The sequence below is a fragment of the Callorhinchus milii genome, unplaced genomic scaffold (genome assembly GCF_018977255.1).
Source record: "Callorhinchus milii isolate IMCB2004 unplaced genomic scaffold, IMCB_Cmil_1.0 Scaffold9, whole genome shotgun sequence".
Taxonomy (NCBI): domain Eukaryota; kingdom Metazoa; phylum Chordata; class Chondrichthyes; order Chimaeriformes; family Callorhinchidae; genus Callorhinchus; species Callorhinchus milii.
The window spans coordinates 11587631-11659719 of record NW_024704750.1 but is presented as its reverse complement, the minus strand read 5'-3'; the positions used below and the strand labels follow the sequence as shown (position 1 = coordinate 11659719).

The following is a 72089-nucleotide window of genomic DNA, read 5'->3' as shown; positions in this document are numbered from 1 at the left end:
GAGACAAAGTAGAGCCAGTGTGAGAGATAGGATCTGAACCATTCAAGGACAGAACCGTTGAAGTAAGAGGAGAGGCGGTGGAGGAGGATAGAGTGGTCCACAGTGTCAAAGGCAGCAGAGAGGTCGAGGAAGGTGAGGAGACAGAGTGAGACCTGGTCACAGATGGATAGAATGTCATTTGACCAGAGCTGTTTCTGTGCTATGGGAGTGTTCATAAAAGAAGTGGCAGGAGAGGAAGTAGCAAAGCTGTGAGGCAACAACTCTTTCAGGGACCTTAGAAAGGAAAGGGAAGTTAGAGATTATGATAGCTATTAGGGAATATAAAACATTAGCATATAGTATATGTAATACAACTTACTCCAAGTCACAGGTGTGTTAGTATCTTCTTTATTTTGTCTTTCCAAACTCTCAATAGAGCACCACTCTACCTCACACACTGTGTCCCAGTGTCCTTTTATACTTCCTCTCGTTAGCTCCTCATCAAATGTCCAATTAATTCTACTTGAGTATTCAACAGTATACACCTGAGACCTCCAAGAAATATCACTTGGATTGGAGAAATAAACAGTTTACTGTACAATGCATGCAGTGTCTATAGTAATGACAAAGAACTATTTATTCAAGAAACTATTTAATTATCAAAACAGCTGGAAGTAATCTGTCTACCATGAATACATAAATAAATGCAGCCGGGATATTGACAGGAATGATGACTTAAGTGACAGTGACAGGTTAAGCCAGGGTCGAATTATCAGTTTACTGCATTAATGTATGGTAAAGACGAACATTCCTGGAACAAATTCAACTTCTGAATTCAACTGCCATTGTAAAACAATCTCAATTCAAATTCAACTGCCATTGTAAAACAATCTCTTTCTTTCAGTTGACACCATTATATCCGTCTTCTGACATCACGGACTTGAAAAAATAAATGAACGCAACAGTTAAATGTTTCAAGATCAGTTGGCAAAACATAGCGGTGGTTTGAAAAGGGAAATTTATCATCCGTGAAGAAAAATCAAACATCAACACACAATACTACTTCTGTTTAATTTATCTTATTCAATAACACTTACAGTGGTTTGTGGATACTTGTTATTTGCCCAGCTTTGTCCATTCTAATCTTTTGAGTTTTGAATTGCAGGATCAAAATTTCACAAATCTCATTACATTCAATCTTTATAGTCGATTGGCGGATCTCGTTTCCAGGGATAATAATCCCTTCAAAACAAAAATAAATCAAAAAACAATAATAATTTGGTCACCCAATCCAGTACTGTTTGTGAGACATGTTTCGCCCACAAATATACAGTCAATTCACTTTACAGTCTATTCTATGAAGCGCATTGAGATGTGTAAACGACATGATATCAAATGCAAGGATTATTATTAAATTCAATTATATTAAATATATTCAAAAGGGAATAGATATGCATCTGATCAGTATAAACATTAATATCAACTGGCACGTTAGCTTTTATCAATTCCTAAATAGTTCAATTTGGTGGATTTTAAACAGGGTGAGAGATTTTAGAGTTTGAATCAAAGATTGGATGTTAGTTAACATCTGTACATGTCCTAAAGAAATATATCCCACAGTGATTCCTAAACTTAGCTAAGAATTACAACAAATATAATATTATATTTATTTTCCTCTCACCTATGGGGCTTTTTTTTCTTAGGCCTAGATTTATATGTGTACCATTTTAGAATATTCAGAATTTGTCAATTTTTTGAATAGCTTATAGTCTTAACTTTGAAATAAATTTTCCGTAGTTCCTATACAAAACTTACAAACATGTCTTCAAAATTAAGGTTATATTTAAGAATTTGTAAAATTCTGAACTTTCTAAAGTGCTACATAAATAGAATAAACCTAGACCTTGGTGGAATTTCTCCCCACTAGTTCTAATTCTTTTTTAATCTCTAATAATATAAATAGTCTGATGGCAAAACTGACACATCATTGACTTGTATTACAAGCAGGTCAAGAAGTGTGTACTGTTAGTGTTGTGATATATTGCGTGGAGATAAGATGACAATACAGTAGAGATAATACAGTTCAAAAATACCATAATCTGTACTAACTGCATCAATTTAGCTTACATTCAAAGTTATAATTTACACCTATCCTATATTATTTTTAGTTCTTACCTATGTGTTGGAGCCCTGTGGCTCAGTGCTAGAGCGCTCTCCTCGCAAGCGAGAGACCTGGGTTCGGTAAATAGGAACCCGGTTGTTAGTTGATTGGCGGATTGCTTTTCCAGGCGTAATAATTCCTTCAAAAAAGAAGAAGAATTTGGTCATTCAATCCACGACTGTTTGTAGGACACTGATGTGCGCAATTGGCTGCTGTGTTTCGCCCACAAAATATATACAGTCAATTCACTATACATTCTGTGAAGCGCTTTGAGATGTCTCCAAGACATGATAAGGTACTATTTCAAATGCAAGGATTATTTATTATATTATTATATGTTGAATAAACATAAAACAGAAAAATAAGGATGACAAAGGACGAAACTGATATTCAACTTGCAGCACTGACCAGAGCTCATGGTTGCAACTGTTTCAAAAGAGTTTCAGATAAGACCATTGCTGCTTTGTTGTGCATTTTATATTGCTGGAAGCAAAACAATATTCTTTCAGCAGTGGAATAATGTGAAGTGGGATGCCTGATTTATACCGCCCATTCTTCATTGTATTGCAATGAGTTTAAGAGTTTTGCAAAATTCTCAGCAGGTTTCTATTCACCCTGATTATAACATTGCTTGAAATGATTTTAGAATTCAATCTTTAACTATGTCAATTAAGACAATATAATCTACATTTAACTAAATTGAAAAACAATTGCATATCTCTGTAATAAATGTATTGTGGGACAAAGCCTCCTTTTAATTAAAGAAAACAAGCTTGTAACAAATAGTGCTGAGGATTGAGATATATTTTAAAAACAAACATTACCTTAATATTTAATGGGAAACACTGATCATATCAAAATTCAAATGTTCCCCGTCTTGCTTTTCTAAGAGCATTAGAGATCTAAAGAGTGGGGCTTGTTACCTCACAATTATTACTCTTTAGTGGAATCTCAATTAATGGATATTGGTATGATATTTTAATATGGAATGTGCATGTAGATAAACATTTAATGCTATACATAATCAGTATACAAGATATATACTGTGTACAGTATAAATCTTTGGCACTTTTTTTTACTTTAAAAAAAAGTTACCTTGGCAGATAAATTTCAACAATTTACAAATCTTCATTCACATATCTGCTGCAGGCTGTTTTAGAACATTTGTATGTTTGTGTTGTACAAAAGATGCCATATTGTCAGTTGTCAAACTGGATAAATTGGATTTTGAGTTCATTCAATGTTTTTCTATCTTTGTGATCAAGCTATGATTGATGAGTACACTGTCATAACTAACTTTCCCATCTGAAATATCAGAAGGATAATAGGAGAACCTTGCTGACTTTCACCATCAAGGAATTTGTTTCAACTTGTTTTCTTTCCACATAATTAAACAATACCAAAAATCCTGTGAGAGGTGGTTTTCTTTCATCTGAAACCATCATCCGTTATGTAACCTAATGCAAAAAAACCTCTGTAGTCAAGTACAATCAGAAACGTCTGCTCCATTTAGAGTAACTTTACACTTTAGTTACAATTCCTACCTGCAGGCTATAAAAAGAAGTACATCTGGTTCTACAAAAAGAGTGACCTCACTGTGGAGGTGCTGTCTATCTCCTAAATCTTTAGTCATTATACCATCTTATTTACCAAACCATCTTCAAGAAAAGCTTGACATTTGACCAGGTCTTTTCCTCAATTTGGTACAATGGGGTTGTCACTATTTTAAAAGCCATCGTGGAATGTATGCAAACTTCATAGCAGCGATGTATTATCATATTGTATTTCCAAGCAGCTTAAGGGAAAAGTTTTTACTTAAGGGAACTAGCGTGTCTTGCTTAGTTGCATTTTCAATTTTAAGAATCTAGTAATCCTTAAATAATCAGTAGAAATAGAACAATCACTACTTTTATATTCAGCAATAATAATACCTGTAGTGTCAATCAATGTCCTAAAGTCACCAAGAGGTCAAAGATAATGTAACATAATAAAAATAAGATTACTCTTAAAAGTAATTATTAATTTGTAGATATCTTATGCTTTTTTGGTTTAAAAAAGACAATTTAGAAGTACCAGAGATACAGTAAAGTAGGTTAATTTAGTTATTTTTATTTCATGTCTAACTTCAGAACTTATTTGACTCCAACAATTGCCTTGTGGATAAAAGCACTGCCCAGAATAGAATTAAGCCACACAGACCAGAAGATTTCTAGTTCGACTCTCAGTCTGTTATAGTTTCCTAATCTCAGTGATAGCTGAATCATTACAAATGAGGATATTGTCCCTTGGTTAGGGAGGGTAAAATCAGAGAAAGATTTTACTTCTGATCATTATCCAATCACTCTTTCTATAAAGTGGAGATCTTGGGTAATAGCTGGATTGGGACTAGCAGGTCATACTCTTTACAGTTGAATAGCTTGCTGACACTGACTCTCTCTCATCTCACAATTGGAAAATTGGCAATTGGGTGAGATATTGAGAGGTCTGAGGATTCATATCTGAGTTGGAACCTTTGGGGTAGAAGAGAGAAAAAATTGGCAAAACACAGTAACTATACTTTGTAATAGTAATCAAAAATAACACTCCTTTGACGTCACAAGAGGGGGGTGGGTAGGGGTTGTCTATCAAGCACAGTCTTTCAAGGTCAGTCCATTATTTATATTATGTTAAATGCAGTAAAATGTGAGTTCTTCGGGATTCACAGTAGATAACAAATATGAATGATGACTCCCTGACCAGATTTCAAGTTATTGCAATTATTTTCAGATACAAATAAATAAAGCTTATTCAAGCTGTTAATGACTTGATAACTGGTTCTTGGGTGAGTCTGCACCACAATCTGCAGCATTTCTCTCCCAATGCACTGTGAATCGTTTGACCTTTGGATTTGTGTAGTTAAGGACATACCCAAAAGAGTGCAGTCAGGATATTTAATGAAGCAGTCGTAGTTTGAAAATAAAAATGGAAGTTTTCACACAGCTGCTGTGATACTGACATATATTAAAGTAATTACAGCCTTTATTGAAAAATGTTTTTTCGTCACAATACACCGCTGTTAACATTGTGCAGTAATTGCTAAGTGTGGGTATAATGAGGTGAACTAGAAAGCTATTAAAAGCACATCTTTCGCACAGCATAATTTCTGCACACTATTTGCAGCTGAATGCACATACCACCATGAACAATATTTCCGTTCCAAAGTATACAACTCCTGTTATGGCCAAATCATGGTGTTTGTGTGACTCATTGAGTTGTACTGTTATCTGTGCCATCATAGTATTGTACAGTTTTTCAACAGTTGAGATTTATATCTATTCTCAGATATTTGATCATCGAGCAAGAGGGTGTTTCTACAGAGAGAGACCACCAAAATCATCACAGGCAAACCAACAGGATGATAAGACACTTTGTCATCATGGTTTACCACAATAGAGTCCTATCCAGGAATGAAGGATGTCTGAACCTGGAGAGTGAAACTTGCAAACGGACCATCGCAGATTTCTCTGACCTCTTGCAGCCAAAACTGCAGTCACTTTCCACAACACTTGATCTATAAACTTTCAGTAAAAAAAAGATGAATTGTGAATTGCTGTACTGTTGACACAAAATATAAGGATATGTGCCTCAGTATAAACTAAAAAAACGCATCAAAAAGGAACAACATTGCATTCCATTGCATTGTAATGATAATCTTCACATGTGTTCTACTGACACCCTTTCTTTTTCTAATATCTGAACAGATAAAGGAATTAATTGTTCACACTTTTTATTTCACCACCAATAGAGGCAATAGGACAGCTCCCATACATTGTATTCCTTATTGTGACAAAAGGGTGTAAACTGTTGTGGTATTTGTAAAAGAATTGAGCAACTTCTGACAAAAGCAATTCTCAAGAGAATTTTATAGACAAGAAAAACATGAGTGAATGACAAAGAATATTGTTCTAAATGGTTTTAAACAAACACACTTTAATTTGAGTGTGGGTGGGACCATTTCCTTCCTACATTTTCTTCTTCTAGCTGTTTCTTGACCACACAGACAAGAGGCGAGAATGATCCGAGATGTAAGTTTTGCAGTGCTTCATGCTGCTCAATGAGCAGTGCCAAATGAATTTGAGTAGATGATGATGTAAGCAGGAGTTCAGGCAGAAGATTGGGTGGAGCTAGAGCATGGAGTGATTTGAATAATAACACTAAAGCTTACATTTGGTATAACACTTTTCATATCAGGGGAGCATCTCAAGACTCTTCACAGGAAAGTGTAGCGACTCTGTTTTGTGGGTGAATGATGGGCAACATTGCGATCTTAAACTCAAAGCATTAGAGGAGGGTTTTAGCTATATTCGAGGTAGATAGTGGTGGAAGCAATATTACGGAGATGGAGGAAGGTGGTCTTAATCAAAGACCAGATGTAGAAATTAAAAAAGGGCTGATATTGAATAAAATGACGGGGTTGCTGACTTACTCAGTTAACTGTTTCAGGCTCAAAAGAGAATGTCTATCCTGTTCTGACGGTTTGAAGTATCTATCACTAAACATAGAAACAAAAAAATGATTTGCACTTAGATGGATCCTTTCATGTTGGAAGAAGCCCAGATGAAAAGTTTGATAAGAGTCAAGGGTTGAACAAAACATTAAGACTCCACAAGATTCAACTGGGACAACTCTTGGGACAACTGGGGAGGTCCATCGTGTCAGCACCTGTGTTAGTGAGATGCTAGTGGAAGCCGAGCAGGATCACCACAGTGTTATCAACGAGTATGTACAATATCACAGATGATGAATAAGATTGGCAAATTCAAATTTTAAAAAGGAACTTGGTGAAAATATTTTTTTACTGATTCACTCACTCAAAAAGCGTACTTACTAGTGAAAATAGTTCAAATCTATTTTAATGGTCCTTACATATGATTCATCTTGACCTTAAAGACAACTGGCAAATCACAACAGATTGTGTAAAAAGAAACCCTTTGAGAGCCTGGGGCACACAATGGATTCTGGCTTGTACAATGCCATAACTGTCTGGAGCAAATTTTCCCAGACTATTTTTGTTACAGTCATGTCGAGAGGATCAATTGAAACCACACAAAATATAATTAGTATAAATATCTGCTAAATCAATAATCACATTCTTACTTATCTCAAACTGTCCTGTGATTGCACTTACAAAGAAAGGCAATCCTGGTGTCATCAGAGAAAAAGTTCATCAAGTCATGACTCTATCCAAACCTTCTTCCTAAAGTTTCAGGGGATTTCTAGCAGATAGGAACATTTAGTTATCATTGAACAAATAGTCACTTGTCTTAAGCAATTCAATCAGAGATCTAAATTGCCTTCTCTCAGAAATTGAACTGATACGAACCAGTGCTTATACTGTTTATACTAAACTATTGGAGTCAAAGCTCTGGAAGATAACTGTCATTACCAGTGAGGGAAGAGAAGCAGTCATACAAATAAACAGCAACAACAAACAAAATTACATTTGTATAGCGCCTTTCACGTCGGGAGGATGTCCCAAGGTGCTAGACAATCAGAGCTTTGGACCCGAGTTGGGGGTTGGGATCAGGGAGAGTGGGGGGCAGGGGAGTGAAGGAGGGTGACCGAAGGCATGGTCGAAGAGTGTCTTGAAACAGGTCTTGAAGGAGGCAAGGGAGGGGGTGAGGTGGAGTGACTGCGGGGTGGCGTTCCAGAGGGTAGGGGCAGAGCGGCTGAAGGCTTGCCAGCCAATGGTGGGGTGGGCGAGGCGGGGGATGTGCTACGCAAACACAGGTTTTCAAATGGTTGAGAACATCAGACTGAAGAAGTCACAAGACGACAAGGGGAGCTGTCTCCTTAAGCCTCATATCTGCTCAGTTACCAGCTATCTGACAAACATCTGCCTTCAGCATGGCTGGAGGTCCTTTATAGGACAGCTTGTGACTCCCCTATTAGTTTTTTAAGACTTTTTTCTATAGTCATGTATTTAGCCCATGGGTCACCCTCTCCGTTCATGAACAAGCTGTGTAACTCTTCCTTTTTTTTTCTTTAATCTCTTTTATTTTCCGGTTGATTCATTTTGTACTTGGGTATATGTTTGTCCTGCATTCTCTGCACTATTTCTTTTAAGAATGCCCATCTATCCTGAACTGATTTGACTTTGAATAATGCCTCTGAGTTTATGTCAGATTATTTCCCCATACCCTTGAAGTATGCTAATGTAAAGTTGTACAATAAGAGCTTGGTTGAGGGTTGCATGACTAATGCTTCTTTTACCTCTTGCTGGAAAAATTCTACTCTCATTGTGGTAGCTGTACAGGTGTGGTAATGAAATCACCTAGTTGGTGACCTATATTCTTTGTTCTCTTAGCCCAAACTAATGTTGACAGATATTGACTAAAGATGGAAACCACAGGTTATTCCAAATTACACCCAGCAATGGACTTTAATTTCAGAGTTAAAGGTTTCCCTATCAACTTTTATGTTCTCCATCCAAAAAACTTCTTAACTAAATGTGGACTTATATATACAACTATTACTAATAATTAGTACAAGAGTTTGATAGCTGGATGCGTTGACAAAAGTCTAATAATTATACGAATAGTAATTGATAATCAGTGGACTAAAGACTTTAAAACTTAAATATGATTCTCCAATCTTCTCTATTGAGCCTTGTAAGAGATAGGTTCTTTTTGACTCTTTAGTTAATTCAATTGAAACTTTCGCTGTTACTGCACATTTCCAACTACCAACTATTAGCTGTTAGAAATAATATTCCAAATATCTGGGCATATATATAGTATTGTTACTATTTCAGTAATTATAGTCAATCAAATGTCACGTAATCCTTATATCGGGCACACGTCTGACAACTAAATAAGGTGCACATCAAAATTAAGGCTCACAGATGTCCATCAGCTATCAAAACTACCTTATTTATAACCTGAGGCAATACACACATAGTGAAAATTTAATCCTGAACCTTGTTTTGGCTATTGTTTCATTACCTCGACAAAGAAAGTTGACAAACCCTATTTCAACTTCACAGATACAATGTAAACAAATGACTGATGGGATATAATAATGTATGTGAAGCAGCATTGTTCCTTATGAGCTGTTTGAGCTCAGTGCATCATGTAAAGTTTTCAATGGCAACTCCCCAGGCAAACTACATAATGCTAGTCTCACCTTTCAAAAAAAACATCAAAGAAAACCATTCTTGTAAAACCACAATAAAACACACATAATCATCTATAAAGTAGCTTTTATGTACACTTTAAAATCAGATAATATATTGACTTAGTAAAGGTTTCAGAGTCAAAAGGCTGCCACATCGACCTTTATGTTTTCGACCCACAAAAACTAAACTTAGTCCAGATTTTGACACAGACCTCCTTTCTTGTCATTACAAATGTCATGTATTGACAGGTCGATGAAAGATATAGAAGTATTGTTGTTCCTAATTGTACAAAGAAATTTACAGTATATCATCAGTGATCATATTTCTCTTGCACAGCAATTCACTATCAATACATTTTTAAAGGAAATTCCGGTATATGTATTTAATTTCAAAAGTGCCTTTAACTGTCAATTTTAGGCATGTTTCAACAAATATACTCAAATAAGAAACCTAGCTTTCTTTTTTTTAAAAAATGGCTAAAGGACCATAAATAGTCAACTGATTTCTCATCCATGGTCTTCTGTAGCAGTGCATTCCATTTAGTTATTATGTTCTGTGACATTTTTTCCTTCATCTTGGTCCTAACCCATTTTACCCCAATTTAGGTTTATGTCCTCTTTAGTGGATCCTCCAGGTGAATAAAGTCACTCACTGCTTATTTTGTCTAGCTCTTTCATAATCCTAAATAATTCAATCACAATTTTGAGAAGGTGTTTGGCAGGTTCCTAATGTGAGGCTTTGTGGTTGAGACATTAAACCAAGACTCCATCTGACTGTTTTGGCAGTTCAGGTGAATGTTAAAGAATGCATAGCACTTTTTTTGAAGAAATACAGAGTTTTTCTAGTGTCGGCCAATAATTTCACCTCTTTTTCCTTTTGATTTTTTCTCATGGTGAGAGGTCATAGTTTTGTGGAGATTTAACAAGTTGGGACTTTCTTCACTGGAACAGTTTAAGTGGGATAAATCAGTTCACAAAGGGGCATAAATTGAGGGCTAACATCATAAGACAAAAGAAGGAAGTTAGAAGAAATATAATAATAATAATAATAATTATTGGATACATGCTGGAAGAAAAATAATATTAATGCATATTAAAGATTGGAGGGATGGGGGTTAGATAAGTGGGGGAGCGAGCATGAACACAGACAAAATTGGCCAAATTACTTTTCTCTGTGCTGTAAACATTCTATCACTCTATGATCAATTTGTTACATTACGAGATTACCAGGATTTGGTGTAAGAGCTTGTTGCAGAGTGTCTGATGAAGGAATTGATGTCTTGGCCTGTCTGCTCATTCCTTCACTCCAAAGGTTTTGCCCATGCTTTTCAGATTGAATTGTGTCAAGGTCACTGACCATAATTTGTGATGAGTCAGTCCCTGTAGAGCATGCACTCCATCTGTTGGTCCAGTCTGGTTAGACAGTTGTCAATCAGACTAATTCATGCTTTTAACCCCCTTTCTTTGTAGGTTTGTGCACCAGTATTCTGCTACTTCTGCTCATAGGACAGCCAGGTTGCTTTTCATGCTCACCATGAAGTGTCTCAATGAAGTGTCCCAAGAGAGCCCACAGCCTTATAAAATTGAGGCATTTTCCAGAGGTACTCGATAGGGTACTTGTTCGCAGGCTGGAAGATACGTTTGTGCTCCTGAACACATATTCTCTCAATCCAAAGTAAGGAATCGGAAGAGACTCAGTTGGTGGTAACATTCTTGCGTCTGGGTCAAAAGGCTGTAAGTTCCTGTAGGAACCTGACTTTTTGAGGCAGCGGGCCATGACTCAGTGGGAGCAAGGAAAGAATTCCAAGAAGGATTAGGGACAGAAAACAATCAGGTATGGCAAAGCAGGATAACAGTGCTGACATTGCAGATCTGCCAGCAATTGATTTTTGTTCTTTCAGAGACAGGTTTCCACACGCACCTGAAAACCCCCAACTGACACATAATACATCTCAAAGCATCTTGAGCAATGTACAATATTGCATTCAAAGAAGACATTAAATATTCCTTTATTTATAACAAGATTATGGGTTTACACTTAGCATAGTTTCCCATAACTGACCACTCATTCAACCTTTGAAATAACCACTTCATTACAATAAATTAATTATTGATGTTGCTGCGTGCAAATTGGCTGCTACATTCACCTACAAATACACAGTCACTACACTTCCTTACAGTGCATTCCTGTGAAGTACTTTGAGATGTTTTGATAAGGTGATAAGGTGCAATATTAACTAGAAAGATTGTTATGTTGGGCCATGATCAGTTATTGGAATATAAGAGTGATAAGACTTATTTGTTTTTCCATTGTGTCATCTTACAAAATAACACTGCACTATATCGTCAGTTTTCCAAAGCTGTATAAAGGAAAACAGCTATCTGATTAAACTGTGAATTTCATAGAATAGAAAATCAATTTACACATACAAAAAACAAACCATGAGCATTTTCATTCCTAATTAATTTAATTCTATACCCTAGGCTCCAGGTAGGAAATATGTTGCTGTAACGTTTGTTCCTGTCTACTTAGATATAATTGTAATAAAAATTACATTTAAATGTACAATTAAATTATTTGATACTTTAGGTTTGAAAAAAAAGAAAAATTTAGTTTCCATAGAACAAAATTCTTGAAGTGACTAAAATGACTGAAAAACAGAATAACAATGTCTCCATTTAACCAGCTCTTTATTTCAACAATTTGTATGATTAACATTTCAAACAGACCAGCTTTACTATTTCTGCACAATTTGTAAGCGCAGCTTTGTCCACCCAACAGAATTTGTCCGTGACAGTCATCTAAATTAACAGGTGCTATCTGGAGTGTATTAATCAACTAAATTACAGGTTGTACAATATCACATCTATTAAACAGCTAACCCCAAATTCCCATTGAAATGTTATTTACTTTACATTTCTTAAATTCTACACTCTATATTCTCCTTCAGTGCTTGAATACTTGGAGTTTTTTTATACTCTTACTTTTTAATTCCCATGATACCAGCACCATTGGTATAGAACATCAGGAAAGGTGCTGGACACATTGGGAATCTGAAGAAGTAGGTCATGTGAAATGACAGATTACCTAACAGCTGGTAAAATTCCTTTTAAGGGATCGTGAGCATCATGAATAGTCGACCACAGGGAACATCCATCTTTTGGTTATTCACTCTTTTATTTTGCAACTTGTGCCTGAGTGACAAGCCTTGGATGCTTGCTGCTAGAAACTTTTACAGCATATATCTTGACAATACAGAGGCAACAAAAGCTCTGGATCCCCTTCCCACCCTTCCTGCCCCAAACAATACAGGTAGGAGAAATGTCACTCATTCATGGTTAAAACCTTTACTATTCATAGGTCAAACTCTCTTCAACTATTCATGTCCACCTTAGTTAACAGCAATTAACTAATAATGAACATCTTCTCAGACAAAAACACTACAATTAATCATACAGGAAACTGTCTAACAGAGCACGAAAAAACAGCAGTTTCACAAACACAACAACAATAATCTATTATTTTGCACAGGCAAAGGTGGATTTATTCTGTAAAGAATTATCTGATATTGGTTTTACAATTTAAGAATTTAACCTTGTTATACATGTTTTTATCTACTATCATCTATTTTTCTCAAGAATTATATTTCATTGGAGCTTCTTATATTCTATCTCTTTAAGAGTCAACTGTGAAAGCTTTCTTACTAAAGATTACTAGCAACGAAAAAAAAAAAAATTAACCTTATCTAGCCATGTTAGAAGTCACGAAGCAGAAATACGTTGTGAATTTACATTCGGCAAACCACACAAAACAGAGACATTTTAATACCATCCATGACTTAGTTCTCATATGCTTATTGTTAAAACTATGTTTTCTGAATCTATGTTTTCCTATGAAAAAATAAGACTCCACTCCTCTGCACCCCCCTCCTCTCTCCTCAAAACAGTACCCGTTGCCTTCGTTCCTCTGGGTCTGGCCTCCTCCTCATCCCCCGAATCATCCACTCCACCCTCGCGGGCTGTGCCTTCAGCCACTATGCCCCAAGGCTCTGGAATTCCCTTCCTCACCCCTCTCTTCCTATTTTCAGGTCCCTGCTGAAGAACTTTCTTTTTGACCGCGCCATTGGTCACCTTCCTCCCCATCCCCCTGGCTCGGCCCCAGAATCTGTTACTGTGAAGCGCTCTGAGACGCCGTCTGGTGTGGAGGGTGCTATATAAATCAAAGTTGTTATTGTTGTTGTGATCTTGTGAACCTTAGCTCTGTTTTCCTACTCCATCTCCAGGCTCATTTGCTTTCCTGCCGTCCCTTTTTCTGAGTTGTTCTGGAATTACATGCCATTTTACTGTTGGGTCATTTCATTTTTACTCTAAGTTTAGACCATGGCACCTGCTTCACAACAAGCAACACTCGAGTGGATGCACTAATGATTTTTTGAGCAATGCGCTTTGTACAACCTCTGCTTTCACATTCAATGTCTTTTTTTGGTTTAATTTCTGTAATTGAGCAGAACCACTGATGTAATTTCATTAAATACTCATCGACATCGTGCATGCAACACAATGACGTTATTGGTTCTATGCAGACTCAGAAATTTAGACAATCTTTTACCTGATTGGCTGCATTATAAATAACAGTGGGGACGAGGTGGGGGGTGGGTGGTGCTGGAAGTAATGCGATGACAACATACGCGAGGAAACAAAGCTCCACTACTAGGTATTCAGTAACTGGGAGCGGCAGTAGAAATGGTATCCAGCAGCAGAACTGGTTCAGCCACCCATGTATCAAAGTGGGCTGCTTTTTTTTTACTTTCAAATCAGCCTGTGATGGCAAGAGTGTCATCAGTGACCAACACCAAGTCTACATGTAGATTAGTCCTCCCTTTAACAGTATTTCACAATCTGTTATTGATCCACCACCAAAAGGCCTCCTTATGTGATTACTTTCTAATTTTAGAATGCTTTTAATGTTTATTGCCTCTATCCTATATTGAGGTCCTGCAGACTATTGTTTAAATTTTGATGAAGGATCAATCCTTAAAAATATAATCCATCTTTCTTGTTCAGATACTCATTGAACTATTGTAGATTTCCAGCGCTTCTGTTTTTGTTTCAAATATCCCTTGTCTTCCTTTGGACGATTATCATCGGGATTTCAAATAAAATCCAATGTCACTAATTTCAAGCCACAATTCCCAGCATTTCACTTTTTATTGTAGTATTGTTAAAGGGTACATGTACATTTCCAATACAGCTTTCAAAGTATACATGCAATTCAACAACAACAACAACAACAAGATTCCATTTATAAAGCGCCTTTCACGACAGGAGGACGTCCCAAGGCGCTGCACAGTTGGGTCATGACCCGAGCAGGGAGGAAATGGTCAGGGTGAGGGGAGGGAAGGGAGGGAGCGAGGAGGGGGAAGAGAGTCGAGAGGGGAGCTGAAGGCTCGGTCAAAGAGAAAGGTTTTGAGACCGGCCTTGAAGGAGGAGAGGGAGGAAGCAAGGCGAAGGCACTGAGGGCTGAGAGGCTGAAGGCCCGACCACCGATGGTAGGGCGGTTGGGGCAGGGGACGTGGAGCAGACCGGAGCCGGAGGAACGGAGGGTACGGGCAGGTAGGTAGGGGGATAGTAGGTTGGAGAGGTAGGAGGGAGCAAGGCCGTGAATGGCCTTGTAGGTGAGGATGAGGATCTTGAAATCAATCCTCTGGGGGATGGGGAGCCAGTGGAGGCGAGCGAGGGTGGGAGTGATGTGGTCCCGAAGCCTGGTGTGGGACAGTACACGAGCTGCAGAGTTCTGAATGACCTGCAGCTTGTGGAGGGAGGTGGCGGGAAGGCCGGCGAGGAGAGAGTTCCCATAGTCCAGCCTCGAGGTGACAAAGGCGTGGACCAGGGTTTCAGCAGCGTGAGGGGTGAGGTAATGGCGTAGTCTGGCGATGTTCCGGAGGTGATGGAAGGCGGTGCCAGTTGTGGTGCGGATGTGAGGGAGAAAGGACAGCTCAGGGTCGAACAAAACGCCGAGGTTCCTGACTGGCTTTGAGAGGTGGAGAGTGCAGCCTTGGATGGTGATGGTGTCGGCACCTGAGGTGCGGAGGCGCTGACGTGAGCCAATCAGGAGGGCCTCGGTTTTTCGCACGTTGAGCTGAAGAAAGTTGTCTCTTGTCCAGGACTCGATGTCGGACAGGTTAATTCAGGTTAAATGATTGCTTGGAAATGATGTGCCTGTTTATTTTTACTCAAGTGCCCTTACGTTTCCATGTTGTGCATTTGAAAATTAAAATTTCTGAAATTATACTTAAGATGAAACCCTGCATAATATTGTAGTATGGGGACTACTATATGTTTATATTAGTTTTCAGTCGATGATTTAATGTTTCATAAATATTCAGTATTATATTTGAAATGGGTAGAAGAAAATGAATATGGTTTCCTGCAATTTTATGATGTGGTTCTTGAACAGTACCAGCATTATTATTCCATTAATGTAAGTTACGGGCAGAATCCTGAAAATGTTGTGAAAGAGCTGCATGCACTTAGCAGCATGGTGTGTGGTGGAATGAAAAATCAGTGCAGGATTTGGTCTGCCATTTACTGGAGTGAAAATAGAACTATAAACAATTTAATAAACATACAGATATCTGCAGCTTGCAATATGATTTGATCATTTGTTTGATGCACATGGCATCAGCTGGCATGTGTGGGATTGCGTTGAAGGAGGAATAGACATAGAATTGATACTGCTATTTCCACTTGAGGACAGCCAAACCAAACCCATGTGCAGTCTCTGTGCTCTACATGGCATGCTTTGTAGAGAAATTATAAGCTCTTTTAGAGAGAGTGTAATTTCTTACTGTAGAGGGGTAAGTGGATGTGTTTAATTATGGGCATTATAATGCTAGAAGCATCTTGAAAGTATTTCAAATGGCAAAAGGATTATGATTCCCATAATCATCCCTGGAACTCTTATGTAGATTAGGATCTCTATGGGTTGTGTAAGATGACTTGTTTTATCACAAATAGGCTTAATTTAACAGCTAATACAGAATTGTATTATTCACAGCATTGCTGTTACTAGTTAAAAAAAATTCTCTCCATTTACAACAGTCCTTAGCTAAAAGCCTGGGTACCGCGTTCGATATATAGTCCTGTGTATATCTCCATGCTCAAGTAATTCAATTTAATTCAATTAATTAAAAACTCTGCCACCCGGATACTCACCCACACAAAACTCCGTACCCCCACCTCCCATTCACACCAGTCCTTGCCAGGCTCCACTTGCTCCCAATTACCGAACCCATTGATTTCAAGATCCTCTCACTCGTTTTCAAATCCCTTCATACCTTCACACTTCCCTACCCTATCCAACCTGCTTACCCCCCACTCCATCACCTGCTGCCTCTGCTCGGCTGGCTCCGGCCTCCTGTTTGTCCCTCATCCCCTCCGCTCCACCATCGAATCGAGTGCCTTCAACTGCTATGCCCCGAAACTCTGGAACTCTCTCCCTCAATCCCTCCTCCTTGCCCCCTCCCTCCCAACTTTCAAAAGACCTTCCTCTTTGATCGTGCTTACAACAACAACAACAAGATTCCATTTATAGAGCGCCTTTCACGTCAGGAGGACGTCCCAAGGCGCTGCACAGTTGGGTCATGACCCGAGCAGGGGGGAAATGGTCAGGGTGAGGGGAGGGAAGGGAGGGAGAGAGGAGGGGGGAAATGGTCAGGGTGAGGGGAGGGAAGGGAGGGAGCGAGGAGGAGGAAGAGAGTCGAGAGGGGAGCTGAAGGCACGGTCAAAGAGAAAGGTTTTGAGACCGGCCTTGAAGGAGGAAAGGGAGGAAGCAAGGCGAAGGCACTGGGGGATGGAGTTCCAAAGCCTGGGGGCTGAGAGGCTGAAGGCCCGACCACCGATGGTAGGGCGGTTGGGGCGGGGGACGTGGAGCAGACCGGAGCCAGAGGAACGGAGGGTACGGGCAGGTAGGTAGGGGGATAGTAGGTTGGAGAGGTAGGAGGGAGCAAGGCCGTGAATGGCCTTGTAGGTGAGGATGAGGATCTTGAAATCAATCCTCTGGGGGATGGGGAGCCAGTGGAGGCGAGCGAGGGTGGGAGTGATGTGATCGCGAAGCCTGGTGCGGGACAGTACACGAGCTGCAGAGTTCTGAATGACCTGCAGCTTGTGGAGGGAGGTGGCGGGAAGGCCGGTGAGGAGAGAGTTCCCATAGTCCAGCCTTGAGGTGACAAAGGCGTGAACCAGGGTTTCAGCGGCGTGAGGGGTGAGGTAGTGCCGTAATCTGGCGATATTCCGGAGGTGATGGAAGGCGGTGCCAGTTGTGGTGCGGATGTGAGGGAGAAAGGACAGCTCAGGGTCGAACAAAACGCCGAGGTTCCTGACTGGCTTTGAGAGGTGGAGAGTGCAGCCTTGGATGCTGATGGTGTCAGCGCCTGAGGTGCGGAGGCGCTGACGTGAGCCAATCAGGAGGGCCTCGGTTTTTCGCACGTTGAGCTGAAGAAAGTTGTCTCTCGTCCAGGACTCGATGTCGGACAGGCAGGCTGTCAGGACATCGGTGGTCGTGGAGTTGAGAGTAGAGGAGGAAAGGTAGAGTTGGGTGTCATCCGCATACATGTGGAAGTTAACCCCATGTTTGCGGATGATGTCACCAAGGGGGAGCATATAGAGGGTGAAGAGGAGGGGACCGAGGACAGAGCCCTGAGGGACACCACATGAGACAGTACGGGGGGTGGAGGAGAAGCCATTCGTTGAGACGAAGTGAAGACTTACAGGCTTACAGTCACCTTCCCCCTCCCTCTCCCCCTGGTTCGGTGTCAGACTCCACCACTGTCAAGCGCTCCGGGGTGCTACTCTGCGTAAAGGCTGCTATATAAATGCAAATTGTTGTTGTTGTTGTTGTAATCAACATCACCACTTATCAGATCATCACTACTTAAATGTTTATCTTGAAAGTAAAGTCAAAATCCCCAGGTTCATGTTGCAAAGTGATTTGGATACATTTGCCCAAAAAACAGCACAATGGGCAGACAAATATGATAAATTATACCACTGACAAAAGAGAGTTCCTATTTTTGAATAGTGGCATGCGATCTCTAACATTCATCTGATCCAGCAGATGAGACCTCGTCAAGCAAGTCTATCATTTATTTGGTACCAATTCCAGAATATTCGTAAACATGGATTCCACTTTTTTACTGGAATCTAGTTTTGTATCCATAGTCCACAGCACAAAAACGATGCGATATTTAGCTCAATTTGACAGAGAAGAACTTTAAACACAGTGTAAACTTAGTTAATTGTTATTTACTGCATCATCTAGTTTGTTACTTGCAACCAATGAAATATTTCATCATTCACTTATAGCAATCATCAGATAACTATTCACAGACCATATTATCAGCATCAGGCAACCTCACTTTCTTGCTGCAGTATGTTAACAGGATATTCACTATCAGCCGTATATAACTCCTGGAATTCCTGTAAGAAAATTATGTTTCTGGGGCACCTGTTCCAAAGATTCCCAAAACAAATCTCATTTTTTGATGTTTTGGTTGCTGTTTAAAAACACTACTTATGCCACATAATGCAGTTTATACTTTTCTTGGAAAGAAAAGGTTACGATTTGCATTGGCTCTGACTGTTGTCGCACCATCTTCATTCCACAAAGCAATACTTTTCACTAATATAGGTGCAAAATACCAGTTCTATTCAGACCTATGGAACAAGGAATCGACTTTCAATAGCTAAACCCTGAAGAACTTATATTCACCCATCAATCATGAATGATTTCAGAGCACTTTGAAAATCTACAGCACAACGTGTACCCATCTTGCATTGACAGTGTTCCAGTTCTTTCAAAATTGCTATTGTCCTAATATTCATAAGATAGTTGTAGTACAGCCTAACATTACTTCAAACATTTAAAACATTCAAATATTTTGTCCCTTCCATTTGAGTTACATGCTGATACTTGATTATAAAAAGTAAATTATTTATTAAATCTGTTTATGTGTGAAAAATAAAAAAAATCTTCAAAATCAATTGCATCTCACTATTCCACTCATTGTCAAGAATAGAACAATCCTGTGAATTGGAAAATCTAAAACGTATGGATCAAGAGCTCCGATTTTGGCTCCGTCACTTATTCAGTAATTATTTGAGCCATACATATTTGGAAAAATCCAGACTCAATCTCTAGTCTTCCTGAATTGGCCAATCTCAGCCCCAGCATCAGTAGAAGTGCAGTTCTTTGCCTTCCTATCCTCAACCAGAGTTTGAAATATCAGCTGGAGTTTCAACAATAACAACTTGCATTTTTGTAGCGCCTTTCAAGAGGGTCGCATTTCCACGTCAGATTTGAATGTTTGTGTGTGAATGACAAGTGCGGACTGAATTAAGCTGGAGATGATACAGACCACAGATATTGCTTTTCCATTTCTTAGATCTTATTTTGAATCCAGACCTGACTAATTGCATGAACATTTAGGTACTGATGACAGGAAGGGTCTTATGTGAAATAAGCTTGGATAGCATTGATCAACTTTCCAACGGCTACAAGTTTCTCCCATTGGTGGCTTGTGACAAATGATGTTGTCCAGGGATCAGTGAAGTAGCCCAGTTTTTCACCCTTTATATTTATAACCTGGATACAGGAACAGCGGAGACTATCATTAAGTTTGTAGAAAGTATTGTAAACTGTGATCCCATTATTGAAAAGATCTGCTAAAATCTAGTAAAATATCAGACACAAATCTGAATCTTACCGCCCTGCAGCTCAAAACACTGATGTGACAGCACACCTTGTCTCTAGCCTTATTTTATGTCAACATTTTCCCATCAAAAATCTTAAGAATTTCAGGGTAACTACCCTCCTCCAGTCTGCCTGCCATCGGAAATCAGTGCAAAATACATTGAAAGAAAAATCAGTAAATGTTACATTGCATGATTTGTGTGAACAACATAGGATTCAGAAACTTCACCAGAAACTTCACCAGAAACTGCTCTCCCTCCCCTCCCCCAAGCAGAGCATCATTGCTTTCTTATGCTAAAAGATCCTACTGGCTATTTGAGGCATTTTTCCAACACTTTATACATTATTTGGGTATTATTTTTCCTAATAAAGTTTGTGGAATTTAATCTGCTCAGTTATCAAGAGATTAATTTATGTTGTCAACATAACTTCTTTACATGGTTATACCTAAAATTCAATTGGATGGCTTAACTGACTGCCAGCAGCAAAAATCAAACATCGCTAAATCTTATGGTAATACTTAGACAGTAATTGGATGTTATTACCCCTCCTATTTACAGCTCAAGTATGATTAAAAACTGGTTATAGGACAATTGCACACATTAGACTTTCCATATTGTTTCTAGTTAAAAATCTGACTGTATCAAGTTAAGAGGGTAATGCTCTGTTGGTAAGATTAATGTACTCTTACAATGTGCGCTGATAATTGGAAATCCCATTATCCGTACACATTGTCAAAGTGTGCTAAACATATTCACATGGAGCTTCTTAAAATTTGATATAGGCAGTATACTGCAAAGTACAATTTGTTCCCTGCAAGCACACAAGAGCAACATTGTGTTCCATGAAGTATTTTTTCATCTCATTCTCCATCTAACACCTAACATCCTTCAATATTGTTCTCAAGAAGACACTTATCCAGATATTTTTAAGCAAGTGCTTTTGTTGGGAATCTGTTCAAGCTATCTATTTCTTTACAGAAAAAAAACCTTCCAATCTGCTTAAGATTTTGATCATCTTGTTCCGCTCTCAATCAGGCTGAAATTCCGGTTGGCATTCTCCCGAGCTCATTTGGGGAAATTCCATAACCTGTCGATCATCGCCAAAGGTGTAATACATAACCCCGAACGGAACTTCAGCCATTTGATCTACAACAAATAATTTGGTTACATCTATCACTTCTATCCCTCTCAAACTTTTAAACACCTCTAACATGTATCCCCATAATCTGTTTACCAATGAAAAATGTTTGGAATCAACAATATTGCAGTGGAGAATATCTACTCAGGTATAAGTTTAGAGTAACACAAACCATTTTTATGAATGTATAAATAATTGTGCAAACGTATGCTCACTGCAAACAGTTAATAATAATAATCCTTGCATTTGATACAGTGCCTTATCACGTCATTGAGACATCTCAAAGCGCTTCACAGGATACGCTGTAAAGTGGAGTGACTGTGGATGAAATGTGGCAGCAGTTTGCGCACAGCAATGTCCCATAAACAGCCATAAAGTGCGTGACAAATTGTATTTGAGGGATTGTCAGTCAGGACACCGCATGAAAATCATTCCCTTTTCGAATGGTACCATGGGATATTTAATGTCCATCTGAACAAGCAGACAGTACCTTGGTTTAACGTCTCATCAAAAAGGGAAGGGCGATCAAAGAACCAGTTTGCATAACATTTGTAGGTGTATTGGGTTTGCTTCTGTGACAGACATGATAATGAGTTGAGATCATTTGCCCCCATTTGAACAATACTTGAAAAATGGACTGCAGGTGATCTGGAACACAGTGAAAGTGTCTGAGTTACAAATATTTCAATGATCCATTAACAGCAATTTAAATATTTAAAATTTTACATTTTATGATGGCAGTAGAGCTTTTGTTTACACAAAGGATTACAGTTACATGGCAGCAGCAAACAGAATCACATCAATTCAGTCACTTTTTTAAGATATTATGGCATTTAAAGAGAGTTGAGCCTAGAAATCCATTCTAGAAGTGAAGTTTATAAGAGTGGAGTTTCCAGAGGTTGGTTTGATGTACTAGTCTCCAAATGGAGTCCCCACTTGCACAACTCATCATTACTTATTAAGGAATCCCATTAGGGATTACTACAGATTAGAATCCATTGATATGTTAACAAAACTATGAAAATGTTAAAGCCTTTTAACACAATAACTGTCGATCAATTTAACCTATTTACATTATCACTAATTTTCAAGATTAAACATTGCACCTCATGGGCTATATTATTAAAAAAGGAATGCAAACTAAATTATGCAACCATTAAGTGACATTATATTGTAGATGATATAATAATTAGAAATCCAAAACTGTCACAAGAATTGTAGTAAACGGGTTTCCAATTGACCATCAAATAATGATCATCTTGCATAAAGTGCTCAAGGGGATTCAGTCTATTTTATCTGTGAGAGAAGACAATCATAGAAATAGATAACTCCATCAGGGAGGCTTGTTAGACGCTTAGTTTGTTAAGCTCCAGTTACCATGGCAGCCAGTATTGAAAAAAAGCTGCAGATTGGCATGAAAAAGCATGTTGACAATTGCTCTGCCATAGCACACAAGCAAGGCTTATTCAAAGGCAGCACACCACAAGTTTTGCTTCCCAGTTTGCACTACCCCATGCTGTTTAATAATATCCATTTACTGGCTATGGGATTGATCTGGTGTAGTTTAAAACTCACATCTAGTCATGCTCCATTGTTTTTGATTGGGCAATACAGTGCTACAACAATTCACATTGGCCTTTAATTCACCAAAACTAGATTCTCTGAAACATTTTTTCCTAATCACAGGAATTCGATATCTTTTAATTATTTGGAATGTTATGATTCCAATAAAGACATTCTTTAGTATTAACACTTTAGGTAGAATCATGCTATGTATTAAGTATTTTGCAGCCTTTGCAATGCATCAGGTAACCAATGTTGTTTTCATGATTGTCTTTCTGGTTTAACAGCAATTTGGTATAACATTTGTGAATATTCAAATACACTTTTACTAGGACAGAAACAATAACAGCAACTAGCATTTCTATAATGCCGTTCGGGCGGGGTAGTGTCTTGGAGTGCTTAACAATAACGGAGGTGAGCCCACTGAGTGACATTTAAAATTTACAGCAAAATTATCAGGAATTCTATGCTGTGGACTCACATGCACTGAGAAATGGATTAATGCTATCAACACTTATTTCAGTTCAATTGTTTTGAAATACAATACAATACAAATTTACATTTATATAGGGCCTTTCCCTTTGGGAGGACGTCCCATGGTGCATGGAAAGTCGACAAATATGAACAATAGCTCTTAAAATGTATACACCGTAACTCAACTCTCTAATGAGCAAGGAAATATGTCTTTTAATATAATATTAGGTGTTAATATTGAGCTATATGGCCAGCCAGATGAGAAGTACAAGGAAAATAATATCTTGGGATACAGTATATATGACCTGTCAAGCGACTGCCAGGATGATGGAAGGCGAACTGGATAGACATTGGCCTGGCAAATTCTTCTGTTCTTACGTTCTTATGAAATGTAGAAATTTTCAAAGAGGTTTAAACCCACTTAAACAGGTGCACTAAAGAATAGTTGATCAAAGTGATAGATATTGGTCTTGGAAGAGGAATACTGTACTTTCTCATTTGAAGTTATAGTGTCAACATCGAACACTGCCAGGTCATTTGAATGCAGAGTAAAGCTCTGTCTACTCTGCGTTAGTAATATGCTTCCGACCCAGCTCAGAGAAGTTGCCCCCCCATCTGTATCATTGTACCCTTTTTTCAACACCAGCTATCCTGTGTTTCTTTGAGTGAGATTGATAATTTCGTGCCATATTACGGGCACTTTTGTAAAACTGAGCTCATGCCTACTGAGAACTGGTTTCACACTGCCCAAACCCATTTCAAGTACGATGTTATGGCCAACAGATATAGAAGGCTTTCATCTAGATTCCTAGATGTCAACAATTAGTGGTTAATTCACTGGACCACCAATCTGATTATGAATCATTAACTGAAATGTTCCAGTTAGTGTGAGGCTGTTAACGGAAAGTTTATCAAATCCAAGGATAAAGTTTAAGTACTTCTATTTTAATCTGAACAAGTTATTCTACAATTTTAAAGATCATCAGTGAAATGACATTATATGTTTAGTGGTGTTTTCTCTTTAAATATAGAAACAATAGCAGATGCATTTTGAATTAATGTTAGATTATCCATTTTTAAATTGAACATTAAGGCAAACTTACTGAATGGTCATCTTCACTTGGCTAGGCATCACACTGATGTCATATTGCAGCTTAAAGCTGTGAATTTGCTACAGTATGTTTAATCACTAGTGCCTCCATTTTTCTTTGCTTCAATTGGCCTCAAAAGTAAGCATCTACTGTGGGCAGCCTGCAACTAAATTATTAAGTGTTGTTGATTGGCAGGCAAAGTTAAAGGGTGAATATAAATTAACAAGCAGTAAACATTTTGAAAGTGGCAAGTCAACAAAAAGGTTCCACTTTGTAGAAAACGATTGAAGCAGGACGCTAACTTAGCTATTTGAACCTACGTCTTGATAAGGAATTGATCTGTCTGAAAGTCACTGATGTTGCTCAATCACTCCTCAAGCTGTTGGTTTGAAATGGCTCAGCGGGGGCTTGTGTTTGTTTGCTAAACTCCCATGATTCCAAGTAGATAATTGGTCTGTGAAGTTTATGGCAAAGGCTGAATCTGTTGCCTTGCATCCCAGCTGGCTGAGTACAGGTTTACAGACCTCTGTGTACAAATTTTGCCAGCAGCAAACCCTCACAGCTCTCCCATAAAAGGTGTTTTGTTGTGTGTTTCAGGTGCTCTATGGAAAACCCACTCTCCAGTAGCTCATTAAAGGGTGAAGTTATAGTATAGGTTTCTTTGAATCATAGAAATACTGACAACAATGACAGGGCTTAATATGTTGCACTGGGTATTGAAAACAGCGTGATAAAATCTCCTGTGAATTTCATCATCTGTTTCTTTCCCTTCACAAGTTTCAATCACCTATTAGACCTTGGAGATCCAGCTGCAAGCTAATGCTGATTGCAATCCTGAAACAGTTTTTGAACAGTCAAGAGTATGCTAATTGTTCTATTAAACAAGTCAATTATTTTTCGATAATTTCAAACATCTCTCTGAATCTGCTTTTTGTCTAATGATGATTTTTGTCTCTCTGTGCATTGTGAACAATAAGCTGCTATATCCACTCCCCAGCAGGTCTTTTACAAAATTATTATGCATGCCCAAATCAAAGCAATATTATCAAGAGTTCAGGAAGCATAACAGGAAATAAGAAAAACAAACTTGTTAAATTAATAATGAATGTTGTTAGAGAAATAGAAATATTTTTTTCTTGATAGACAAAATACTTTCTTTGTTGACTATTTATAGGGATTTAAAAGGAAAAATAATTGTAAACAATACATATTTGGGTCCAAAAGTAAACTTCAGCAAATATGTAAAAAGTTAGTTTAGAACTTTTAAAATATAATTTTATATAATGTTTGTTCCTGCATTAGTAGACTTAGAATGTAAGTACATCCATTGATATTTTTCAATTACTCAAACTGATGTATTTGCTCATGCAGTAGCTTGATATTGCTGCAGAAGCTGAATGATAGATATAAAGCTGTACCAAATTTTCCAGAATCCAGTTTCATATTTGTGAGTTAATTCCACTTGGTCAATTTCCTTTTATTTACTCGTTTTTGCTATAATGTCATGCAAGATAAAACACACGTACCGTCTTACTGTATTTGTTATTTGGTTCAGCAATTCAAACACTGCAATTTTTGACAACTAGGTAAATGGACAAAGGTGTCAATGGAAATGGTTTAGAAAAAAAATGTGAAATCGAAACATTTATTTTCCAGCATAGGGTCTGAAAAACCTACCAACCTTCATTCCATATTTTCAATTTTTAAAACACATTGTTGGTTAAAATTCATTTTGATTACCTCAGACACGGACAAAATGATCTACATTGTTTGTTTGCATGGGTTTTTTTGTTTATAAAAAATAAGTGACAGCAAGAAGCAACACTCAGCAAAACCAGTTGCCATTTTCCCTTGTGTAAGGTACCAGCTACAATCATGGGACCAAAGAAAAGATGTTCTGATTGATATCTAAATTATATTCAAATTGTTAAGGGAAACAATGTAAAAACATCTGTAAGTTTTTGAACCTTTACGCTGCATTCAACTTTTTGTGAATAAATAATTGTAATTCAAGAATTTTAAATTATTTAAAATATATTTTTGAAAATTTGTGCCATGAACATCTAAATAAAGACATATCAAGACTCATCAATATTTTCTTGTAAAAACATCTAAAGTGTCCCTTTTGACTATGTTACAACTGGAATTATAAATTGCAAATATGTACAGTAACATAATAATTTCAAGAAAGAATAAAACATCCAAATTCCAACAATATTCCATTGAAAAACCTAATTCTAAATTAAACAACCCTGAATCGTTTTAGCTGTGTCTTTAGGAAAGTCCACACCTGTGCTGGGAATCTGTGCTGGTTTACAAGGTAAAAATGCTGGGAGGAGGAAGAGGATGAAGAATTATAGTATTCATTTGGATCTAAAGAATGACATTACCATATTATAGATTGATATTTCATACTCTAGGTATCAGATACACTTGGATAATTACAACCACTATTAAAGGCAGCAAGCATTTTCCTTATGTCAATTCTGATTTTAATTTTAATTACAAATTAGCATAATAATAAAACATTTATATTGCAGAATTGCTTCCACTTTGATTCCTCCAATGGTTCTGCCTCCTGCCCTTGCATGGTCATCTGCGGTGTACCTCAAGGCTCTATCCCAGGTTCTCTCCTTATACTCATTTCAGGTCAGACAATCCCAAGAAGTATTTCTTTATCCAAAGACAATTAATGGCCTGAAGAGGTTACCATGAAGGGTGGTTGAGATTAAAATGCTGGGCTCATTTAAAAAAACAGCTTGATGCTGTGAATGTGATGAGTAGTTATTTGAATCGATGGTTTAGTCTTTCCTGAAATTGTTATTTTGTCAATGTACTTATTGAGAGCAGTGGATATTCTGGAAGGTTGAGATGAAATTGGCCAAAGGGCACTCCTTCATCCAAACCTCTCTTGCAATCTTATGATCTAGGTTGGTGATATGCAGAATCAGAACACTTTAAAAGTAAAATCTTGTGAAGTGCTTTGAGATGTCTCAATGATATAATAACTGAAGTGAAATGATAATTATTATCACCCACAAAGATGGGGTTAGTTAAAAATCTACACGTGCCAAGCAACTTTTGTGATAGACACTTCTTATTTGGTAAAAGGTAAATAAAATTCTAATATTAATAAATACTCAAATATTTCTCCTATTGTGGAATATTCAGTTATATTCCTTTGCTAATAAACCATTTGACTGGTATTAATTGTAAGTCACACAGGTGGGTCCTGACTCCTGAGAGTTGCCACAGATTAGTTTCCTTATCACCTTGGATTGAGAGGATTCTTCAATTTCAATTGTAACAACTCTATGGGGCCTCTTACTGATGGAAGACCTCTCCATTACTGCAGCAAATTTTATCTTATTTATCTGTATTTGCATCAGTACTTGTTGTAATCTTCTTCAATGCATACATTTGACTATTGTTTCCATTATCTAAATTGTGAAAAATGTAATAAAAGCAAACTTAAAAAGTTGCCACAGTTCACATCTAAGACCTTAGATCCCTGGTATCTTCCAATGCAATGGTTCATGCTTTACATAAAACATAAGAGTGTTTTATTTTTTAAGTGGTAAAGCATGAGCTGCCATCTCTACTTTGTGCCTAATATTTGACCATTAAAACCTGTTTTAATGTGTTAAATCCTTAAACATTCCAATATGATATTTGATGTGAAGACGTGTATTACATTTTTAATACTACCAAGTTTGTCTCTCAATCAAAGATTAACATCTAAAAACAATTCTACCGTAGTTTTTTATTTGCTTATTCTTTCAATTTGGTCATTAGTTTTGAAATGCACAAATCTGGCAGCAAACTGTAATTTTAGGCACATGAATTGGATGAAGAAAAGCAATGTGAGACCTCTCCAGGAGTTAATCTCAAACCAATTGTAACTGTGCTGATTGCTTAGTCAGAATTTTTGTTTCCTAGTAATTTGCTGAAAAGTTGTCTTTTTATTAAAGTTCTACCACATGGTTTCCTCTATGGAGAGAACAAATCATTGTGGTAGAGCAATTAAATCTAGCTGGAGGGAAGGATTCTGGTGGTGTAAGCTTTGATTATCCTTAGTAATATGCCTGAATTTGGATTTTTGGTGGCTCCTTCTGCTCTGTCTGGAAGGGGGCAACAGACATATCCGAGGGCTGAAAATAATAGAGGGAGGAGGAAATAAGGAGGAGATGATAGAGATATCAAGATTTAAAAAATTAGTTTAGTGATCTAATTTCTGTACTAAATTAGTCTCATGGAATGTGAAAAGAGTTCAAAATCCTGTCAAATACTTAAAAATCTGCATTTAAGCTGCTTAAAGTCTTTTTAAGGAGATGCATCTCAAGCAGTAAGAGTCCTTAAGGCTTAATAAATCATGGGTGGGGTCAATATTCTCTGCATTAATAAAGCAAACAAGAAGAGGCAATTTTACACAGTTGGACAAAGGATGAAAGACCTGGCAAAAAGATTTATTGTAGTAATGGGTTCCTTTAAGAATGGTAGCCACCCTGGGTAACATATGATGACTAGGCACAGTTTCTGGAGGGTCTGGCCAGCTGGTAGCACTCTCACCTCTGTCAGAAGATTATTAGTTCAAGACTAAGGCTGAGATTTTTTTGCTAATAGACTCAAACTGCTGGGGTTGTGCTGCATTGACAGAGGTGTCATACTCCATATGAGACAGTAAGCCAAGGGTGTCTCCCTGTTCAGGTAGACTTTATAGATCCTATGGTCCTATCCCCCTGATTAAAAAAGAATGTCACTCCAGGGTGCTCAGTGTAGGCCAGAGCCCTCCCTCCCTGCTGCCACTTCATATGTTTGCCACAAATGCACCTCATTGCTTGATCCTATACATTGTGAATGAGCTGGAACAGTCTCTCTACTGTATCCCCAGGAGCTAAGATCCATAAAGGAGAACTGTTTGCACATAGGACTTATGTGCCACAAGCTTGACCTGTGTGCCTTTCACTCAATCTCTGTGCAGTCCTTCAAGACAGTGTCCAAGCAGAAGTTGGCATCTACCGCAACCTCCAGTTACTAATAAGAATCAATAATTGGGATTGATGCTCCTTGTATCTTCCAATCAATACCCTCAATGCTTTCTCTTGAGCCAAATCATGATTCTGCACTTTGGGAAACACATCATGATGTTCCACTGGTTGGTCCAGTGTTCGAGATGGTGACTGCAGGCAAAAGGTCCCAAAATGAGTCCGCCAGCAGTACAATATCCTCCACAAACAGAAGTGCCACAATCCTGTCAGAAAGGCCTGGAACAGATACACCGAGTCCATCCCCATCAATGCTATCCAACGCATCATTGATGAATACATTGAATAGGGTGGGTGACAATGGGCAGCCTTACCTTGCAATTGTGGAGCACTCCGAGATGCTAATCCCTGTGAAGGGCACTACATCATTTCAAGTTGTTGTTGTTGAGTAGCCAGGCTTGAATTTGAGAGATGGGTGAATGAACTGAATTTTTTTGCCTAATTGACTTTGGATGATCATATACATATATATATACACACAAGGAGATAGCTTTCCCACAGATAACTGGTATGAATGGAGTTCATAATTAACTAGCTTATAGATCTGTTGAAGAAGTGTGTTTGACATGCCAAATGCCCTTTTCTTGTTCCAATCTTTCAGAACTTCTTAGTAATAATACTCATGGATATTGTTTTTTTATTAAATAGAGGTAATAGGTGTTTTCCTACTTCTCAGTCTTGGACTGTTGTATTAATGGCCACCAGAATCTCAATGGGCAGAACCTCTACTCCAGAGGATTAAGTGGTGATGAGCCTTTTGGGATTTCCTTCATTTTACGAAAATGATCTGTCTGTTAGCCTCTTCATCCATCAAAAAAACTTTTTTATTTTCTGGCAGATTGTCTCTGATCAACTTCTTGGATTTGTTTTTCTTATGCTCAGATGTATTTAGGTGATTTTTGTCATTAAATAGGGATATTGCATCATACACATGCCATGATATTCTCTGACTGATATCCCTGTTCTAACTGGCGAACAAATATTTATCAATTTGCATAGTAAAATAATAATATAACCCTTAATAATCCTCGCATTTGATATAACACTTTTCAAATCTTCTCGATGTCTCAAAGTGCCTCACAAAACATATTGTAAAGTGAATTGACTGTGTATTTGTGGGTGAAACGCGGCAGCCAATTGCGCACAGCAGTGTCCCATAAACTGTCGTGGATTGAATGACCAAATTATTATTGTGTTTTTGTTCTGAAGGGATTATTATCAAAATCTGCTTTCTAGCTCTGCATCTATATTTACACATTCCAATTAGAGTTAGTAATCCTATTCATAGCAATTCCAACAAAACAACCTTTAAACCAATAGAAAAAAATCAAATGTTAGGTGCAATTAATAGCTTTACAATTATTTAAACCTTTTTAACAGTTTCTATCATTTCAGAATTCCTAAATGAAGAGATTTCAAATAATCAGAACATGATTTATGAATATATAATTTGCTTCCTACATGTCAGATATATTTGTCTATGCAGTTTAAAAATGTTGTGCTACCACCACCATTGTAATACACTTTTGAATGTTTACTTAAAAAAAGAATTAACTTCAGTTTTAAAAAAAGGTGAGGACTATCTTAAATGTTGGTTGAAGGTTACAGTAAAAAAATTACTATTATGTTGTGCATAGGTAAACATGAGCCTTTCTAATTTAACATCCTCTTTAAGAACTATTTCTTTAGCTGTTCACTTAATCTGGCATCACAGTACATGTCTCTACAAGGAGGGGGTGGTCTAGAACCACCAAAGGGCTTGAAGGTATGGTGGTGTTCAAGTACAACACTGTTTATATACTCCCAAAGTGTATCAAACCTCAGATCCACATAAATAAAAGAAAAGCCAAACAAAACACGCATTAGGCTGCATAAAATAAAATACGAACAAGGCAAACAGGTGAGGCATTGTTTAGATGCCTGAGGTAGATCAATATCTATGCTTGCAAGCCAGGAATCCTGCCTACTTTCCTCTGAAGCTGTTGAGATCATCTTACGGTCTGCAGACAGACTGTCGCCAATACCCAACTGATAGACAACCCAGTCCACTCTTGCAAAAATCATACACATCTTCATTCTTTGTGGTTCACTGAGAAAAGTTGAAGAATCTCCACCTAGTTTTCATTAGCTTTATGTATTTCAGAAGTACTGTATTTTCTAAATGTTTAAATGATACTTTAAGTTTTGTATTAACAATTATTCTGTAGTTTTGCTTATCAACATTTGAATGGCAGCTTTCGTCTGTGGTGAGCTGTAATACAGTTGATATTTCTGTAATGGTGTAGTGATTAATTTTACAACATTTGGTTTTACGGTGAATTGCAGATAAACTGTGAGAACATCCCTCTGAGTTCCTGGGGATTCATGTGGTATGTTAAAATTTCCCACAGAACAGACAGGTGTTTAACAAATTACTTAAACCCTGTGAATATAACTTGAACTTTTTGAAACAAACTTCAACTTCCATATCCTAATCACCACCTGAGATTTTACAGGTCAGTGAGTGAGCAGAAGTGTCTGCATGGCAAACTCTCAGTGCAGAAATATAAATAGCCAACATTTTATCTTTGCTGCATTTGCTATACTATTCTTGAAACAGCATGTCGCCGGGGATGAATGAATTACTTAGCTGTTACATTACATTATGTGAACTATTTAAAACAAAAGTAGTTACAAATGCTTGACATATTTAATCAAATGAAATAGATTTGTGATGATTATACTGAGCATCAGCATAACCATGGCATCATAAAAAATAGTATTTAGAGAAGATACAATAATGTTGATTTTTATTCTTGAGAAAATCACTTAAAATTTCTATAAATATATCATCCACATTGATCATTGTTAGTGTAAGATTTTTTTTCATACACGTCTTTGTTCAAGTTTTCAAAATGTTGACAGGGACATTTGGAACATGAACAGGACATTTTATGTTGGTTACTAGAAATGATATGATGTACTTTAATTGTCAATCTCTAAGATTGATGTCTGTTGCATCCTCAGGCAGATGAGCATAAGTGTGTTTTTTCCGCATCTAACAGACCACATCAAACTGTGATCGTGACCTATTTTTTTTTCTGCTGATTACCCCTTTGTAATGGCGGAAATGTAATTTTCCTGTCAGATCGAAATCTTTGATATTATACCTCTTTTCCCCCTAAAGAAGGTACCCACACTGCAGAATGCTGGAAACCAATACATTGCTTTACCATGCAATTTGAGTTCAAAATTCACAATTTATTTTACATGAAGTTCACAATTTTATTTTATCTTCTTCCAATAGAATTAAACAGATGCAGATTACCATAATATCTGAAACATTATACCTGTTAGGTTCTCAAGTAATATTATATATTTAAATTATTTCAATATTTAAAATATAATAAATTAAAACTTAATAGCTTTTTCTAAAAAAAAGTTTATCATATATACAAGAAGCAGTTGTGAGAAGCGACCATTGAGTGTTGACTCAGAATCATGCTTGGTTACATCTATTTATTTGCCTACATTCTTGCCATAATTCTGAAAAAGTGCTGATCCACATGCTGCAGTTACAATGCTGTTGTTTTACTTTCGAAGGATTATGGGATTTTGGCAATGTATTGTATTCCCCAGGGTTTCTTCATGTTTTCATTATGGAGCAGTGGTTGAGAAAACATGCCAGTAGGTAAGCTCTAAATCCTCCATAATGCAGCAGAAATACTTTAAACCTATTTTCTTTTAACAAGTATCACAACAGTCACCTGTCTTGCAATTCTCTTGCTTTCAGATACGTCTCAGTTTAGTATTCATATTAATTTAAATTTGATCAGGGTACAAGTTGTGTATTATAGCCCATCTTATTTTAAGGAGAAGTCATGAATCACAAAAGAGAAGCTCCATCAATGTATTAATGTCACCTGAATCATAAAATTCATTATGTCTTCCAAGATAATGTGAAGCATATTATTGTCAAAATAGACAGAAGTATAGTTTTTGTTTACCTTTTCTGTTTTTAGTTCAATGTTTTGATTTGGCAGAAGGGTTCACGGTGGACAGCAAAGGATGGTTAGCTACCAATTCTCTGCAATGTGATTAGGCCTAAAGTGGTATTGGATTTATTTTACTCATGAATACCATAACTTCCACATCTAATACTGACTAAAATGAAATTTTAATTAAATTGAATGAAAACTCAAATCTTCATTATCAGGATCCTTAATTGCATTGTTTATCAGCAATATTCTTCTGAAGCTCATAACGTTTTGTACTGGAACTTATTTTTTGCACTTTGCTGTTGGAATTATATTCTAGAATTTAAAATAGTTTATATTAGTTGTGCTTGAACACTTTGCTTACAATATTACAGAAGTAAATTGGTACAATGAATCTTTTGACATATATTGGCATAGTTACTTATATGGATATAGCAATGATGCACATGTCAGGATCACAGGATCACAGCAATACCCAAATGCACACTCTGGGGTCCATAAGCCTTGTCTCTTGCCAAACTATGCCTAATACTTTCCAGAATTAGGTAAGCAGGATTCAACCCTCCAGAGAGAATGCACATTCCATTCCAATAAACATCTCTGGAATTTCCATGTATAGATGGAATGCATGAAACTCTTAAGTTTGGTTTGGATTGACTGAAGCATAGTGATGGGTTTCTGCATGTGTTAGAAACCCAGCTGGCTCCCAAAAATCATGGTGGCAAAAAAATGTCTTGGTGGCAATGACCACACATGTAGATAACCATGGGGATTCTGCTTTCTGTATACTTTGTGTTTAAATTATTTAGATTAGAAACTCAATTTTATGTTATGGTCACACTGGCAAAAATTGCACAGTGCCTTATTTTTCATAGTGAAATCAGTTGTAGCTAAATGGAAATACTAATGTCAACCTGTCTGGGGTTGAATGCATTCTTTTACCATCTTGCATACTTTTGCAAGCAAGAATGCATGCCAGTATAGGGTTACATATGAAAAGAAAACATCAATGTGTTGTTCTAATAAAAAGCATCTACTTAAGAATATTATTAAATTCTCACCCCGATAAAGTACCTGCTGTTTGAATGTTTCTCAAAATGTAAATTGATGCGTTTGAGAGAAGAGATCAGTGATAATATTTCAATGCTGAAAGCCCTAAATCTCGAAGAGCGACGCACTTTCACTGGATGAAAGTCTGCGTTCAGATTTGTATGTGTATGTATGTGTCTGTGGACGGGGTGGGTATCATCCTGGAAGCTTTACCTGTGGTAACCGACCTTCTGCTTTTCTTTATTATGGTAGAAAAAAATACTGTCCATTTAATGCAAAGGTAAAAAGTAACTGCCGTTTAATTGCATCTGTAATACACATTGATGAATATATTGCCTTATAACAGTACAGCATTTACTATCCAAGTTCGACTCCTGCTCTTGCGATTCAAGTGTATGGGAGAAAGCAAATTAAGTGGAAATCGATTGGAACAAGTGCTGCTGGAAGGTGGAGAAGGTTTTGGACTTGTTACAACCGGTCATACAAAGACCAACCACAGGTGAGAACGTGTCAAGATACTTACCAACACGGTAAACAGATACTTACCGTAAGCTTGTCCTAGTAACGTGTCCACACCGCTGTCCTCACAGTCCAGCTGGTGCAAAACAATAAATGGCTTTCCAACCATTAACTTCTTGGTCGTTCCTTTACCTTAAATGCAGCAATGAGAGGCTCCACAGTTTCAGCCGACCATCTATTTGATCCTCGGGATAAACGAGGAGTGCCCAGGATTTCAGTTCCCTCTATCCACCACGTCTGCATTAAAGCTTTAGATTATCTTACCTACACACACATTTCACAAAACCGTGTCACTTTGACCCAAACAACTGCCCAACTAAATCTATCGTAATTGAAAGCAAAGTTTAATTTGTGTGCAAAACAATTCCTAACACATCATCTTACCCCCCACCCACCCCCATCTCTCTCTCTCTCTCTCTTTCTCTGTGTCTCTGTCTGTCTTTTACAGAGAGGGTGCAAAATGACAGCCCAGTCATTTCTATTTACTCTAATACTCTGAACGCGACCGCAGCAACCAATCATCATCCAAATACAAGATAATGTACAAATAATGTTAAAACAATTTCTTTTTACTGATCTCCCCTCCACTGGTGCATCACACCTCAACCGGGGCAGCAGTGAAAGGCACTTGGATGCTACAATTCGTCTCACGACATGAAAAGCCAACATTTGGCAGAATATGCGATCCTGATTATCAAATGGAAGGATTATAATATTAATAATATAATAATAATAATATTCACTTCACAGAATATACTGTGAAGTGAATTAACTGTATATTTATGGGCGAAACGCAGCAGCCAATTGTGCACAGCAGTGTCCCATAAGCAGTCATGGATTGAGTGACCAAATTATCATTTTTGTATTATTTTTTTCTTGAGGGATTATTATCAGGAGCGTGGAGTAAGGAAACTTGCCCAAGGTTTTGGGAATCGAACCCAAGTCTCTTGCTTGCATGGCGAGTGCTCTACCCGCTGAGCTACAGGACTAAGCTTATCAAATGTCTCCTGCAAGAAAACATATGGGAGGACACTGGGGTTGAAGATAAGATTAGCTGTCATCGCACCTTGGTTGAATCATCTAGCAATGTTCAATGTCTTTGGCTCACCTATGAAGAATGGACAGAGAATGTACCGAAGTCCCTCTGACTGGGGAATTCCATGCCATAAATCTTGGTTTTCGGGATAGGAAAGGTAAGGGAGAAATCAGATGGAAAACGGAGAAAGAAACAACCTTTTTTAAAAAAACGGCCAGAATTATCAGTTGTGATAAGGGAAAAATCATGTTGTAATTAGAATTTGCTGGAACAGATTTCTTTGGTCACTAATAAACTCCATATGCACCCAGAAATTAAACAGAAATGAAAATCAGTTGGTTTGTGTCTCTTGTCTTATTACAACTATTAATGGTTCAGCCATGCTTTGATTAACATCCAGTGAGAATGGCTTTTGATGAAATTCTGAAATTAAAAAAAACTGAAAAGGTATGTCAATTGAATCGTTTCCTGCAGCTACTGAGGCAATTCCCTCCCATAGTGTTACACTGTACTCCAGCTCCTAGGCGTTTACTGTGGAATGTGAAAGCCTGTTTATAATCAATAACAGTGAATGGAACAGTTTTTCAGCTAATTCATTTATTGAAACTGAATTCAACAACTTAATACCACCTGAACCACCTTTTAGCTTTTAGCTTTAGGCCTTTTAGTTTTCTAATGGGCTTTCATTGTTTCTGGAAAATAACTGTCTTCCACGAAATACAAATATTGAGCTCCATCATTATTCATCCCTCTATACCTGAGTTTCAATTGGTAATAATTACATACCCACTCAGAACACATTTTGTTGTATCTCTGCGAAAAAACAAACAAGCTTCATATGTTCAAACAGGTTTGCAATCGTTCTCACTTTTCTGGATCATAAATCTCACTCTTAAACACTTCCTTGAGGTTGACAGCTCTGAAGTGATATTAATGTATACGGAACTAGCTCAGATGGGGAAAGATCGTGGTGGTATACTGGGCAAGAGTACATCTCTGCCACCGTTCAAAGATAGTGGTAACAGCTGGGAATAAAAAAAATCTGGGAACTCTATTACCGGATTGGGAAGTACTTATTTCCATAAGAATCATAGGAAATCAGAGCTGTCAACGTTGGTGCAATGTTAGGGGTAACACTTAGGATTAAGCAAAAATGACATCAATTTCAAACCTAATTGCACTTATGATCTGTATTTATTATTGAGGGGTTACTTTTTAAACAAAAAACTTGTTTTCAATCCTCGTGAATGACACATCCCAGAACGAAAGGAACATGTGAAACTTGACACCACTGAATTTTGAGCAAACCGGGTGGGGATGTAGAGTGGAGGATGGGGAGTTGGGGAAGAGAGTGCACTCAACCATACCTCTCTAATGACAGTTTTGGAACCTTGTCAGGAAGCGGTCTGTTACATATCACTCCAGCTGGTACCTGGAACAATTTACATTGGAATAGCCGCAAGTACAAATGAATATGAAGCTGGTACAAGGCAGACATAATATTATTGAACGAATTAAATACAGTGCGTGTTGTCAATACATTGTTACTGTCGAACTGTGTGCATACATGCGATGCAGAATATGCATATATTCTTAATTTATCATGCTCCAAGTAAATATTATGAGATGTTTATTTCATTTAAGACTACAATTAAAATTACACTCATGCAGCAAATCCATTGACCTAACCGACCTTGACTTCCAGTTCCTCAATTTTTATTCAAGGCTGTCAATAATGTTCGAGAAATCGTTATAAGCAAATCTATAAGATTATGATGTGTAAAACGAATCCCAAGATTAACAACAAACTAACTAATAATAATTTAATGCAAAACGAACACGTTAAAATAGTGTTTGCTCATTTTGATGATGTTGATCTTCCTTTACATGTTATATTTTTAATTTAACTAAATATCAGTTTTATATTATCAGAACTCAAGTAACCTTGCAAGCAAGCACTATTAGTCATCAGAATAATTGTAGCTCAATTACCCGAACATTTACGTACTGAGCCTTACTCAACACTAGAGACAGTTATAATGCTTGAAGACTCCTGCGCAAACCCTGATAATAAAACATATTTATCTAGGGCACATATACCAATGGTCAGGACCACCGCAACATTGGGACAAAGCTTGACCCTGCATGTTGATGCCTCCCCAATGTCGGCTGCAATGTTCTGGGGAGGTGCTCAACAAAAGCCAGGCACTTTCCCACGGAGGGGGGTGGGTAACAGAGACCAAATCATCTTTCATCTGCTAGTAGTCCAGAACAGAATTCTGCCTGTGAAGGTTAAGGAGGTTAATGTGGCCTGTAAGAAGATCAGAGGCAAAAATAAAGTGGGACATGTCCTCAAAGAAAAATAAGTTTTCTTAACAATAATTCTACTAATAATATATGTTATATTCTGCATTAGTAACTACTAATTTACCCTCAATGTGTAATGACTGGGAAGTCAGCCGATTGGTGCAATACATCCTTGTGATATACCTATCCCAAAATACATGGCACCTTGGTATAAATCATTATCATTTGTTACTTTCATGTATACATGTAAATACTGCTGGAATCTATTTCACTATCATGTGACTATGATGCAAATACGGGTCTCAAAATAACTGCAGCAGTACCTGAAGCAAGTTATAACAAAGCAAGCACAAGTGTAAGTAGGTGTAATGTTAGTCAGAAGATGACATGATACTATTGTGAAATTTGAATGAACAAATGTAATTTGTTTTAACTGGAAATACCATTTGTTTTAACTAGCCACATATGTCTACATGTATGATCCTAATTGTGCATACCAAAAGCACACTCTACAAAAAATGCTAATAAATCCGACTCAAAAGTTTACACATTTCATCCACACGTGAGAAGAAATATCTATATGTATTTTTAGTAGATACTGATTAAAGTTATTGCTATTATGGTTCCATTATATGCATGCAAAAATATGATGTAGAACGAAGCAACAAACGGCTAATTAAATCATGGAGTAGATATGTATTGATTGTCAAGGTCCCAAGTGTCTGTGCATTCTTGTATAACAATCAGATAGTTCTATATGGAGCTCCTAGAGAAATACTTGTAGTATTAAATGAATCTCACAAATGTGGGTAACATTACATTGTACATGTTAGTTTACCTGACAATAACGTTAGATTCTATCATTTTAAATTAGTTTCTCTATTGGTGCACTTTTCCCCAAGCTACGAATCCTCTTAATTTCAGAAATAAATATTCATAGAAGTGCTGAACTATGTCGGAATGAGAGGGATATTTGATGTGTCTATGTGTCCAAATATGTACAACCTCAACACAGTATTGCTTACAGCATTCCCTTACATTTCCGTCTTCTATAAACAAAAATGTCCTGTTAGACTCGCTGGGTAAGATTACCCACCCAATTAGTTGCAATAACTGCCAGATCGTGGGCATTTTTTGTTGCTGAGGATTTATATCCACTGAAAACTGAGTTAAGACTGCCCGATCTCTTTCAGTTGCAATTCCCAAGAGCCATCAAAGAACGAACAATGATCCGAAATATCTTGGCTCCAGATCTCAAAGGTGAAAGGACATTGATATAATACCAAACCATTCAATCGCTTGAATTTGGGGGTTGGTTGGGGGGGGGGGGGGGGGGGGTCAAATTGTATCCAGATTTATATTATATCCAATTTAAAAGAATAACAATTTGACAAGTCAATGTTTTAAAATATATATAAAACGCATCTCAGAATTTTGTTTAGTTCTACAGTACTTTGCAGTTGATTCCAGATTGAAATATTTTGGTTGCTCGGGTGCCATCCTAACTTTGTTATAAGACCAGGAGCAAAACGTGCGAAAACGGGTGTTCTCACTTTTTTATATTATAGTATATCAGCATTCATAAATGTAAGGATGATTTTTCCAATGACATTTAATCTTCAATGAAATAATCCATGTTCAGTTTGCCACTCGTCTACAAGCACACCGATTCATAAACAGTTGTTTGTCTTTTTGATAAATATTAATTTATCGATTACTGTTTGGAGACGATTGCTCTGCTGATTTATATCAATAATATATATCAGTAATACTTTTGAACGCTTTTGATTTGGACATATACAGTGGTATCTGACTTATATCTTAGAGGCGAAGGCTGTGGGACACGTGTGATTAAGGGAAATGTGTTATATCTTGTTGGTTGGTCGTATTATTTCTGGATATTTTCCATAAGCTCCACTAAAGTTCGTCAGATTGTTTGGGTTGCATTCTTCGTGTCATTTCTGAAGGTTGAATAAAGACTACTCTTTCCCTTTCCTCTTGTTTTGTACTGAATGAAAGCAGAGCCTTTCTGCGTTGTGTTGGTAACTTGTCAAATAATTTCACAACAGATGTCTAAAATCATCACATTAACAAGTGAATTATCAATTTGAAACTTTCCAGGTGCAACATAATGCATGTTGTTGTTACTTGTAAATTATTAATAAACTACCCGCCGATTTTATTTATGTTATGTTTCAATAACACTGTAAAGAATTCATGTTACCCAGATATATTCCTATTGATTTTAACAGCAATGGGGCAATGGTAAAAACATGTTAAATCCATAGCCTGACATGCGCTTCAAAATGTGTACCAAGGAAGAATATATTGTGACAAACGATATCGGTGTTACACAAAACAATGATTATTTATGCCAAAACTTTCATTGTATCTATCTTCTAAAGTATGCAAGGACCATGTGAACAGGACAACGTCGATATGATCTGCAGAAACGATGAGATCAGTTATAACATTAAACGTACGTGAAGTACATCGAATAATGTGATGAGATGTTTATCCGGATTGATCAAAAATGCCATCAAAAAGAGGCAATCATTGACGTTTGGGCTTTTTTTAAAAAAAGACTCCTCAGCAACGAGCTGAGAAATCTGAGAAAACAAAGAGTGAAAGAATTTACATCGTTTCAGTGCAAACAGCATTTACATATGGGATACTTGCCACTTATCAATAACAAATGGATTATTGCAACATTTTCACATTATTTCTTCTGTATTCAATATTCAGTGGCAAGCCTTTACATAAATTAACGTCGCCTCATTTCACTTGTTTTAACTGTAGCGTCGGTTGCAAGTTGTGTGCTGACTAAACCTCTAAACAATGCAGAATGATTTTAAAGCATTTAAACGATGGTGCAATGCATATTTTAACAAGGAATTTGTTGTTTTAATAAAGATTAACTAGAAAACAGTTAATACAGAATGTGTTAGTTCAACTGTGACTCAAAGCTGTAAGTAGACTATTAAAATCCCCAGTCTACTGTCATAACGCTTACAGTAGAGAGATACAAGTAAACAAAGCACAAGTATTTGAAATTAGATGAAAAGTTAAATAAATAAATTAATGAATAAATAATAATCCTTGCGTTTGATATAGCGCCCGATCAAGTCTTCGAGACGTCTCAAATAGCTTCACAGAATATACTGTAAAGTGAATTTACTGTATATTTTGTGGGCGAAACGCGGCAGCCAATTGCGCACAGCAGTGTCCCACAAACAGTCATGGAGTGAGTGACCAAATTATTATTATTAGTAGTAGTATTTTGAACGCCATGAATGAACGCCAACCACTAATGAAGCATGTATTGATTTATTTTAATGGGAGTGTAAACCTTGGAAAAAGTTACTATCACAATAATAAGTTTGGTTACAGGATTGTGCCAAAACAGCGGTTTAAGGACCAGAACCAATCATGTTTAAAGGATAATATCAGAAGTGTGCTTTCTGGCTGTAGCAGTCCGGATAATCGGGAGATTCTGAACTTTACAATTTTGTCTAAGGTGTTGTCAATTAGGCAGTTAACCTTGGGCATCTGTTCTCGCGATTTTGCAGATAACATGTTTTGTTTTTGATACAGTACTTTTGGAAAACCAATGAACTGTTTCGGAAGAAAATACACCAAGAAATCCAATCTCGGGATGGTCTGTGCTCTGCTCCACTTTATTTTGCACACAATGGCTTCAGCAAGTTTAACAATAGCAATCCCCGCTCCGGCAGAGACGAACTGTTTACCATCTACAACCTGTAACGGCGCCGAGCTCTCCTTTTTATTGTACAAAAGAACACTTTATGGCGGGATGTCATATTGACTCGGTGCACTGTGACCAGCGTTTCATTCATCATATTCACCTCTTCTTTGGTCTCAAGTATGTCTCTCGACGTCCAACTTTCGTTTACATGACATCTGATCGGACACCCAGTCACATCGCTAAGTAGACATTACACCTTATCTCAGTTCCTACCTCCTAGGGTCACTTACGAGAACTTTACTCGTGCTGGAAGTATTGAACGACTCATTGTGATTCGAGTTGGGGTCAATGACTCTGAGAGAGAGAGCGAGAGAGAGGGTGGTATCTCAGACTCCGGATTCACAAGTTGGTTTACTGTGATAACTGAAATCTGCAAACATAATGACGATGCTTGGCAGCCGCCTCACGTATTCATTTCCAGTCAACTGGGGCTGACCAGAAAGTCGACATTCACTTCTTTGTAATTGTAATTTCCAACAGATTGTCATATCTATTCTGTACTCCAATTCTTCAATAGTTCACGCACAATAGACGTAACACTCAAGTCTGCATTGGGAAAAGGGCAGTGTTATTTTTTTCCCCACAAAAAGAAATCGCTTGGAAGTGGCTTGTTTTCACCAGCTTTAAAGGGCGCAGAGCATCAAATGATTGCATAAGTGCATCTGTCTGTAAAGCTAAAGTCGACCAATTATCATCTAAAGTACTTGTTTCGCGAAAGAACTGTAAATGAGAGTGGAATACTTAATTTTTAAACTTGAAATTATAGATTGGGCAAATAGATATCTGATAGGAACGCCGTCACTTTCTCTTCGCCTCTGAAACTCGTGGGTTATTGTTGACGAGTGAGGAATTGTCGCCGCCTGCTTCTGACGTTGTAAATGTTTTTGTTTCTGTAACCTGTTTTCACTTCAGCAAGACAAACGTTTCTTAAAGCACAGCTGTATTGACGTAAACATGTGTCAGCGCATTTTACTTGCACAGCAAAGGGAACGGAAAACAAACAACCAGAATAGAAAGCAAACGGGGGGAATATTTTTTTAGATTATTAGGAGATTTGTGGGGGGAATCAAGTCACCCAGATATGAGGGGGCTTCTGTTTCATCTAATTCTTTACGTGATCTATTGAAACACTTTGTGAATGTTAGCACTTGCAAGTAGAACATGTTCACTGAGACTTTTATACTGAAATACGATCAGAAAAGAGTGACATAGAATACTTGCATTTCTTACCTACACAGTGTTAAGTTTTATTGTACTGCACTTTGCATACAACTGTATAATTAGTATAATACTACCTGAAGTGTTTACTGGGCGGCGTTATATACAGGGTTATCTTTGAATTGTGTATGTCAAAATAAACACAATTAACTGTAATTAAACAAGTATAAAATCTGAAAGCCTGAAGGTAAGTTGTTTTAAGCAAGCATATTATTTCAACTTCCGAAAACTAATTTTGAAAAAAATATTAACGTCTATATTTCCATTTTATGGACTTAAATCTGATATTCTACAAGTTCACTCTGTCTAACTGTGTTTTCAAGTACTTTTGTAAGAACAAGTTGTTGTATGAAACAACTATTCATATTTAACGTTAGGCTGTTAATAATCGTGAACCTCGCTTATTAAAATGGAAAAACAATGAAAGGCTTCGGAGCTAAACGCCCGTCTCCCACTTTGAACATTGAATACTTCAAAACCTTCAAATTAACGTGTTCCATAATTTCTGAACATCAGACGATTTTGTAAAAGAATGTCCGATCTATATCCAACACCAGTTCAGAATATAACTTAGATTTCAAATGACAACTCACGAGAAACCAATGGCATTTGGAATGTCTATTTAAATCATGTGCTTCTCCCTGGTAGTTCTTTCTTTTTGGGGGAAGTCGAAGTGCCAGTTAATTCAGAGGTTATTTAACACGATGCGGTTGCCTCAAAATTGCAATGAACTATTTAACAGAGTGTATTTGAAATGGAAATGTAAGGCAAACCTATTTAAATATCTATACATTTCTTAATGCACTACAAATAAAGTGGACTAACTTGACTAACATTTTGAAAACATATGTAAAGAGTATCTGCCATTTAGAAATATCCATCGAACTTTTTAAAGATCGTATAACTTTCCATCCATTGGTTTCGAAACCAATCGTGTTTTAGTTGAAATAATATCAAAAAGGTTCAATGAGTATTTTCCTGCTATAAAAATCATAATTAATCAAATCAAAGCACTACATGGTACTTATAAAATAATTTACCTTTGTAATTTATCTGCTAACTCCTTTTTATAGTAAATGCACTGAACATTCACACACAGGTTGTCCTACGGATAGCAAATATATTATGGGTTAGGTTGGACCTTGATTAAAGACCATAGTGTGATCACAAATCACCTTTTTGTTTGACTTGATGCTTGGCTAAACCACAGAGTAACATTAAGCAAGATCACACTCAAGTTAAGAAAATATTGTTATTTTTCTTTAATTGGGACAATTGGACTCCCGCGTGTTGGAGCTGTGGTTTTAACGAACGGAACAGAAAACTGGAATGACACCACTTTGCACTTTTACAATCGGATTACATCAGGGTACAAGTTGTTTGTTTAACCCGACAGCTCTCTGCACCCCGTCGCATGCTTTACACACTCATTAAAACGATTATTCACGACCTGTCGAGTGTTTTCTAGTTCATTCACACGAAGCCCTCAGCATTAGCTCAACGTATTGGGCCGGCGAGTCAAAAGGAAGAAAGGATCTGCACTTTCAAACAGCGCTGCCCAAATTGAGCTTGTACTCCACAGGTTGTGCCAGCCCACGGGAGACCGTCGCAAACACAATACTAAACAAACTTACATAGCATATCGGGATTTTTTTTTATCATCGCAATAAATTGTATTAGATTTGAAAGCGATGGGTTCCATGGTAGATTTTTTTTTGCACAGTTTCCCGTCATTTTCCAGTGTTACCGTAAAGCCGAGATTGACTAATTTTCAAATGAAATGTATGTAATTTGAGTTGCTGTCACTCACTTTATTGATATAATAGGTTATCGCCCAAGTACTTCTCAGTGACACATACCGTGTTCCCTTGTAAATCTAGTTAATATTTATGCTGTTTTATCTGAAAAAAATGAAGTCAATCTCCAATTCCAACTTTCTAGTGTGTTGTACTGTAGACAAGTATAAAGAATGAGCAATGTTAGTTAAATCTAGCGATCTCTTTATCAATCCAATGAATGCCCAAATGCATTTCCCAACACATGTAATGATTCAACATTGACCCAAAAGCAATTTAAGATATAAAATACAATTTGAATATTGACTTTTTTTTCCACAAATCCTTTCAATCAATCGTGGCAGTTGACTACGAAATATTGTTTGAAACATTTTGAAGTATTTTATAATTTGTAACAAGACTCAGGATGGCGCAGTGAAATAATAAACAAGTTTTGGTTGCTATTAACTCGGAGTATTACTCAGAGTAATTGGGTCGAAAAAGGGAACACTTTGTATAACTCACTTTATCCTCACTTCGCACAATCACTGCAACTTAACACAACTCCGCGAAAAACACACACCAATATGAGTTAAAGTCCTGCCACTGTTATATCCGCCTCTGCATAAAGGACACATATCATGTGTTGTTGGTTATAATTTCCTACATGGGCATGGTACAACGATAACGATAACGATTGAACCTCTATGCTTGAATTGTTTAAACACAATCACATTCACCAATGCTCTCCAATGGTCCTACTGTACAGTAAAATTATCAGGAAATGTAAAAAAACGGATTGGTGACATTTCATTTCAAGTTATAATAAACATGTTTCAAACCCATATAATGAATCTAAACCAAAGGATCAATATGTTGGAAAATAAAACTTCAAACAAATAGATGGCCACCGGTATAGTGGAACAACAGGAAAACAAGTTTAAATTTAAATCTAAAATGTGTAGTTTGTGATTAATCCCCAATAAATGGCTGCACTATGCAAATGTAATATTGTTGTTGTTGCTTTGTAATATGTTCATATGTTTATCATTGATATCGCAGTCGGTATTTTAAAGGGATAACAAGACCTTAAAGTCAGATTCAGATATTTTTAAACTAAGAAGTCCAATGTGTGATTTAATAGAATGTTAATAGAACACAGCAGATCAACACTTGTCAGTAGGCATATATCTGTGCTGCAAGAGTAAAAAAAATTGAAAATACATTAGACCTTTGCAATCCGTGTAATGGAAATATTACGTGACGATAGCTATATTCGGTGTTCTGTTTATATAAATATGTTTGTTTGCAACGATCATTTTAGCAACAAAAAGCAAGTAAGAGGTTTCCTTTGTAATGTATAGTGTTAACAGAAATGAACCGAAAATGTGATCCTATGTTGTTTCATTATACTGTTTGTAACAGTATGGTAGATTTATCCGCATTCATTTGACATGCACAGTCGGATACATGTTGGTAGGCTCATTCCATTGACTTCCGAATGTTTTATACAGTGTGAATATATAGTGATAGATTCTCTATCTTCTAAACATATAAAACACACTATCAAAAGAAGTAGTGCCTGTTTACGGCTCGGAAATCAATATTTACTTAATATCTATAATATTCAAAACTATATTATTATCCATGTTACTCAAAACGTGGGATTTTAATTATCGTTTATCTACTATTGATATTGTGGGTGTTATCATTTGCTGTCGCTTTACACTGGAAAGTAATTCTCACAGAATTTCTAACCACAAAATAAATGTCTATCTAAAACGTATGTTTATTAATATGTGTTTTTTTTATTAAGTAGGCTTTTATTAACATGAAACGTATTTACACGGAATTAAGAGATATTAGAGTATATTAAAGGGAAGTGTAAATCGAGCGAAAGTGTTTATTTTAGAAAATAGCAAAATGAGGTTGCATGTAGTATGAAAATTAATTTTAGCAACGAGAATTGAAATGAATCGAAGGAGATAATTATTGTAAAAAAAATATAGGATACAGTAACTGTTAACGTACAAAGACAAGGTGCAGTGTAATTGTTAAACCAATTATCAGCGTTTCGTCTTAAATACTGAGGTGTGAACTCTCCATAGTTTTAATGGTAGGCACCACATTTTGTGATGGGTTTTAACATTTGTATGTGAATACTGGGAACGTTACCAAATATTTAATACATTGTACGTTTCTGACGTTTACTCTCTTGTTGTATTGGATAGTTCAGTCAGATAGCCAACGTTTTTTGATAGAGCAGAATTTTTCTTATTCTGAAATCACAAATTGTGTAAGAAACACAAACAAACATATTCTTCATCGAGTTACTGTCCCTCGATCACTTATTAAAGCTAATATTGTAAACGGAAAATGATAACACCACTTGTTCAGGCAATAATAGTCAGTTAAATACAAATACAAATAACCATTTACTTCACTACTATTTAATTCAATAATATCATTTTTGTCTTGCGCCAAATCTGCATTCTGAATATGTCTGGCCCACTGTAAATGGAGTTCTTATTCATTTATAAAATGCACAGAAATAACTGTTCGCGTTTGTTTTGTTTGCCGGTTTACATTAAACGCAGATTTTCGTAATCCAAACACAGAAACACACATATCATTTACACACATCGACACTTAAGTCGCATCTCTCTAGAATGCGGGAATTGCACTCATACAAAGCACCTTCTGTTATGAAACCCATATTCCTCAAACGGGGAAATCTTGGCGACGAATTATGTCGAACAAAAGCACAAATTTTGTGGTTTGAGAGTAGGTGGAGTAAAAGGGTCGTGGACTGGTCAAACTGTTGAGTGGTTAATACTTCTGCTGCTTTCATTCAGATGTAAAAGGGCGTATGATTCGTCTCACATTTAACATCATCTCCCGATGTTCTATCTAAAGTAATATTGACCAGGAGATTTTCTATTTTTAAAATACATCGGTACCGATAGATCAAATCTTATAAATCCTAAATTATCTTTTTAATTATTTAAATCGTGTGGTGAAAGCCAATGTTTACTGCTGTTAAGTACACCTGCAAAATATGCGAACACATTTTGTTCAGTGTACACACAAGCACTCATTGGGGTTACTAAAATGGAATATTTGTGAACTGTATGAAGTGACATATGTTTAAGTATATTTCACCCGTAACAGACAAACACACACAAACGCACAAATGCGCGCACACACACAAATACACATACACACACACGGAGTATAGCACTGCCTAATCAAGGTCTAGCCTTCTATGCCTTTTCAAATGTTTTTGGTGAAGATATAAGCTCCCCATTAAAAAATTATTTAAGTCTGTTTTATTAGCTGTGTCGGTTTAAAAAAAACGAGCAATAGAGAGCCGTAGAATGCCTACATAACAACAAGGTTGAAAGGACGAAATATCGGTTCTAAGAATGACATTTGATATTTCAAAGATGTCAAAATATTAAATAAAATTAAAAATGCAGCCGATTGGAACAATTATATTTCTTTTTTCAATTTGCATGGCTATGTGTCTCTTAAATGGTATTAAAAACAATATATCTGCACTCTCTCGGTTTAATATATTGTTCTTCTTTGCTGTTAAACAATGAATAAACCTATAACTTCGATTACAGCTGATTGACATATGTTATGCTTAAAATTAAGCTTTACTCGTCATGCGTGAAATGAAAGAGCTTGGTTCACAAAGTAAGTGAAACTTTTGTGCTTCAAAATGTTTGCATTTTATAATTTGCAAAAACACCGTTGAACAATATCATTGATTTGCTTTCAAAATGTTTCAACGTTGTTCCAAAAATGTTTTTTGTTATAGTTTATTGAGTGTAGCTGAGCATATGATTCGTAATCTGACACCGCTTCTGAACAAGTATAATTGGTGCTAAAACTGTATGCGTTGTTCTATTTGTCAACACAATGCCTTATCAAAATATAATTTCCTGGAGCTATAAGTTGCAACGTGATATACTTTGTGCCAATTAAACACCACTGCCGAACAGGGAACACTGAGATGCTGCAGGACATGTTTCTGAACAGGGTCACCCGTTCCTTAGCCACTAAAATAGATTTTAGGTGCACAAAAGACAACCGAAGACATGTATTGTGTTTTCGAAACACAGACACAAGCTGTGAAGGAAAGCGAGAGAGAAGGAGAGATTAGACAGAGAGAGAAAAAAAATGCTGTTAGTCCCATTGCTTTAACAACAGCGCCCCCATCCTATCACTGATTCATTCTGTCCTTGATATTTTGAAAAAGCCGATTGGTTATCAAAGGCGAAAACAAAAGTTAATACTTGTCTTCGCGTGATATAATCTGTTCTTTTGATATATAGAAGATGTATATCACATTACAACGCTTATTTTGGATTATAATTATGATAAGGCGCACTGCATAAGGAGCTGCAATGATTGTAAACGTAAAGTGTTCTGCACGGACTGTTCCGGTAGCGATACGACTAATTTTCGTGAAAACGTCTTGGCGCTTAAAACAAATCATCAGGAAATCATCTAGAATTGTTTGATAGGCGCATTGTGTTAATTTCCAATAAAATACTATATATCTCTGGGTTCGCAACAGCAAGGTACCGGCTAACAAAGTGACCTGTCACCGTCAATGATGTTGGCGTACAGGATGAGGTCGGCTACTCACGCAATGCTCGTTTCATAAACAGCAATTAAATAAACCAGTCATTGGTTTCAGTTGTCCAATATGTGAAATGTAATTTATTTCCCCCAAAATGAAAGGGTTGTACACAAAGAGAAACCTTTTTTTGTTTTACACACACGTGTAATTACGATTTGTGGATTATTGCATTTGTGTGTGAATACTTTGAATGTCTGAATAATTTGGGACAACTATTTTTGTTCCCAATCTATAAATTTATGAAACACCATGTAGATAATTTAATGAAACAATGGTTGTTTTAAAAACAGGAAACGGACCAAATATGTTAATTTTTTAAAAATGTGTTGCAGTAAAGCAAAACTTCTTTTTTCTACCAGTCCTGCATTATTTCTAACAGCATTCTGTGATTATACATCATGGCTACATTCATATACAATATACAAGTCAACACGGCGCTTTAAAGCAATGAGTTCCTACAAAGAACCCAACAGACAGTCCATGCAATCCTGAGCTACATTTTTTTGTAAAGACACCTTTCACCAACATCTTTCTTACATTAATATTGTGTTCAAATTAATCTTAAGTGAAACATTTTACATTATTAATGATGCCTATTAATGATGCACATTCACATGCATTCACTAATAGTGGCGTTCCAATTGAATCCCCTTTTTTTAATTATAATCTTCAGTTATGTGCTTAAACATGAGAATTTGTGCTTTGTATAAATGGCATATAGGAACTAATCTTTCAAACAAAGAAACCTTTATTGTGCCTCAGTTAAATAAGAGGTAATGATAAAAAAAATGTTAGTACAATTGTCTTTAAAATACAGAACTCAGCAAGGAACCAAAACTCACCATGTCAGTACTGTTCATCAAAACGCAACTAATGTTGGTATTTCGTATCGTATTGTGGTATATTGTGGTATAATACGAATCCCTAATATATCCGCTTTATCAATTGCGAAATTCTGCACAATTGATCTGTATGTGTATCCATTTCCTCAGGTTATTATTTCCATTTAAGACATCGGATAAATATTTTTGCTGTTTTTTACAATATGCTTTGTATTTTACGCAAACATAAGTATATATGCTTGTATTAAAGCTAAAGAGCAATTCACAGGTTATTGTAAAAAAAAAGATTAAAACCTATTTAAGGCATGGCGTCAGCAACCCAAAGGCAAGATGCTCTAGGCGTTGTTGGATCTACTTGTTGGTAAATATACTTCTTTACTTTGGACTTATATATCATTTTTTGAAGGGGTTGCATAAAAATGACTTACGACGGAGGAGTATCTTTATACTTTAAAGGTTTTTAGCTCACATAAAGTAAATTAACGTTGTTTCCGGAAAGACAAGGTTTAATAAAAAATAGAAGTACTGAGCTACAACTTTAAGTTATTGGAAAAAAAGGTTGTTTGCTCTCAATAATTACAGGTAAACTGTAAGGTCGCGTAACTTGATTTTTGTTAGTGTAGTCTTGTTTTACTTCAGGTATTCTAATACCACATTATTGTTATAGATTACATACCTAATGCGGATTGATGCTAAAACTCTGGTCCGGTTTCTATGTCGCTGCCATCTGTTTCAAGGCACTTCTAGTGAGGTTTGGCCAGGAACTTTACAATGTGCAAGTACTCCGCCCTCAGAGTACAATAAGACAAACCTTAGCACCATTCACACACCCCTAAAACCTCTAATGATCTTCACCTTCACCTTTTCCTAACCCAGCAAACATCACAGTTGACCCAAACGCTCCATCGGAAATTTCGCTCTTTGGGGGTTATTGAAACCCCCGGGTCTTTCCGGTAAATAAATAAACATAACATTTTTTTTTTAAAAAGTCGCCTAACTCCTATGCAAGCAAGCAGTATTTATCGTACGTTATTCTGGATATCATGATCATTATTAGAACTGATCGGACATACATTCAGTGTAACTGTTCTTTTGGCATTTATTAGAAGGGACGACACTAAGACATGGCCTAAAGAACTTAGAGAATAGAAATAAATATCAGGAAAAACGACACTGTGTGCCAAAAAAAGTACTGCCAACTCGAAAGTGTAGAAATCGTGTTTTCGAATTCATTATCCCGTAACAAAGCAAAATAGTTTAAAATACACCTGAGATGCTACGTTCATTCCCTTTCTGTATTTTGAAATCTTATCACGGGCGTTGCATAAAGCACTCTGCTGCCACACAAAGGATTGAGGTGTTTCCCATTCTGCAAAATTAAAGAGGCCAAAGAATTCGTGCACAAAAAGAGACCCATGGAGGAAGAAAAGCTGCAAAAAGTTTGTTACAGTTGTTTCACCTTTCGTTTTTTTTCTCTCAGTGAAAGCTTTCTTCCCGGAACTCAGTCCTATGCAACATTCCTGTTACAGCAGACAGCAGCGGACACTTGACTTTATGTAAAAATCCCGCTTTGTACCCGATACCCGCTTTGTAATGAACCGCACCAACAATGCACAAAATGTGTTCGTTTTCCCAATATTTAGAAAGAGCATTTTTTTGTTAAACAGAAGTTATTGAACACTATTATTTCATAAAAATCGAAAGCCGGATCATCTAATATTCGGGAAACAATAGTTATAATGTGAATGTATTACCTCGACATGTTATTCTGATTCTTGGGACTATTTCGATTAAAAGTTATAACATGCTCGGCGCTGCAGAGCAGAAAAGCTGGTTCTCTCACTTTTATATAATAATTTCCAGAGGTCGTTCCGATGAATTTGATGTTCTTTCGTGTCAGGGTAATTGGAGATTTGTTTTGTTTTCGCATTGGATAGTCCTTCAATCACAGCCGAGCAATTTAACCGAGTAAATAGAAATACTGTTAAGATCCAGTTTCTCCTCCCACCCCGGTTGATAAGACGAAAACATGCTGACAATGATAGAAATCTTATTGTGATATTACAGACGAGGGCTCCAATTATTTCGCCTACCTTGTCGGCTGTTGAACCGTATTCCCCCAAAACACACCCCACTGATATTTTTTTGAAATCGTGGTTGTGTTGTTTTTCGTGGAAATAATCAGCGCAACGTTTTTACTATAAATTGGGTCACAGACGCCCAGAGCCTGTGTAAAATATGGAGCTAATATAATCCCTTTAATTAAAATCAACTTTGTTGCAATTATTTTCTTTCCATTTTACAAGACTGTCTCGTTCCGAAGACACGAATACCGCATAATTCAATACCTCTGTCGTAAAGTCTACTTAAACCAACAACGGACAGTTTCATCAGTTCGACTTCTGAAGTAGGAAACATTTCAACTCTTATTTAGGTCCAGAACTCAAATAACACAGAAAAGGTCAATATAGCTTTAACTGTTCCGCACAGTGTTATGCTGCATTTGGGTGAGGGCAATCATATGGGCTTTAAAATCTTTGCAATCGTATATATTTTCAGAGGGCCTTCGAGAAAGAAAACTAGAACTCTTAGTAAGGTTGAATAATAAATGGACTTACCCAAAGGCCATGAACCGTGCCCTGCTCCACGCCTCTGACTCCCAAGCTTCGCCGCGTCCAGTAGATCTCTCCATAAAACTGCATCTCAGCACTTTATGAAAAAACTCTCAAACTTTCAACTAAATTATGATGAAGTTAGTTTGGAAACGGCGTTGCAATTTTTTAAAAAAAAAACTACCTTCGTCAATAACACAATTGCAGAAATGCCAGAATAAGACAGAACTAAGTAACCAAGTAACTAACCGGTGATGGAGCCAAATGATCAGGATTTAATATTGTATTACACATCTATAGTATACTTTATATACCGGATTATAAGCAGATTGGACATTTTAATTTTTCAGGTCTGTAGGGCTGATTTTGAGGAGAGAGGAGGGAGATATACAGTATTTTCTCTGTTATATGTATTCAGAGTGAGAGTTCGGCAGAGAACAGCTCACGTCACCGCGTCTTGGCACTATGCAAATGAGGCTTCACGTTTTTCTTTGGAAAATTATTATTAAAAGATTATAGCAACTGCCTCACTCAAACTCTCATTTCTCTTTCCGTATAAATGCTCTTGTTAATCCACAGTATGCACATCCTTCGTTCGTATCACCCCGTTTAACATTGGAGCGATACCATCTAGAGGAGAGATTCATTTTCCTTCAGGCCTATTGTGAAAGGTACTGGCCTTATTACATTACTCGTGGACAAATTTAATACAATGCAAGACGAACAAATGAGCAAATCACCCCGTACAGGCCAACAGGCGGATCAGATTAGCGGGAAGATTGTTAGCAAACGTTTTCTCACAATATCTGATATCTTCTATGTGGAAATCTGTCCCGCCAGAACATATTCAATATTTTAGGGGCGAGGCAAAGTAGCAATGCAAATAGATGTATTGCCTGCAAAATAGTGCTGTGAATTATTTTTGTTAAATAAAATGAAATACTCTATATGCATAACTTCTTATACAAACTCTGACCCATAATATCTTAGTTGGGCTTCGCTTCAAGCAAATGAGTGTTGAAGAAGCCTGGATCACAGCCGATACAGCTGTGTTCATTTACAATGAATATTTATTTCAATTGACATCGTGTTGCATTGTGGTTTTAGAATTTGACATTTTACAATAACAACTGCAGTAACAGTGCCCATAAAACTATCAGTTCAGAAACTATCAAATTAATTTCCTAACATCTTCGATGTTTTAATTAAAACCTTACATTTGGGAAATATGGTACATTCTGGAATATTATCTTCTGAGCACTATGGGGTTTTACTAATATGTATGTGCAGCGTGATTCTACTGGGAAAGTCTTGTTCTCCCAGTAAAAGTAGCTTCAAAATTAAGGCAAACAACGCAAAACCACAAAATTTTTTTAGAAAAACGTATGCGCCCATGTGCTTCAAAAAATGATGGAAACTGATTCAATTGCTTAATTAACAGCACAGTGGCGAAATAAATTCTAAAATGAATCTATTTAGAATCCACAAGCAGCATTCTGTTGTCAACTCTCTTTTGATTGAGCTTAGCTAAAATGCACGGATTTTACGTACAACAATACCAAAAATATATTATTATTATTATTGTTGTTGTTAATATGTTTAGTAAATGTGTAAAATCAATTGCAAATATAGATATATATATATATTGTAAGTGGTAAACGGGAAAAATGAAGATGGCAGTTAAATTGAAACCTGGCAGAAACTTTGAATGATTGATTTAGAATTTAGGCCTAAAAAAATGTTGGAAGTTTCATTCGAGAATCAGTGTCGCTTCCAGCAGACTCTGTTTGCTTTAGACGGGCTACGGGAATGACATCATGGAAGCTACGGTTTAAAATAGGACTGCAGACAGCTATTGATTTAGTGGTGGTAAAGAAAAGGACAAGATATCAACACTTCTGAATGTAACCTATTTTTTTTATTTCGGTGCCTTCTGTATAGTAAACATTTTAAGTGACAACACGGGCATATGATCACAATATCACAATCATGAAATTTAGAGACGACATTAACAATCACTCAAGGAATTTTATGAGGCATTTAAGCAACACAGGTTACACGTCCGCAAAGTTTACCTTTAAGTACAATAGGTTTACACATCTCACTACATTTACATAAAGAAAAGAAAAGGGACCTGTTAGTGATCACATACATCGAATTATGCACAACACAAACTAAAGGCAATCATCAATTGTGTCCCCTTCTGATTCTTATACAGGCAGTATTGTAAACTGGAAAATATGAATTACTTTCAAATTACTTGTTCTTTTAAACAAGGAGTGCATTTCTAGCCCCGTCTTTGGTCTAAAAGTAAACATGAACCATTTTGCAACGAAATGGAAAAAAAATGACCGAAAGGTTAGGCATGTTTAAGTAATATTACCGGTGAACTGTTTGAATACAAATTAAGCGTTGAACTCGTATAAGTGTATTGAAAAAAATAAGATCCGCCAATAATGGAATCAGCAGCCACCAACAGAACCATGATAACTTATAATACTGCAAACATGGACAGAGGTGGATTGATTGAAACAGACCTGCCTCGTTAAATTTTAGTTGGAATGCAGTCATTTTTTTTAAATACACAGTCTACATTAATTTAACTATTATCAGTGGTTTCCTATCTAAACCGCCCCAAATTGCACATTGCTGAAATTGAATAAACAAACAACCCTATGGGATTTGACAAAAAATGCTGACAAAAATGGGGACTTGAATAAAAATACCTGGGCTTCTTATTTTGAGAATTATTTACAATGCAAATATGTGTAAAACATTAACTTACAGTCTGTTCGAAGGGGGTTTGTTAGTGTATTAGAGGGTTTGAAGAGGAGCCCTGGGTTTGATGTGTGAAGTAATCAGAAAGCCCTCCAGAAAGTCCTGTGGAGAAACTTGGCAAAGAGGGTCTTAGAGACTCACAGGGAAGAGTTGAAGGCGCCTGTGGAGATGTGGAGGACGCTGCCCTCGCCGACATTGAAGTGCTGCTTTGAGAAGTCATTGACGGGTGAGGAACATGAGGGAAAAAATAACTCGTCTGTCCTGCCAGAAGATTTACTGAGCATGGGTTTAAGGAATATGTGCCTGAGCAAGGAACAGACAAACCACATGGCACCGAGGCAGCCAGGGCAGCTGCTGCCGTTAGGTGGTGGGTGGCATAAGGAATCTCTCCGTTTACAAGTCTATCTACACTTAACCCATTTGAAGTTGGAAACGAGTGGCTGTTTGCCAGAGAGTTCTGAGTTAACACCGAGCTGTAGGACATCGGGTGACTCGGGTAAGCTGAGGTGGTCCCATTATAACTCAAGGCACTGCTGGCCCGGGGATGATGGAGGGATAGGAATGGAGATACAGGCCAATATAAGGAACCTGCCCTATCCATAAATGTCAGTCCGGTAGAAGTGAGGCGCGCTCCTCGCTTGAAAGCTAACTTTGCTCTTGATGTTGTGGACCTCCTCCGGAGTTTTCCCGTAGTGCCACCTATAAAGACATCATCACTAGATGGATCCAACATCCAGTAGTTCCCCTTCCCAGGATCATCGTAATGCCTCGGAACTTTCACGAAACATTTATTCAGACTCAAGTTGTGTCTAATAGAGTTTTGCCAACCCTGTTTGTTCTCTCTGTAATAAGGGAAATTTTTCATGATGAATTCGTAGATTCCATTCAATGTCAATCGTTTCTCTGGACTCTGACGGATGGCCATCATGATCAGCGCGTTATAACTAAACGGAGGCTTTTCATATTTGCCATTTTTCTTTTCTCCTTCCTTTCCACCATCCCCTTCTTTACCGTCTGCCTTTTTCTCTTCCTGCTTCTCCTTCTCTTCCGCGCTGGGCTGCTCCCCGGAGCTGCTGTCAGTTTTGCTGGGAACATTTTCAGACTTCGACTCCACCGCTGGCAAAAGGTTTTTGTCCTCATCGTCGGGGGCAGATCGGTGGTGATGGTGGTTGTCACTCTGAACCGCTTCGGGCACCAGGCTGTTTATGCTGAACGATGACTTGGGGATCATTTTCACTTCTTTCTTATCTCCCATGTCCAACATCACACACGGGTGAAAGAAACTGCAGCAGCACAGTTGGACCGCAATCGCCGGCAACTCATGGAGTTTGCATCTGTGTGTGTGTGTGTGTGTGTGTAGGGGGGGGGGGGGGGGGGGGGGGAGAGAGAGAGAGAAAGAAAGAGAGAGAGAGAGAGAGAGTGAGTGAGTGAGAGCGACACTACTTCATGTTCTCTGGAGCAGGTCGAGCGGCGCCACAGCTCTCAGCTGCTGCGATGTAACGCGGACACTCGGCGCTCGGCTCAAACCCTCGCTGTAACCTTTTCACCGCGCGGCCAATCAGCGCGCCGTGCGTGCCCGTGCGTCCGGCCAGGCCGCGGCCAATCAGCGCCTCGCCCGCCTGTCCGCCCCGCCCCCTCCCCCCCCCCCACTCCCCACACACCCACCCGCACTCCCTCCCTCCCTCCCACCGCGCGGAGGCTTCCTTCCCTCACGGGCCCCGGGGGGGGGGGGGTGTTCGGCCGCCGCATCACTCAGTCAGTTCATCTCTCTCTCGCTCTCTCTCTCTCTCTCTCTCACACTCCCTCTGCAGAGAAGGAACATCACCATTCACACCTTCAACCACCGAATTAATTTTATTAATCATAAAAAAAAGAGTCGGGTGGTGGGTGGATGGATGGGATGGGATGGGGTGGGGAGCGAAAGAAGCCTGGAACTACTTTATACCTCCGAGGCCGCTCTCACCATTTTCCATTATAAAAAGCCTCCATTCTGGAAGTGGCTCTAAACCAATCTTTTTTGTCCATCGGCCCCCCCACCCCCTCACCCCCACCCCCTCACCCCCACCCAACCCTCTCCCCCCACACCCAACCCTCCCCTCCCCCCCAAGAGGTTTTTTTCGATTTTAAACATAATTTGTTGAGTTTCAGAGTACTTCCCCCCCACCCCACACCCCCTCTTTCCTCTCCTCTCCCCTCTCTCTCTCTCTCTCTCTCCCCCCACCCCACACCCCCTCTTTCCTCTCCTCTCCTCTCCCCCCTCTCTCTCTCTCTCTCCCCCCCACCCACCCCACCACCAGCAAAGAAAAAATAAATCCAATTGGCGCAGAACAATTTGGAGGCCATCCTACTCTCGCGCTGCGAAAGAAGTTGTTTGGTGGCAGACGAGCCATCTCTACAATAAAGAGCGGCGATGGTGGTGATGGTGATGATGATGATGATGATGGTTGGGGGTGGGCAAAGGACCGAAGGCAAGTGTGATTTCAGGGGCAATTCTCATCCCGTGTAAAAAGGTGGGGGGCGAAAGGGGGGGGGACAAAAAAAGGTGCTTAACACACAGGGCTGGGGCTGAGCTGCCTCTCACATTGGCCGGAGATCAGGCAGAAATGTAGCCTTATCCTCTTAATATTATCCCCCCCCCTCCTTCCCCCCCCCCTCCTCCCCCCCCCCCCCCAACCCCCCGCCCCCATGCCCATGCCATTCACATTGACATCTTAATGGCGGATGTTGTTGCAATGGTCTGTGTCAATAATTCACGGATATATCTTTTCTGATTTCGCAGTAGTGTGACTGGAGAGAAAAAAAAAGCATTTCCTCCTTTTCACTCCCGCCAAAAAAAAAAATATATTTTTTTTACATAAAAATAAAATAATCGGAATAATCGGTTAAGAGTGGAATGGAAATATAAAAGGGGCAAAATTGTGATGTTGGTCACAGATCAGTCTCTACTGGGGCTTATTTATAAGGAAACGACCACAAACCAGTGTTTGGTTTAAACGCCTCCCACATGTCGGATTTCTCTATCGTATCGTTTCTCCCCTCTTGAAAGATTTGTTAAACTACGAATCGATCGAGAAACGGTGGAGAGAGAAAAAAATATAGATAACGGAAGGAGGGTATTATTCCGCAGATGTTTTCAAACGCGTTTTATCCCGTGTGCAATGTTTGGGTCGCCGTGTAATGCCAATCGTTTTGCACATTGTGCACGAAATACAGCGATCGCTTTAGACTTGGGGTGGGAGGTGGTGGGGTGTGTGTGTGTGGGGGGGGGATGATAAGCCGCCTTTGTGTGCACCGATTTTTGCGGAGGTCATGTTTTTTTTTTTTTTGCATTTTGGCCCGATCACTACGAGTCGAAACGCCGTTTTTTTTTGGGTGCAAACGTTTGACTGGGAACTGTTTGGGAACCCGAGAAAAACCAAAGCCACGAGCACCAAAACCAGCACTGCCCCGCACACTGCAATGCCGAAGCGACGGTCCTGCGGCCCTGTTACAGTCACAGTGTCACAGTAACCACGTAAATACCACTTTAAATATACTTTCCTTTGAAATCGAATCTATCGGGAGTAAAATACAGATTCTCACGCTCGTCTGGTTCTACCTCTCTCTCTCTCTCTCTCTGTCTCTCTCACACACACACACACACACACACTCACTCACAGGCTCGATAATTCTTTCCCGTATAAAAGTACAAGGTATTTTAATGAACGGGTGTAAGAAACAAAAAAACAACGTTCCTATTTTAAACGGTTTCGCAACGTGTCGGCAGTATAATACGCAGAGGCTTCTTCCAGATTGTAACGATGTGATGCGAAACTTACTGAGAAGTGCGTTAAACGAGGCGTTGCGTAGAACCGAATATTAATAGTTGTGCTTCGGAGTGGTCGGGAGGAGAGGGCCCTCCAGTGAGAAAAGCCCTATTCTGTTGGATTTTCAGCCATTTGTGATACGCGACTGAGATATGGCAAAAAAAATAAATTGCACGTTTGAATCCTTCGATGTGGCTACGAGCTATTATTGCATTTACATCAGCTACTGGAGTTCTCCATTTTAATACAGCAACATATCTGAGGCCAAAAGGTCACCAATGAAATCTGCACAAGGTCGTAAATTGTTTTGGGGGGTCTGTATATCCGCCTCTATGCGCGCGCGCACACATATTTTAATAAATAAATAGTGAACCTTTCTCTTATATTTTCCGTATTAAATCTGAAGGGCAGTATGATGATCCACTGGTTTTCTTACCCACTCTTGCGTGAAATGATTTAGCGTAACCGGATTCCTGGGAAAGGACAGGTTACATAAACATTTACTGATGTGGAGTAACTATAGTGCGTGTATTCTGATATACAGGAAGGAAAGTGTTGATTAACACGAAGAAAAAGCGAGATTAGCTGTGCATGCTCATATGCGCAAATCGTCATTGGGATTGTTTTAAAAAAATAGACACAGCTGTTGTTTGCATTGAACCTCTGTTGTTGCTGTGATTTAGCAGTACTCAAATCAACATTTCTGTGTAACAATTTAGAATCGTTTACAAATGTGTATTCCACACTGATTTTTGGAACACTGTCTGAAAGAAGGACGCAAACTGTGCTAGTTCGGTACCATTGCAATCTTTTAATTGTGCTTGATTGATATTATTTCATTTTTGTTTCTAAAAGAAAAAGATTGCCCCAAAGAAGATGCATTGTAAATGGACTCAGCAAACGTAAGCGCAGCGATACAGGTATTCAACATTTAAGGACTGGGTGTTACATAATTGATGAATAAAATGCCTATCCGAAACGTGCCATTGGTTGTTCACCATTTGATGGAAGAAGAAGTTTATATAATGACTAGAATGCATTCATTTAATATACTGACCGAGAGAACTGAGATGGAAAAAACTAGTTTAAAAAATACAGTGAGAGTTATGTGGTGGATGTGCGCCTGGGTTAGAACTAGAGCTTCCGCTTTCCAGATAGCCCCATAAAAGGACCACTTGGCTCATTGTATTTCTCTGTATATGTATATATATATATATATATATATATGCATTTTAATGGTCATGACACGTTTCACAACGTATCTAGCAGTATTTTCAGTTCTGGGAACACAATTTCTAACAATATGTTTATTTGTCTCCTTTGCAGATTTTTATCATCGAACTGCAATGAAAAGAAAACATTTATTTTGAATTGGATTCCAGATTATTTTTCTCTAAATCATGGAGAACCCGGGAACTGTACACTAATTTATAGTTTGTCACAAATATATCTTTATCTATCTGGGTGTTTTACTTTAAAATGTAGTTTGTGATCATTTGCACTTCTTTCCTGAAAAAATGGCGAATCCTCATTACTATAACGAATCCGTGTAGAGTTATATAACGGATATATAAATGTGATTAAATAAAATTGGACGAATAAATATACAGCTTGTCTCCTGATAGCTTTTATTGTCAGATTCCAGATTTATTGGGATTACACACATCAAGCAAAAACAGAGGATTTAAAAGCCATAAAGGGTCGACTTTTTAACAGTGGCATATTTTTTTTAAAAAAACGAATCATGCATGGAATGATTAATGCAGTCCTCGATTAAAATAGCATTTGAAACATTATTTCACGACGAATGGTAACATTTACCTTTGAATAAGTCAATGAGCAAAAATTTGCGACACACTGCATCTAACTTGTGATCTGGTTTGTGCGTTGCACCTCGAGTCACTGCCAGAGCTGCTCATTTTACAAAAGCGGATCATTCATTTGTTACGAACTTTGACCAAAAAAAAAAACCCCACCGGAGATATGATTGGACAGACGTCAACTATATATTTTATGACTCTCTCGTCCGTAAGTGATCTAAACGTGCATTATACAGTATTTACGTTTGAAAGAACCAATAATTGAATTCTCATCTGAGTAACTGAATTAAATACCACACTCGACTAACCGACTGTAGGTGCTAATAATTACTGATTGAAAGTTTCTGTATTTAGCGTGTTGCATCTTCCTTAAGTGTTTTTTTTTGTTACAGGTTATATTATTAGGTTTGCGAGAACAGTAGTGAACTAAACTTCCCAGTTAGTGGTCTTCGCACCAGGAAAGTGTTACTTTACTACACCAGCCTTGCCTCGTCACTCATTAACTCCCTATAGGTTGTCAGCGGCTCCTCAGCACAAAGACCAGCACCAAACTAAATTAAGGGCCCGATGATTAAGACGAACGTTTACTAGCGCTGTCATTTACAGCATCTTTCCATCATAACATTGTGTCACCGAGAAAATTCTGAAAACTGCACAGAGTGAGAGAGAGAGAGGGAGAAAAATACCACACAAACCTAGAAGAGGCCGCTCATTCGCTCCAATCCAACGCATTGTGTCATGTTAACACGAATAATTGTAACTGGCGCATCATTACATTGATTTGAAAAATAAAATTGGAAAATGTACACACAGTAAAAATGTAACGACTCAGATAGAGGAAACATCACGGGATTGTGGTGAGTAGGATTGTATATATGTATTGTCTATGGAGACTAAATGAAGTACATGCCTAACTGAAACATTTGCGGACAATATATTGCTGTTTTGCTGCTTTATTCCTATACCAAAAGTGCACGCTTTTAAAACGTCAATGTCCTGGGGGCAGGATGTAAATGAGATTAAAAACACATGCAAACACCCCATTTTGAGCCGTGACAAGACAACGACCGTGAACCGCTGAGTTCACTTGGTGTATTGAGACTACATCCTCAAATGCTTGTAAACGCATTTCAACTGACTGAATAATTGACTGCGTAGGTGTTGAGAAAATCTAAGTGGCATCTAGTATACGGTATCAGACCACTGCACTGCTCGAGATCCAGACACTGAGGGGATAAAAGGGTGATCCGAGGGTGTATTCATCTAAAACGATGCACAAAAAAAATTGGAAACTTATTGGAAATCTGCCGAATCTTTCTGACGGCGTCTAACATACATAATAATAGTCTAACACAGAAAGCAAATCATTTTGCTTAATAGCTTTCTAATTAGCAAAGGGATTTTATTTCTTTTGCTTGAGATATCAAATCACCCGAACATTGAGACAATTCTTTTGACACTACCTCTCTTGGTGAAAGGAGAGTAGGGGGTGTAAATATACCGCAGAATATGATTTATAAGAACGTTTGCTTTTTTTTAAAAAAAAGTTGTTGCAAAACATTCTGAATAATTAGTAGTTACATATTTTGAAAAAAAATTACCTCGGGAATAAATAAGACAAGTATATATATTTTTAAAACAATCCTATTTCAAACACAAATAAAAAAATTGAAATATAAATAACGCATTATATATTGGAAAGCAACGAATGTAATGATTTTCAGTTTAATTTGTTCCAGCATTTGTTTCCTATATGGAGTTTAATGATGGACTGAATGGACTGAATGGCCTTTTTATTGTTCATTTTGCTTTTGCCCTTACATATTTGTAATATTTGTTCCAGTGATTGATCAGCACTGTGTAAATCCGGTGGGCGGAAACAGTTATTATTTTTTAAAAAAAAGTCATTAAAAAAAAGTTGTTTTGCATCGACAAAGTCTCTAATGTTCAGGGCTCAAATTTTCAGTGTGATATTAGTGTCACAAGAAAATTATTTTGATCTGTGTAAAGAGTACAGGTGATTAGGCTGCAACTGGAGACGTTGTTAGAGATGAATTTATAACAGAACCGATGATCCCTCAACCGACTCTCTATAACGTGTTTATTTCCTTTTATATGTCGAGAATAGCTTTAATTAAAATTGAGAAACTCATGTCAATATAAATAAATACAATCTACCCATTATATTGCAAAGGATTATTTTGAACATATATTAATTTACTAACATATTCATTGCACCAATTTTGTTCTCCGTTGATGTGTGCTCCCAATTGGAGATCAGGAATGAAGGTGTTTTGAATAAACGCTACCTTGTAATTTACAATATCTTGTCTGTCAGACTGTAAAGTCTATAGGCTGCCGTTTTGAACGGGTGTGTTTATTTATTGGAAGCGCTGCGCTAACATTATGATTGCCCTCAAATATTGACTATCAACGCGGATGATGTTACACCTCGCATTTAAGCAGATAAAGATTTTTAACTCACATTTCACATCATAAGGGAGCTGTGGTTCAAATAAAAAAGCAATGTTACCTGTGTCAAATTGAAATTCGACAAAATTAAAAATGTATCACTTAATCATGTTTATTTTTGTTCACGATACTTTCAGTTTTCAAATGAAAACGACGACTTATGCAAATAAACCTGTAAAGCACGACTGTACCAATTAATTGTGCTTCTATGGAAATTAACACCACATAGAAGACAGAAGTGAACGTTTCAGCAAACATATGTGTGAATCATTAATATTTCATTGAATTTGATATCGCTTCATGCATGTTTCAATCATATTTAATATTATTTTAATAATCTACTTAGTGCAATATTGCAAACATTTGAACTCTATATCAAGACCACTTAGACTATATACATAAAACTTTGTTTATGTGGTGGTAATAAAGCAAACGGTACTATTTCAACTGCATTAAGGGATATATGTTTACGTTTGGAAGTTGTAATGGAAATGAATTGATAGTACTGTCCAAACTGCACACTATAACACATTTTCTATTTTTTTTTAAAAAACGTATGCTTTTGATTTCTACAACTTTTTGTAAATCTCGCATCCGATTACAGAATATTCCCTTCAAAGATCCTTCAATGTAAAAGTTTTTCAATAAATTTCAATGACAAGCTTGCAGTTTCAGTCTCCCGCTTCTCTCTCTCTCTCTCTCTCTCTCTCTCTTATTGTTTAGTATTTAGCAATATCGGTGGAAATTAAGATTAAGAAATAAACACTCTTTTGGATAAATTCCCATTTGTAATATCTATCTTTATTTAACCCGAGTTACTGCACCAGATATGGTAACCACGTTTGCAAAACCCCATCTCTTCAGAATCAATGAATACGACGATTTCTGTTTCACGTGTAAAATTGCAACATTTGATATTAACCGCGTGATGAGCAATATTTTATTTCCAGGCGATTTGGGCAATTATTCTCACTTGCTTTCTCCTTACGTGTTGATGTAATTTACATAACGCGAATATGAATAATTATAAATATTAAAATCGGGTCACATCTGCAGCAGAGCGAATGTCAGAATGACAGCGACACCGCTTTGTGGTACACCTCACTGAAACGGTTCTCCCTCAGAAAATATTCCAAATGAGTTGCTTGTCTCGACATGCTCTTGTTGCAGTCGGTGCTCAAGGTACACAACATAAACAAAGCGCTGAAACTAACACATAATTGCCGCTCCATCGTTGTTCTAAAATAATCCATCCCTTTACTTCCAACGCCACGCATTGCACAATAGCTAATTATGTATAATTTATCAAATTTGAAGCAAAACAGGGTTTATATCCATTATTGCTAATTGGGATACAGACTTTGTTTTTCTTCCCCCCCCCCTCCCCCCCCACACCTCCTCCTCACCACCCCCCCCCCCCCCCCCACCACCCCCAGTAGATTCTGGTGAGCCGTGAATGGAGTGCTGGAAAACAGAGATCTGCTTGTGTAATATAACTAAAATGATCTGCAATTATTAGAACACCAAAAGGTTTGAAAAATAGCACAGCTTTCTATCTGTAATAATTTTTTTAGAAAACTGCTACGCACGTTTACCAAAAAAAAGAGAACTGTAACACTTATCGTCTGCCACTCTACAACTGGGAAAACTATTCTCAATTCCGTGATAGCAAATAGATTTTTATACTAGGCTTTCTTAAATAAATGCACTCTTTTTTTTTAGAAAAAAAAGCTGGGGCGACTGTTTGATTTACTGGTGATTTATGGCGTTAAGTAAAATCATTACAAACGTTGTGTAAATTCTTAAACATGAACCCAAACAACGTTTGCTTTTAGAAGAACATATTAATCTTCGCAGATGAAAACAAAGACAATTTGAGAGAGAGAGAGAGAGAGAGAGAGAAACGAGTCGACCACAAAGTCAGGTTCACTGGTATCGTATCTGACACCGCCTCCCAATGTAACAGACCTGTTCCCAAGCAATGCAGGGACGCCACCTAGTGGAGCGGGTCGTCAATTACCTCTCAGAAACTGGCATTTTTTACTGGTTCGCGACTTCAGTTTAATGTATTGTACATGAGATAAACACACAATCCCGCTAATATGTAATAACATTAGCTTTGATGTTTCATAAATATTTACAATCTGCAAAAGTAGACGGTGCATATGAAACCAAATATTTAAACAGTCGCTTTGAAATTTGTGATGAGCCAGTTCATTTCTTAGCAACCACAGCATGAAAATTGTTCATTAAAGCCCACGGAAAATAAATCGTTTCCAAAATCAGCGGGAAAGCTGCAACTAAGCACAGAATATGTCAATACAACTTTTTTCGCCTTCAGTAACCCAGAAAGACTTAGCGCTGACTGGTAAATAATTGAAAATAAACATTTGCAGGGGGTTTTTGATATTCCCTTTTATATCACAGGTGTGGCTGCCCGAATGGTCAAACGAAATTATTTCCTCTTTAACTCAAGCATGTAAACCAGGGATCCAAATACTAGCACATCTTTTAAAACAAACAAAAAAACACGTTTGAACACGACGAGAGGAGAATGAGTGAGCAAAGATGAACAGCGTTTGATCCCGTTAGTATGGAAGTCCATACAACTCACTAATGAAATCACCAGAGAAGGCTGACCGTCTTCAACAGTGAAACAAGCAGGACTCGGGGTGGGAGAGGCAGATTGGCAAATACATCAGAGTATCATGCTCCTTCAAGCAGAATGCCGGACATCAGAAATATCAGATTGATCAAATGGATTTTTGCTCCTCTTGTTATATTAAGATTTTACTCAGCACTTCCCTTTTCTTTTAATTGTAGTAAATCGCGTCTCTGCCACTCCCCAACCCCCCCCCCACCACCACCATCCTAAGCACTTTAATATTCTACCCAGTTTCTGATTTTTAAATTAAGTAGGTGTGTGTGTGTTTTTTTTAAAAAAAATTAAATATCCGATTTGACTGAGGACAATGCAAAGGAGATTTTACACTCCCACCACAAACCCAGTTGAGGCGTTCACGAATTCTCTTTCAGGGATGTTTCTGATAGGTTGGTGGCGCGTTGAAACGAAACAATTCCAATCCCCAAACATGCAGAACTAATTTAAAATGTGATATTAGAAAATATTGGGCCAGGACATCTTAATGGCGTACCGGATCAATGGGGCCATAGGGGAAGATCCCAGTTTGGATCATTGGTTCGTGATGAGGAGGCTTCCTTTGGTATCAACGTTCCTGCACTATGGAGCAGGCAATCAAACAAAGTTCCTGCTCAAGATGCCTGTCGGGTGAGCCCTGCTGGAAGGCGCACATCTATGTAATGATTACTTACCCCAAATGGACTCTCACTCTACACTCACTCAGTGCAAGGATGGATCTTGGGTGTCGTCCTTCGTGCAGCTACCCGTGAATAGTCACTGTCCAGTCTCGCACACGAAGAATGATTTCACCCACAAAATATGCAATCAAAGCGTTTTGAGACGTCTCAATGACACGATAAGGCGCTATATCAAATGCAAAGACTATTATATTATTATGGTTACTTGGGCAAGGTGCTGGAGTTAGTCAGAAGAGAACATCTGGAATATGTATAATAATATTTCTTGCATTTGATATAGCGCCTTATCACATCTTCAATACATCTCAAAGGCGCTTCACAGAATAGACTGTAAAGTGAATTGACTATATATATTGTGGACGAAACTAAATGGCTCATCCACAAGGATGTGTTCACTGGCTCCATGATTAACAATAAAATGCATATTTGTGACTTGTAACAGCACCAATTTATTAAGATTAATCTGGATGCAGGAGTTCATAGCTTATCATGAAAAGAATACAGCATTTCTAATTTTTTTTTCAGTATCTATGTCATTGTGACAGGGAAGGTAACGTTTCTAATGACCAAATATAAATATTTTAGTCGTGGCTTTTTAACAACTTGAAATTTGAAGCTTAAGGATCAAAGAGGAGTTGGTGAGGGGTGGGAGAGAGGGGATGAACTAACTCCAGTTTCTCTGCTACATATTTTTCAATGTACAGTATATATTGATAGTGTTATTTCGTGGTAACTACCTACCTATTACTATTGGATAAACTTTCTGTCATTATGCTACAAACATCTATCCTTCAGTGTTGATGTTATTGCGTCAACTACAGCTATTTATTCTCCCCTGATACTACCCTTGAAGAAAATATCAAATCAAAATAGGAATAAGATGGATCTCAGAGCTGCTGCAGTTACAATGCAATACTGAGTGCACTGGGATAATATCAATGCTATAGTCGCAGTTTGGGATTCAAATCATATTTCTAAACTGCAAGAGGCAGACATCATCCGAACCTCTTGATGAGATTACTGCCTTTCAGCAAATCTTTGATATATATTCATCTCTGTTTTTCAGTGCTTTGAACGCACCTCACTTGTGCTGCCAAACAAACAAAGCTGATTTTCACTGGCATGATCCTGGAATGATAAAATGTTCAGCACCAAGCAGTTGCTGTGATTTTCTTTGGCTGAAGATCCACGAACCAAACTAACTCCTTCATTGCTCCATTTGTAAACACACTGCGAGTGTTATAAATGGGATCCTCTGCGGATTTTGGTGCGTTATGCATGTTATTTCCACTCCAGAGGCTGACGGCGAGTCACTCGGGACTTCAGTCAGCTTCACTAATGAAAATAAAACCTTAATACAAGAGCGATCAAGAACTGTGTTAGAATAAAGGGTTATTTTCTGTGTCAGTATCCCAAATCCTATAAACATAACCCACCTGTCCAACAGTGAAATCCCATGTATATTCTAGCATTGAGTAAAGCCCTGATAATCCACCCGGAACGTTTTCATTGGTGAGCTATGTGTGTCACTTGGAAAATTGCATGCCCTCTGATTCTTATCGCCCGTCTTCTATTCTGCCCATTTAGACTGTGTTAATCCCATGTTTGGTCCTTGCAAACTACCACAATGACCCGTCCTTCAAAGTAAATGTTTTGGCTTTTGTAATTAATAGAAGTCAGTTTCACCACAGAGGAAACACATCGCAATCGCAAATGAATCTTTCAAATAAAAATGAGTTTATTTTTATACAAAGCATCATTTCTGGTAGGAAAAATAACTTGCACATATATAACCAAAATTAGCAGCATTCTTTTTTGTTTAGTTTATAACTACCCGCGTTCCGCCTACAAAATCAACACTCAATCCAATTTACAATATAATCCGCGAAACGCTTTGAGAGGTCTCGACGACTTGATAAGGCGCCATATCAAATTAAAGGATTATTATTATTATTAGATTTCTTCCCATCGGGTTTACGAAAACAGGTGATTTTTCTATAACAGGAAACAAATGAGTCAGGCATATATACTTTTTTAAGGGTTGGGGGTGGGCTACGGCCATTGGGTTAAAAGAACATGAGTTATCCTTTGTGGACTTCTTTTGTTTTAACATTTTAAAAATTGCCATCGAAGAAGCATCGACAAACGCTTTGACCTGTTTTCACCAGGAGCGCTGGTGATGAAAAACAGTAGAATACTTGCCCTTCCAATAACAAGCCATTGATGTATTTTAGTTTCATTAAATGAGTTATTCTAAAACCATCCATGGAACATATATTCTTAGCTATTTTATGCTTTTCTTTTGTACGTTTCAAGGAGTTATTCTTGCTGTAAGACAATTTAATTAAAGCACGACTTTCGCTCCTATGGACAAAGGCGGCGCAGTTGCAGGGCCGAGGGGTGATCCCAAGCTGCTGAATCTGGAGGTTGGATCTGCACAACCGCAAGAAATGGAACAGGAGGCAGACAACAAGTATTCCAAAGTATTTCTGCATTCGCTCCAAGATCCTCTGGGTTATCAGGGTTGCAAACATCTGTTTTGTATGATGTTTGATTTTTAGGTACAGTTTTCTTCTGCGCTGTGCAAACACCTGTCTATTTCTATCTAAAAGGGTACTTAGCACCTCGACGAATCATTCTCTCGAGGCTGAACGCACATTTACAAACTGCGGAGAATATCTGAAGCCACCACAAAACCTGGTGCTGTGTATCACATTCGCAGAATCCGCTCTGGCACCATTTATGTTAAATCTAAATATTCCAGCGGACACAAATTCCCAAGGAGTATTTTAATAACGCCAGCAGGATATGTAAGTTGTTACTGTCTTTTCATAAACAAACACAGGCCTTCAGAAATAACTGGTTCCACTGTAGGGAGGTCAGAAGATGTGTTAATCATTTTTTTTAGAATATGTTTGCCATGTAAATTAATGGTGCAAATGTGGTCTTGCAGCTGCTGGTTTGAACTTTCAAACACATCCCCACCTTAAATCCGAGGTGATGGCCTACATATACAGTGCACGAGACCCACCCTCTCTCTGTTACTAAACCCAAAATGTTATAGATTTTTTTTTACACACACACACACACACGCACACACACACACACACACCCCACGCACATCATTTCAAAATCGCAGGAAAATGTGGCGTTTTAAAAACAAACGCGTGTCAAACATTTCAGGAGTGGTTTCCAGCGGAGTCGGGCGTTAATTTCGATACGTTGCGCCGATCTTGCAATTGCGCTCATCAATCGGCGCAACGCGTGGGGTCTCCATCGGGGACCCCCACGGTGCGCGCTGGGGATGCCTCGTTGCGCTGTGCGCCTCTTTGCTGACACCAAGCGACGGGCCCGTGGCTTTTGCGTCTGAGCTGCAATGCCCGTCGGAGAAGCGCCTCTGGCGGTGAGGTGAGGTTGGTCCGACAGACCCCCGTGTTTCCAGTGTGGCATTTGACGGGATTCGGCACAGAGTGAGGCAAACCGAGAGAAACACGAGGCGCTCACTCGTTTCGCTGAGCATTGCCACTTTTGGAAAGAGCGCCTCAACGTGATCTGCGTGTGAGTTTGCTCAGACTTCCTCGATGTCAGGTCGAGTTTACTGGAATCTGCGACAAACAAATAGACGCGTCATTGGCACTAAATAACCCCGTTTTCCTTCTCCTACCCGCTTACCCATTCGTTCATACCCCCTTTTGGTTCTGCTCACTGATTGAAATGATTCCCCTCTGGTGGTCGCATTTCTTTCCCCTTTCCTTTCCTTTCCTTTCCTCAATCTTCCTCGCCCCTTTGACGCATTGGTGCGGATCATCCTGTAAACCTGCCTGCACTTTATTTGTCAAGTGTTTAGCCCACAGTCCTTCCTATTCCTCCAGTCCCCCAAGTTTCCCAGTCCAGCAGCGAGTGTGGGATTTGTTCCTAAAAGCAACAAGTCTGATCGGGTCCGTCCCACCTCCAGTAATAAACAAGCGCTGGCTCTGCTTCTAGGGGAGCAGGGGTGCAAACCCACAAACATACCCTTTGCTTTCTCGTTCTTCCCCGAGTATTGTGTACTTGGGAATCTCAGGTTCCATCGCCAGGTTATGGATTTAAAACGGAGGAAAAGTCATCGCGGCGCGAGATACCCAAACGCATCTCAAATTGGGCTTCTGCATGAAGAGCACTGATGCGTTGATTGCATTTCTTCTCCAAGTTGATCTCAAACCCTCAGTGGTTTACACTTGGTCCCAGTGATCCCTGAGGCTCTCTTTTTCACTGCATTTTGTGTCTCAGGTCCATGCTCCCACCACCTGGCAAATGTATCGCTGTGGATGGCGACAACCGTGGCGCAGACACACACGGAACGTACTTACATCACCCAGAAGAGTGAAAAACAAGTAAAGTACTGTAGTAGTGGGGAGGGTGGGGGGAGCCAATAATAATAATAATAATAATAAACAGCTTAGATAAGCATCTGATAAATAATACCCACAGTGAAATAGAAACACAATCAAAGCAATCGCTGCTTGAGATCAGCAGTGTGTGCCAGTCTCTAACAGTGTTTGCTTTTGGTTGTGTATTCCACATATTTCTATTTTCTTCTGTATTTGAAACAACGCTCCTCCATTCGAGATGGTGTCTCTCCGCGAATCCACCTCAAAGCGTATGATACAGTGATGGTGTCCAGCTACATTGTGTTAACACCAGAATTCTCAAATTTTACAGTTTGTGGAATGAGTTGATCTGATATTTTCCAAAGTCTATCATGTCCCCACAAAATATAC

At 37.9% G+C, this 72089-nt stretch overlaps 1 protein-coding gene and 1 long non-coding RNA gene across 2 annotated transcripts; one reads left to right on the top strand and one right to left on the bottom strand.

Moving 5' to 3' along the window:
• Positions 1–55052: 55052 nt before the first annotated feature.
• foxg1a (forkhead box G1a) lies at positions 55053–57156 on the bottom strand. The gene has a single exon (XM_007893412.2). The coding sequence runs from the start codon at positions 57154–57156 to the stop codon at positions 55921–55923; it is 1236 nt and encodes a 411-aa protein (XP_007891603.1). The 3' UTR covers positions 55053–55920.
• A 2042-nt stretch (positions 57157–59198) lies between these two features.
• LOC103178575 lies at positions 59199–61289 on the top strand. The gene is made up of 3 exons (XR_487866.2): positions 59199–59406; positions 60554–60618; positions 61025–61289. It is a non-coding gene; the product is annotated as an uncharacterized LOC103178575 (long non-coding RNA).
• Positions 61290–72089: the final 10800 nt, after the last annotated feature.

Bases quoted from the DNA above. Each gene is read 5' to 3' on its own strand.
- foxg1a (XM_007893412.2), bottom strand. From the start codon at position 57,156: ATGTTGGACATGGGAGATAAGAAAGAAGTGAAAATGATCCCCAAGTCA.